At 40.0% G+C, this 56,692-nt stretch overlaps 1 protein-coding gene across 2 annotated transcripts; it reads left to right on the top strand.

Moving 5' to 3' along the window:
- Positions 1-2,175: 2,175 nt before the first annotated feature.
- On the top strand, positions 2,176-31,570 carry HTR7 (5-hydroxytryptamine receptor 7). 2 transcript variants are annotated; one of them, XM_072340204.1, is made up of 3 exons: positions 2,176-2,973; positions 25,606-26,352; positions 31,491-31,570. In XM_072340204.1, the coding sequence occupies exons 1-3, from the start codon at positions 2,447-2,449 to the stop codon at positions 31,525-31,527; spliced, it is 1,311 nt and encodes a 436-aa protein (XP_072196305.1). In that variant the 5' UTR covers positions 2,176-2,446; the 3' UTR covers positions 31,528-31,570. The 2 variants fall into 2 exon arrangements, with proteins under 2 accessions (XP_072196305.1, XP_072196306.1); XM_072340205.1 differs by lacking the exon at positions 31,491-31,570 and having other exon boundaries at positions 25,606-26,801.
- The last annotated feature ends 25,122 nt before the right edge of the window (positions 31,571-56,692 follow it).

The following is a 56,692-nucleotide window of genomic DNA, read 5'->3' as shown; positions in this document are numbered from 1 at the left end:
GGTTTTTCTAAGCCTGTTCCAGTGAAAAGATTTCAAGGAAAAGATTTTAGAGAGGCACCAGCAGCTTCATCTTGCCAGTGTTTTGCCTTTTCTCTGTGATAGTACATAACCTCCCTTTCTGTTGTAGGATATAAATCTCTGACTTCAATTGGCTCATCTCTTCAAATATAAGATTAAGAGAGTAAACACAAAGAATGGTTGCAGGTAACCTTTGAGAAGGAAAGAAATCAAGCAATTAACTTGTAATGAATTGTATGGGAACTTGATACAGAACAAAAGATGAGGCTTCTACCCCGTTTTAGGTTGAGATGGGTACATGTAACACACAAACGGTTGCGCATATATTCCTCCCAGTAGTTCTAGAGTCACGTTCCAGAAACGTATTGAAGGGCTGTCAAAAGAATGAGTAATTTAATGAATTGTGTCAACACATTTGCAGGAAGCCCCAGATTATAATTTGTTCCGCCTAAGTGACATTTTAAGTAACTGAAAAATTGCCTTGCAGCAAGTATTAAACTGCAAAATGTTATCAATTCTTATGATAGGGATCTATTTTAAACAACATTTTCCCAGTTCTGATCTCAGATATTATTTTAGAAAAATGTATTCACACAATGAGGAAATACTCTCCTTTCTCCACATGTTGCCTTAATGTTTTAACTTATTTTGATGTATCCTTGCCATTACTAAAGATTTGTTTTTCTCTTAGTATTTGCTTAGCTGGGGGCGGGTTGGGGACAGAGACGACGGGACACAGGGGCTCTATCACCTGGAAGGTAAGTCATCTGCAGCTCTAGGCTCTGCAGTATGCTCTGGGTGGTTAAACAGGGAAGGATTTTCTTGTGAGTGGACACAGTAAGGCAGCTAGCACTAAGTGCTGGAAAAGTCTGAACAGGAAAACACTTTTAGCTTTGTAATGCTCAAAGAGCTGTCTGGTAAGATCTCATAACTTGAAACTTGCTTATTTTATGATCCTACTCAAATCAAAATGTGGGGGCAGCAGAGAAAGGAAGCACCTGAGCTGACCAGTGCTGCTCACTGCTTGAGGGATGCTCTGACCCTGGGGGTACTGCCTGTTCCCAAACTGTGCCGGGATAGCTTCTCCCCATGGCTGACCCCAGCCCTTGGTCCTGCTCACAGGAGTGGAGCCAACACTCTGAGATGCTGATAGAATGGAAGATTTCATTAAAATTGAGAATGAGATGTGTTGAAGCCTCAGTTGCTGTGGATCTGTGCTAGGAGTGTCAAATGAGTTTTATCAGATAGCTGAATAGTTACCAGCTCTTTCTTCAAAGCAGGATTTTATGGCTGCACGATGTCAGGTCACTCTTATTGCTGGGCCACACACACTGTTCTTCTCTCTCTGTTGTGCATACTAAAAACAGTGTTGCAGTACCTTTACCTCCAAGAACTCCTTGCAGATAACGCTGACATTGGTCAATGGTTATGATCCATATGGAGGCTCCCATTTCCTCTGTCATCTAGCTTGTCTCTCCAGTTAGAAATACATAAGGAGCAAGCGTGTTTCATGCTTTTACTACTTGATGTATGACAGCATACCAACAAGTGTGATTCTCTGTGGGCACCCTTCTGAAAACTGTTAGTCCTTGCTGTGCTTGGAGGTAGGGAAGCGACCTCTAAAATTGAGAAAGCTCTGGGGCCCCAGGAAGGGAATCGTGAGTCCCAGTTCTGGGATCTCTGCAGTACCAGCAGTAGCTCAAATAAATTCCTTTGTTGGTGTTGGCTATTGCTTCGTTATTATTATTATTATTAACTTTACTGAAAGGATTACACGTGGGGTAGTGAACGAGTTGAAAACAATGTAATATCAGTAATAAAAAAGGAAACACAGATACTGGAATTCATATTGATAGAATAATAGGGAAGAAATCTAAATCCTGAAGATCTGTAACCCCGCAGACACGTGTACTTGGAAGAGCACCACGAAGCGCCGGGGTCCCCTCTTCCCGCAGAGGCCGGCGATCCCCTCGCAGCCCGCACCGTCCCGCTGGGCACGGCACTCCCGCGCCCTCCCGGTACTGCACCCGCCGAGCTCCGCACGAGCCGCCCCATCCGGAGCAGCGCTCCCTCGCTCCCATGCCGCTGCACCCCGCGGCCGTCCCGCCGCCCGCGGGAGGTGGGAGCGGGGGCGGAGCGGCGGCCGCCCCGCTCCCGGCTCCCCGCGCCACGCTCCCAGCCGCCGTCGGAGCACGCCGCTGCCGCCGCCGCCGCCGCTCGGGCCGGAGGCGCACAAGGAATGGCGCGGTGCCCGCCCCGCAGCCGCCCGTGGAGCGTCGCGGGCGAGAGCGGCCGCACCGGGGGAACTTGAGGGCCGTTCCGGAGGCTGCGAGGGGGCGGGCGGCGCCGGGCGGCCGAAGAGAAGCAGGAGCATCCCGGGCAGCGCGGAGTGCCGGGCGGCGGGGCTCGATGGGCAGCTCGCGCCGCCATGGTCATCGCCTTCAACGGCAGCCACCTCTACGGTAACCTCCGGCCCTTCGCGCTGGAGGAGCCGCGGGCGCTGGGCGGTGGGAGGATGATCGCCGGCTCGTGGCCCCCGCGCAGCCTGGCCAAGCTCGGTCCGGGCGGCACTCCCCCGCCGCTGCCAGCCGCCAGCCCAGCGCCCGGCAACGACTCGCAATGCGGGGAGCAGATCCTCAGCTACGGCAACGTGGAGAAAGTTGTCATCGGGGCCGTGCTCAGCCTCATCACGCTGCTGACTGTCGCCGGCAACTGCTTGGTGGTCATCTCCGTCTGCTTCGTGAAGAAGCTGCGGCAGCCCTCCAACTATCTTATCGTCTCGCTGGCCCTGGCCGACCTCTCGGTGGCCCTGGCCGTCATGCCCTTCGTCAGCGTGACCGATCTCATCGGTGGCGAGTGGATCTTCGGGCGCCTTTTCTGCAACGTCTTCATCGCCATGGACGTCATGTGCTGCACAGCCTCCATCATGACCCTCTGCGTGATCAGCATCGACAGGTGAGCGACCCCTGCTACAGCCCTGCTGGTAATCCTCTGCCCCCCATTTTTCCTGAGGAAGGAAGGGGCTCTTGAACGGCCTGAAGTGCAGTACAAGCCCTGCAGCTTCTTGTTTGAAGGAGCTGGGTGCCCTGTTAGCCGCGCCGGTCTCCCCACAGAGCCTGGGAGGTCACAGCCTTACAGCTGTGTGCAGTTTCTGTGTCTGCCTACAAATAAAGCAAATGGGCATTTGTCGCTGCTGTAACATGTGCAACGTGTGTCTTCAGCTGCATTAGAGCAAGGCAGGAGCTGAGCTGTTTCTGAGGTTGGTGCTGCTGTGACTCACAGGGGTTTTGTGGAGTTTCACCAGGTCAGAGCTGGGTTAGGAGTTACAGCTCATTAGGTATTTACCGTTATTCTGGTACAACCTGAGAACAGCTGAGTTTCAAGTAGCAGAGATATTTTGGACAAGTAATCTTATGACTGAAGGAAAAATTGCTCTGAAGTATTTGCCTCTCTTTGTATGTATCTTCAGTTCCCCTTAAAACAACAAATGGGATATTCTCATGGACATACAGCTTCTTCCAAAAACTATTCCAGGTGAGCATTGGAGCAATGAGAACATGTAGATAGGGTGCAGGAGGAGCTCGGTGTTCCTGATGTTAAGGCTGTCCCTTAGATCTCACATATGCCCATGTCTAAGCTCTCCTCTGCAGAGAAAGGCTCACATGTTCCTTTAATCCCTTCAGATCAAATCTGAAATCAGATGCAGCCTGTAACTTCCCTTTTGCACAGCCTAAATCCTGTGCTGGGCATTTTAGCATCTACAGGGAGACTGTTTCCCTTACAACTCAGCACAGCTAGAAGAAAGTAAATAACTTCCTAACTATACTGCAGGAGTTTATCAGAGTCCAATATCAAACAATTGCCTTGACTCTTGTCTACTTCAGAAAGTTTTTGGAAAGGACTCTGCACTGAGTTTCTGCAGAGAAAAAGTCCTTCAAAAGAGCCCAACAATAACCAGAGGTTGTTTCATTCATTTCAGGACAGTTTCTACTCATTTCAGGACTTTAATTTCTTGTAAGAATTCTCTGCTCTGATGTTCTCTACTTTGTGAATTCTGCTTGGCTGGCAGTTACGTGAAAGCCGCAAAACATCTTATAGCAATGAAATCTATGGACAGATTTTGACAGCATCAAAGGATTTCATTATTGTTGTTTTTGCTTTGATATTTGCCATCTTTTAACTGAATTCCAGTATTGTAAGAAAATACAAGTACACTTATCTTCCTTCCCAGTGTTATTCTATTTTTCACACCTTGTCATTTTTGAGATAGGTCATTTCATTTTTCCACACTCACAGCATAAAACATTTTCATCCATTGATCATTGTTGATGTTCGTGTCTGAGCTCTCCATCTCTAATATCCTTTTTAAGACAGGTTAACATAATTAATTTCTCTTACCCAGATAAGGATGTGTGGCTGATTCACATAGCAGCAATGGAATAATTCATTTTTCTTCCTTGTCATTGCTTAGCTTAACATTTGAGCTGACTGCTATGTGCTGAGCAAAGGCTTTGGCTGGGCTGATCATGGGGATGAGCAGGTCTCACTTTTTTCTTTCCTTTATATTCCCCCTCTCACATAAAAACTTACAAGAGATAGAGCTGTGCATTTTGAACAGAACATAGCCTGTTATGGATGACTGGTTTTCATTTACTCATTTAAACTAGAATCATTCTCTTGTCTATTCCTACCTAAACTACTGAATGTTTGTTGAAGATGATATCATCGTAATTCATTAAACCCTTACGTACTTCCTACTTGAAATCAAAAATCTATCAATCCATCAGGATGCTCTAACCTCTGTAACTCACATCCATTGAATAGTTAAGTTGGGTGATATTGTGAAGAGAAGGAGACAAGCCAGCAATTCATTAGCAAAATATCTTCACCATTTGGCAATAAAGAATTTTAAAATTCCATGATTTGCAATCCTGTTTAAAAATAAATCATCTTAAACTGTCGTGGAAGTGCTCAGACAGACCAAAACTGAACTCGAGAGGTTTAGTGGTCTTTGAATAGTGAGTATGTGGAAAATATGCAAACCAAGAAGTGCTGATGAAAAATAAATGTGAATGATGAAGTGTCTCCACTGTAAGTTAGTGGTTCTAGCTTACCTGCTGTTGTTCTCACATTTATGTAGTTAGGAAAGTTTTAACAAATCACAGGGAGACATATCTCTGTAAAACAGAGTACCTCTGATAAAGTAGTGGGACAGGAGTTAGCAAACCACAGTGCATGAGAGGCCACTTTCACAGGGCCTTATTTTTTTTTTTCTTCATATTTTCCATGGGTATGATGAAAACACTTGCATGTTTTATGTTACCTGGGAGAAGATGTCTGATGATAGAGTCCTTGTAGTCCCAGTGCAAAGAATACAAATGTGAGATGAACCACGAAATCCAAAAGCGGGGGACAACTGAATGAAATTCACCATGGTTTCAACGTGGCCACTGCCCTGTGTGCTGTTAGATACACTTAAAGCTTGTAGCACAATTTAGTAGTCCTGCTGTCTCCTGCTTAGAGAGAAGGGACAAGATCTGGTGAAAGTGAACTTCTTTTTCCAGATAACTATGAACAGGACTTCCACATGGCTCCTTGGGATAGTTTGAGAAGCCTTTGTCATCTGGTAACATCTCCCCTGAAGGGAAAGATACAGCTGTTTTAGGCAGTGCAGAGATAGCAGAGAAGTTCAATGTTTTCAGGTTTTCATTATTAAACCCCTAGATTACTCCCAAAGCAGATATCACTCAAATGTAAACAGCCGAAAGAATGCTACTATTGAATTAATCTAATACAAAAAGTTGATTACAAACCAATCGGCAAGGTTTTTGTGGAGAGGTAGTACAGTTTGTCGGACAAACAAATGTAGCTGATAAAAAATAAGTATGAAGTCCATCCAAAGAGGATAAAGTGAGTAAATTCCAGAGGCTTTTTGATTTGTTTCACTTGCAGAGATATAAGCTATTGGCTCATGTCACTGAATGCCAGCATTTGGCAGGCCTGCTGCACACACAGAGATTGTGCTGCACAGCCTCGGGGACAGACACATTTTTCACCTGAATTTGCAGGAAAATGGAGCTTAACACGGAGACTACAAGTGGACCAGTTTGATTCTGTTGCACAAAACATTTTTTTCCTGGTCAGACACATCCCACTTGGCCTGCTCCAAAGGAGTGTGCCACGGCCTGGAATAATACAGAAATGGATGCCTTTTACTGTCCTTTCCTTCCCCTCCTGCCTTTATTTATTTATTTTTACGTGTAGCAAAGTGTCAGCAAAATGTATCACTTGTGTTTATAAGCAGCTGGTTGACAGGGGCCTGCAGGACAGCATATGCAAGGCTCAGCTTCTCTTTTACAGCAGCAGCATAGTGCCAGGGCTAGGCACCAAATCAAGTTTTTCACCTTATGTCTAAACACAGGTTCCTGAGTAGGATACGTATTTGATAAGGGTGTTTTTGAGGGCAAGGGTTTGAGATTCAAGCACAACCTACCTTTTGTCTGAATAGAGCTGCTTGTGCTTTTTATTTTTTGGTTGCTTCTGCTCTAAGTTGTATTAATGTTAAGGCTGCAAACATGCTAATACGCAGATCTACGACTTTGTACAGCATGCACAAGGAGAGGCCAGACTGAACAGGTCTTACTGTTATCTACAGAGGACTGAACTGTGGGGTGATCATGAGAAAAAGTCCGTAACAATATCAAGTTATGGACTATTAGGGATTTTTATCTCCATTTTGTTTCACAACACAAAAACCTTCACAGATCATTATTACGGTGACCTGATGTTAATGTATTTTTCAGGAATCTCTGTCTCATTTAAGTCCTCACTTTAGAAAGGAAGCTGTCTGCTTACAGGCAGATGTAAAACCAGATATGACATAGACAAGTGTATTTCCACCTTTCCAGATTTCGTAAGGATTAAACAAGTAAGGTAGCTTGATACCTCCACCACCACTATCACCTTTGTTATACTCCATCCATGATATGAGTGGTAGCTCTGGAGAAAGGAGTTACTGAGACTGCTGAAATATTTGTGCCTCAATAAACCACTTACTTAAGGCATTTCTTAGTTTTGTTTTGTTTTCCTTTTAAAGCTCCACTTTTCTGGCTCTGAATTAAATTATATCACATTTAGATTTCGTTACTTTTAAGAGAGCTTGAACATCAGCAGGGAATCACAAGGGAAAGATGCAAAGCCTGTCTTAGTGGGTGAATGAACATCAAAAAGGAATTAATTGAATTTAATCTGGTGTTGTTTGCCTGCTGATTCATCATGTTATTCTGACCCAAGATAACTACAGAAATCCTGTTTTGGAAAGTATCCACTGAATAATTGCATCAGTAGCAATTTTTAATTCAATTTAAAAATAACTCTTTGCTTTAGAAAGTAATAAAGCAACATAAAACTATAGCTGAAGAATTATAACACTTGCTCCACACCCACATAAGTAATGAAACACTTCTGGGGGAACTTTACCAGTCTGTATCCCAGCCAACAACGTATGAGTATTTCAGACTTCCTTTAAAATGATGAGGATTTTCAGTTCACATGCAAACAGTATAGTACTGTGACTTTTTGTTGTTCCTGAGATTTTTATACGCAAGGAATGCTTCTCTTTACCCTCTCTGTATGATACATTTTACCATGCTCCATGTAAGTATGAATAATTATGCTTTACCTTATGTATGGATGCCCCTAAGTGCTCATACATTTCCTGTTTCCTGGAAGTGTGGCTGGGAACTGAGGAGAGCTCACAGGAAGAATCTGTGCATAACTTGTAGATAAAGTCTTCAGCACTTTAAATAGCATCCAAGTGTCTATACTCTTCCTACAACCAAAACTGATTACCTGACCTGAAAACCCTGACAGCAATATCCTGAGCCTAATGATATCTAGAAGCCCTGTGTGGCTTCTTTTCAGAATAGAACTCTTTTGCCTCTAGGCCATGGGTGAAAATGCTGCAGGCTGTTCTGCTAACCCTGCTTGTTTTCTTCAGCATATATGTGTAGACAGGTATGCACAGCCAGATACCAGAAAGTCCTCCATGTAATTTATTTTGAATCTAGAATAAACGTAGGCACTGGCATGCAATGTCCCCAGCTCCAAGGCATTTTGTTCAGTATACAGAACAAGGTACAGAGCAGAAATTTTTATCACTGCTTTAGGTACTTCTTGTCCTTGCAGTCCTGTGGGTGAGCACCAGCCAGATCTGTGATGCTTGCTAGGGATTTGGCTCAAGTAGGGTCCCCTGTTTTGTGCTCAGTATGGGATGGATACAGGAAATAGAAGTACTGAAACGTAAGAGCTTTCTTCAAAAACAGGCTGTGGGCAGTGAGTCTTCTAACTTTCGCTGCTTTAATTGCAATTTGTGTCTTTGCAAGGTATAGGCTGTCAAATCCTGCAAGGAGTAGAAGTCCCAAAGTCACTGAATTCTTCAGAAAAGTAGAAAACTTTGATTCATCTAAAAATAACTGAATAGAGGAAAAAAGATGGCAGAAGGAATTACAGGAAAAGTATGCGATGGAGTCACTACAATTAAAGTCTATACTGCTGGAAAAAGCTGTCAATATGGCTGTATGTTCCTAAATGACAGAGGCATTCTTTCCATCACTCAACACAACAAACAATGGTGCTTTTTCTGAGTCTGTAAATAACTTATCTAGTTCACAAAAGATACAGGCAATATCAATACACTAAAATGAAAATCAAAAGAAGAAAGCAAAGCAGATGTTTTTTATTCCTTTCCATGTGGATTTTCTAATTTAGTCAACTTGAAGAAGAGTTACTCACACTGTAACCTGTTCTTGGCCATAGGGATTGTTCTATTATATCTTTGCAAAGATAATAGGCTTCATAACTAACTTTGTCAAGCTCAGTAAATAATGGGAGGTAGCAAATAAGCAAGTAAAAGGTATTCTAATGAACAGGCCTTTTACTACCAAAGTGTGTGCAAGTTGTGTCATTCTGGAGTGGGAAGATATGTAAGATCTGAAGTTTGTCAGGAGTCTTGTGACTGCTGAAAAACAATGGAAAGCTGGAATACATTCTTTTGCTGTTATGTACTGTATGCATTTAAGATGGGAACCATTAAGTGTGCAGATGCAGGATAACCTGGAGGTGACAGGAAAAGATAACTGCAATTGATCATGATCCAATATATGTATTAATGGGGAATAACAGTTCAGTAACTAGCAGGAGATTTTCAACTGCACCACATTTACAAGAATGCCTTTTCTCGAAACTGGCTTGTTGCATTTTCCCCCCACAATCCAAACTATCTTCTGTTTGGTCCTACCAAAGCCTAACACTATATGAGCTTTCAGAAGTGATTTTGGGGTCTCTTAATTTTCAGGGCATCATGCAGATATTTAAAAAGAGTCCTATAGCCAGAGGTAGGGTAATGTTAATTCACATTTTTGCCAAACAGGGCATTGTGGAGACATTTGAATAGTGTATTTCTTCATGTCAAGAACACAAAAAGAGCTCCCATAAGTGAGATTGGATTCACTTCAAGATTCATAGGAATAATATGATGCTGGAAACACTTTTCTGTTTTTGAAAGGGGCTTTCAGAAGTAACTTGTAACAAAGATCACAAAAATGCAAATAATATCAGGCTATTAGATGGGTGTGACAGTGTAGTGTAGCCTGATACCAAATTTTATTTGCTCAGAGCGTTTTTTCTTGAACTGAATAAGGAAGTCCTTATGGTTATTATACTGCATTTAAATCAAGACTACTCATACTGCTGGTAACGTGTTATCACAACCTTCTGAAGGAGCAGAAATTAACTTTTCTTGAAAAGAAATCCAATATTATTTTTCATATTGCTCTTAATTTTGAGACACTTTATCAGAAACATTTGTGCCAACTTCTTAAACAGAACATCCCACTTACTCTACAGTTGATAGTGTACATATGTCTCTGTCTTTCTGCTACAAACTCCTCATACAACTAGGACCAAGGAATAGAATTACACAGTCTGACGTCTGAGTCTACAACATATGAGCATCATAAAGCAGTTCTCAGTGCAGTTTTTTCTTTCCAAATGGTCACTACTGTTTGTAAGGAGAGGATAACTTCTTTTGTCTGGAAGGCCAAGGTTTCAGTTTTTCATGTTGAACTGAGGAGCCAATTTATTCAGAAGGACTGTACTAGTTTTGCCAAGCTTGACACACTCAGACTGGCAAGATCTCTCATTCAGGTTTACTCACAGTTACACTGAGATACTTGATTCCTAGTAGTATCATTACAGAATTTCATGAGGAGGTTGCTGCTGGTAATGCAGCAGGCACATTTAAATCTAAATGGTATGTCGAGGAAGACAGGTGGAGAGAGTGCAGAGAAAGAAGGAGGAGTGAGCTACCTGCCTTTAAATGGAGATCTGAGCATCAAGTCGGCCAGTAGAAATGCTGATAACACACTTTGGTCCTGCCAGCTTAATTTGAAGCTTGAATTCAAATTGGTGTTAGGTCACAAACTTGAGGCAGTATTTGCTCCCATAATAAATATCACATTATGGCTCTTTGAAGAATAAGAGAACTAGACCACTTTATCATCTAAAAAAACAGACAGAAGTGGAAGGATCTCCCTTTCAACCTTGTGATTATAAAGACTCTTGTGTGTATTGGTTTTTAATGTACAGATGGTAACAAATGTACAGAAGATATAAGTGAATAAGTAAAGGAAAAACTCACCAATGGTGGTGCCTTGGCTGAAGAAGCTGGGGCAGTCCTCCCTGGTGAGTGATCTCCAAGAGATACTGCTTCAGTGGGAGTCAGCCCTTAAATGAGGTCTCAGAGGGGATGGAGTCGAGCTCCACCCCTCCCGGGAGCACAGCTACATCACTCTCACCTGTGCTCCCACAGCTGACCCCATACTTGCCTCAGCTGATTAATCAGAGGTTCAGGCTGTGATTACCAATCTCCCATACACTTGTGAAAAGAGTCTAGGGATGTTAATGCAGAAATATCGTTCCTAAAATTCAGAAGTTGCCTTGGTCATAGGTAACAACATATGATGAAAATGATGCAACAGTTTGAAATCATTTGTGAAGAGTGTGAATGCACAGAACTGAACCTTTTGCAAAGATAAAGGTAAAAATCTTCAGTTACAAAGTTAAAGGCACAATGACTTTTAAAGCTCTTTGCCACTAGTCCCATGCTCTTCTCTTTTGTTCACTTCGCTACAAGATTTGTATGCATCTGAGTAAAACTTGGTTTTATTCTGTTTGAAGTACTACAACAAAATTAACGAATGAATACAGCAGCTTTGATTTTCCTCTTCTACCTTGCTGTTCCATCAGGAGGATTTATATAGAACATCTTGATTATCTGATACATACGGGTGGTTCCATAAATATTAGCTCATATGTAAATGAGGTAGTGATTCACATCTAGCAGCAAACAAGTTTTCTGGGCAATGTGCAAGGAGGAATGAAAATTCTAACAGTGCCAGCTGTTCTAATAGCATGCAGACCTGAGATAGGCAGGGAAGTCAATTCAGTACTGAATATGTTCTTTCTGTCCTTATGGCCTCTGCTATCAAACTGTGAGCTACCACAAGAGATCACCAAGGGGGTTAATACTGCCTTGTATTACTTGTACAGTAATTTGCTGTATATAGAGAAAAATGACCACGATTTGTGTAAAAGACAAAAGCAAGGAGGGACATTACAAAAATAACTTTTTTTAAAGTAATGAGAAACCAGGGTGAAGTCTATTCTTAGAGGTACATTGTGTCTTAATGAAAAATCTGGCAACAGTTTTTTCCTGATATATATCAAGGAAATGGGTGGTTTTGGGTACTGTCAATAACTTGAAATCAAGTTTTTTAGCTTGTAGAAGTATAACTTAAAAATATAACCACAAGGAAAGTTACTTGTCCACTTTTGCTCACAAATTTTTATGTTCCTTTAAGGGATCACAGGGAAGTGAAATTGGAGCCATGTGGAAGGATAACACTTTTTCTTAGACAGAATCACAACATCATTAAGGTTGGAAAAGACCTCTAAGGTCATCTAGTCCAACCACCAACCAGTCCCCACGATGCTCACTAACCATGTCCCACATCTGCTCTCTTCTTGAACGTCTCCAGGAACTATGACTCCACCACAGACCTAGGCAGCCTGTTCTAGTACCTGACCATTCATTCTATCAGAGAAGTTTTCCCTGATAGCCAATCTGAAAGACTGGGGAGCTGTTGGTCCTGCAGGATGTGTCAGGTTGGGGAGCCTGAATAAAGGAACAGGCAGCAGTTAGCTTTGTCTTCAGGGTGATGGAAAACTTCTCAGGGACCAAAGGAAAGATTTGTTGGATCTCAGACATTCACTGAGTTAGGTAAAAGCAGAACTGGAATCAAAGGCTTGACTGCAAGGAGACAGTTCTTGTGGGATAGCTGCATACAAACCTTACTTGTAACTCACCATGTGATGAGTTTTCTGTAACACATAAATGTACTAACTTTCATTTAAATAACTTTTGACTTTTCTAAGTTGGAAGTTCTCCAGTCTTTTGGGCTGACCTTGTTTTTGTAGAAGATGTAGCCCATCATGAGATCTCTACCCTTGTATTCAGTTCTGCTGCCCTTACTCCCACTAAAGAACATTGAACAGTATCCTTGTTGGCACTGGAATCATCATTTCTCATCAGCTGAGTTTTAAGTACCTTCATTCATATGGCCTGTTACCATTGCAAGAGAAATGGAACCCTAGGGTCAGAACTAACTTTAAGCACATTATTTATAATTTGACTCCTTTTCATTAGAGATGCATTAGAAAGTGGAATCACTGGATTTCAACATATCGTTTGCACATCTCTGGAGGCTGATGCAAAATGTAACTGCAAAAAAAAAGAAGTCTCTCTGTAGTGGGCTTACTAGGTATAGGATTAGGAAATTTGAGGATTTGTGAATCAAACCAAAGAATACTAACAGATTTACTCCAGTATCCATTATTTAGAAAATGGCAATAGGCATAAAAATTAGAGGGAAGGAGTGGAAGTAATGAGCACACATAACAGAAGTATATGCTATTATCCAAACATAATATAATTTGCAACATAACTGTCATCGTGAATACAAACCATGAAAATATGTTGTTGTTGCCATGAAATAGTTCAGATACACAGACCATTTACCAGAATGATTTTCTATAAACAGTTCTTCATGTGGGCTGCTAAATTTTGTTTATTTGCTGTAGAAGTAGACATTTAACAAATATTTGAAATTCGAAATCCCCGAACAAAGTCAGCATGTGTTGTCTGGCCACAAATTACTTGGAAACATTTCTATGCATGGCCCAAAGCAGCTGCTGACAAAATGCAAAGCTTTTATTTAATAGCCTAATAAGATGTTTTGATCTAAAAATAATACAGCTCCGTCTCTAAAGACTTTATTTTTGCACTGCTGTGTACTTGTACTTCAGTTTCCCTTTTACCTGAAGAGTATGCATTTGGAAACCCACTTTGCAGCACAAGCAGTTTTATCAACAATGCTAATTGTAGTCTCTCAAGAGTCTATTGTCCTATATTAAAAAGCTATTTTTGGTAAATGAGTCTGATCATTAGCAGAACACAAACTTGTCTTTTTTTCCAAAAATAATCCAAATTAAAATGGCATGGTGTGCTGTTTGCCTGTAAATTAAACAATATAAAAGGAGGCTTAACGTTTCTGAAGCCTGGTACTTGACATTAAGCCTCTGCACTGCTGCCTAGGTGGTGAAATGAAGGCAGCACATTATCAGATAACCCAGAATCCTCCAGATCTTGGTGAGCTCCCTGAGATCTTTATAGGCTGAGCTGTGGTGATTCGTCCCACAGTGACAACAGAGTTCTGCTCCTAAGTTCAAGTACCTGTTTGAAGACATTAGCCTGGCAAATGAGAGCTAAGGTTCCTGGAAATTGTAGGTGCAGTAATAAACCATGGGTATTTTGATCTTTATCCACACACAGTTTATGCCACTGTTTTCAAAAGAGCCTTGGAGTTGCCAGCCTACTACTGATAAAAGTAATGGGAAGATGTACTCACCAAGAGGTGGGAAGAAGGGCTTCATTCTGCTGATCCCATTATTTCACTGCTTCCACATGTTTTGTAGCATCTGTAAAATAAGGAGAGAGGAGAGGGTCCTTGATAATCTGAAAATTCTGCTATTATTAAAGACTGGAAGAGGAGATGGTCTATCATGAGCTGTACCTATTTGTACTTTAGCACAAAGTTATAGATCTAAATTCTGGAATGTAAAAGGGCATTTTAAAAGAACTGTAATCATGAAGTACAGTACAACTCTTATTTTTTACACAGCACCGCTAGATACCTGTCAGGATATGGCATCAGGCAGAGACTGCTTATTCTTCCAACGTTTTGACCTGGGATGGCTGAGTTGCTTATAATCTGGAAATTTATCACAAATTCCTTATCTCATATTTGTGGTGTTGTTTGTTCTGTTTGTTTGTTTGTTTGAATTGTCTCAGCCTTGCAAGCAAGTTTTGCTTGCAAGTAGAGCTTCACTGATGTCAGTCAGACAGAATGTGTTTATTCTGGAGGAGATACAGTGTCTTTTTAATCTCAGATGTTTTTATGAAACTGAGTTACTTCGATACTTCAGCTGTTTCAGTACCTCCACCGCAGTCCCAAAGCTGCCATTTCCCTCTTTGATTCTGTTTGTGGGTTTCCATCTTGCTTTCAGACCTATGTACGTTGAAAGTTGCTTTGTAAGAGGGTGACATCAGCAAAGTTTATTTTACACTGAAAGATAATGACAGTATTTAAAAAGTACTTTTCAAGAAGTGACTATAATTAAAACCCACGGTGCTCTCTTTCTAGGAACAGGAGGTAAATGTGGCTAACATTTCCATAGCGGATACTATAGAGAAACCCAGACAATATACAGACACTGCAAAAGATGCTTTGTTCTTTAGACTTAGATTTTCCTGAATATGCCAACAGTATCTACTCATATACTGTGCTTTTCTTTCCTTCTGAGCTTTGGCAAAAATTTACATTTCAGGTAAACATTTGTAATTTTTATGCACCTGACTCAAATAAATGTAGCAAAATCTTCCTGGGAGTTTTTACAAATTCAGATCTGTCTTCAGGCAACTACTGCTATGGCCAAAGCAAAAAAATGTCCAAGTAAATCAGTTCTAGATTGAGATTCACCCATACTGGGGTTCAGTAGGGCACTTGAAAAATCACTGTCAGAAGAAGCAAAGAAGATGATTTGGATCATATCCTTCCAACATTTTTCCTGTCTCTAGAGAGACAGGAATTTGTCTCTATAGAGACAGGAAGAGAAAGAAAGAGGAGGAGGAGTGAAGAAGTGTGCTAGAAGGGGTTGTTCCTTAAGTGCTTTGTCTGGGAAATTGTTTAAATTGTTTGTATTCAAGGAAGGAAAAGAGGGGACATAAATATCAGCACATTTAAATAAAGCTATTCCCTGAAGATACTTTGTTTTCATACAGTGGTATTATCAGTTCAGTGGACTGTGATTTTTCATTTCATTCATCACTTACTTATACTATGGAAGTTTCTGAAATGCTTCATTTAATTGTACTGAAGAGATCAGTCATGATTTTCTAGTTGGAGTTGTAGGAGGCTTTCATTTTGAAACACCATTATAACTTTCAAAATAATTCCTTTTAAGCTGATGTTTAGTGTCAACCCAAGTGTGACTCATGCAGTGAAGCTGAAGAAAATCACCTTAGCCATTTTTACATTATTAGTGTCTAACAAGGATTTTCTTTTTAAAAAAGACATCTTTCATAGCTCTGAAACCAAGACCCCACACATTTTCGCTGAAGATACCTGCTAGCTTACCTCAGGCAAAACAAAGAAACCCTTGTTCCTGAGAATGATTTAATGGCCTGGCGTCCCATCTACACCAATAATCCTGAGGAACTCTTCAGGCTGCATCAGCTGCATCCCACATAGGCACAATGCCATGTGCTGACCACAAGCTCTTCACTACCTTCTCTGGAGGCCTTCCTACACCTTGCCAGGCTTTTCACATTTCTGTAGCATGTACATCTTGGGACCCACCTAGCTACCATACACAAAGGAATTGTCTGGTATGTGTGTTTGTGTACACATGTTCCTGTGTATCCATGGGAGAAGATGTAAAGTAACACATTGGCCAAATTTGTCACAGACGCTTTGGGCATCAGCATGTTTCATTGCTCACAGAAGGTGTGCTTGCGTTGGTCTTTGTGTGTTAAGAGTGTAGGACTGAGATCAAAAACACTCACATTTTCATTACAGCCTATGTGAATGCTTGCACAGAGCAGGAGAGCCCCAGGCCTGAGGCATGTCTGGTGGTTGTCTCCTGGCACATCTCCTGTATCCTGCAGCCAGCAGGTTGGCCAGGAGCCATAAGCACTCATCTTTGCCATGGGACAATGCCAGACAGGATATAAGAGGGAAAGAAATGTGTGTTCCTTTAATATGTTGTGAGTTTGAGAAATAAAACTTTTTTCTCAAGGCAGTAAAGAAGGGGGAAGTAATGGTTGATGTAGAATAAACTCTGGCAAGAACCTGAAATCTTCATTGGCTTTGATGATGGCCTTGGGCATGAGGGTTAGGAGGAACCAAATGATAATAACTTTAAAGAGGAAAATATGAATTTGGTACCTTTTTCAGTTCCTAATCTGCAAAACTTATTCTTTCAATTCCTCTTTGTTCTTTTGCTCAGGAACTGCCTCTGTATAACTAAGTAGGCATTGCATCTCATTTGATGCTTCAAGTTACTCTCCCTCTCTCTTTGCAAGGGCAAAGCAGCAAATAAAACTTTTCCTATCAGCAACTACTCCTAATCTCTACTGTACTGTTTCTGCCTGTCAACTGGACAACTTCTGTTAGCATGCTGACATCCAACTCATGTTTTTCAATGCTTCAGGAGCTTGAACCTTACATTCAGTCATATAAGTGGCTAAGACCAATGAGTAAATAGACCATCTAAAGCTTTAGATCCTCTAATTGTGTAGCCATTAAGTAAAAGATAGTTGTTAATGCCCATCTTCTGACAGACTATGTAATCGCAAGAACAGTGAAGCTTATTGTGCGGGAGATAGAAATGCTTGGTAATAAGGATCAGAATGTGAGATTAACTCCTGAGAAGCTAAGAGCCATCGTAAGGATGACTTTCAGTGCTAATGCATTCCTGCCTAATTTCTTTATTACAGCAAAGAAAGAATGGAGCCACATCCTTTCTCTGCCAGTCTCTTACCTACTTCCAGTGGTCCAGTCCTTCATTCCATCCTTCCACTTGCTACTTCTGGATCTCTAGTCTGGAAAGAGAAGAACAAACATAAGTAAAGCCCAGCACTTTCCTACCTTTTCTGCCACTTGAGTTCCATGTACCCATGTAGTGACACTTCATGTCAAGCCTTGTCCCTCCTCAGTGTCTTTTGAATCACATACATCCATGTTCAATGTCTTTGCTCTGATCCTCAAACTCACTGCCAGAGCTGCTACCTACAGTCATGGCAGTTACAAATCAGAATTGAGTGTGTTTTCCTTTGAATTCATTTCCAGACAAAATTTTCCCTTCTTCTGGTCTCCTCAGGTTGTATCTGAGGGCTAAAATATATTATTTATCCTTGCAAAAAGGATCCAAGCATCATGTGATAACTGCTGAGATACCTAATCATGGACATGAGGAAGAACAAATAGTCACATAGACCCAGAGGTCTATGTATGATTAGATACATAGGCATAACAGTTGGCAATGGCAAGTTGCGCTGCATTTATTTCCAGTCTTCTAAAATACTTCTGAGCAATAACTACATTTATGGTAAACAGAAATATGAATTTTAAACAAAATAGCATCTTCTGAAACAAATTGAACACAGTAGAAAACAGCCATTTTGTATTCTTTTTTTGTTTGTTTGTTTTCTCCTTGAGTGAGGAATGACTTATCAAACAGCATAAATCATACTGTATATCTGTATATACACGTGTAAAGCTGTAAGAGCATAACCAGGGCCTGGCTGTCTGGGCCCATAAAGCACTTTGCACGTAAACTGCAATGAAGCACATGAGGAGTTTCAGTGAAACAAGGCATTGCTTAAAAAACCTGAGAAACATTTCTGTGAGGAATATTCCTAAATATCTGCAGTGTATGTTGTAATTTGTACTTAATCGTGTATTCTGATTATACACTTTTTCAATTTTGGAAGGGAAGAACAATTTAAGAAAAGCCCTTTATCGCTTTTCCCACTTCTACTATTGCTTGCTTGTTCTCACTGGAGAAAAGCTGAGAACTATGTTACGAAAAGGGAACTTGCAGATCTCTGAGGGGTTGAAAGGTCAGAATTGTACAGAGTGCTCTATGACAGCTTTATGAAGTTTCTTTTAGGTTGGTGTGAAATTATTATTTTTTCTCCACTCAACCTTGAAAGTGCTGAAACAGTATAAAGAAAAATGGTATTTTGCCATGTGTGGTTTGCCCAGTTTTAGAGGTTCTGAAGGGCTAGAGGTTATTTATCAAGTAGTGGGGTGCGAAGCATCTTTGAGCTCTCAATATAATTAATCCTATTACAGTCAATAAGCAAATCACACATGTATGCAGGAGACCAGAGATGAAGAAACCCAGAAAGAGAGGTGAGGTCCTATGAGAACAATTACGAAAGAGAAGTCTTCCATTACAGTGTAGTACTTCATTATATAATTCTTTGCCAGTACTCTTCAGTTCTCAAATGAATTTATATTCTAGGAGGCTGGGGCAGGATGCAGTGAACTGAAATCCATTTCCCTTCTTATCTCCTATATTTACATCACAGATGAAGGTGCAAGAAATGAAAGTACACACATACTATGTTAAACAAGAATATTTGCTGAAAACATTTTATCCCTTAAGAGTATTTATAAATGTATTTACTCCATAAAGTAATTATTTGGGTAATTACATAATATTGGTCAGAAGGTATGTGTTTATACGTTGTCTAACAACGTATTGAAATATAAACATCATGTTTGGATCTTTTTTTCCATCCAGCATATGATTAGCAGGGGAAAACCAAAGGTGGCTATGGGGTTTGTCAGGTAGCTAAGAATAGGCAGTGACTGGTGACAAATACTGTGATGACCATGCAGAGGGAAATGAAAATCAAAGGGTATGGTCAGCTGTAAGAAATTTGCTGAGGCCTAAGAGAAAAGAGGAATATTGTTTTAGAAATTGTGACTAAGATAAGAAACAAAAAGACACTGCAGATCTCTTTCTGGAAATACAGCTGTTACACATTTGTTAGAATGAAGGCAGACACATCCCCCAATCTGTGGAACAGAAGTCCTAGATGAGTAGGGAAAAAATAAGGAAATATACAGGGCTAAGAGAGAAATGAAAATAAGGCAGAGAAAGAAAGAGAAATAAAAATAGAATGAGGGGGATAAAAGAATGAAGATGAACTAAAGTAAATAAAAAAGAAAGTCTATGAAAATACAGGAAAACTGGAAAAATATGAGAGGAGAATGTAATCTACTATGCAAACTATATCCCTTTAGAATGAACAGATGTTTAGTTTTGATTGACTTAATCTTCCCCCACTACCAGGAAAGCATACATTTCTTGAGTTCCATCAAAAATAAGCAATTATTTCTGAGAATAAGAAAAATCACATCAGAACATGTACTGTGCACAACAGCAGTACAGTGCCACATTTAGTATGTGCCCACTCCAACAGTGGGAATGAATGTCTTTCTTCAATAAAGAGGGTTTATTTATAGGAAATGTATTTAATTGAGAACAAGAGATGGAATAATGCAAAATGGGGTTTTTGCTCAAAGCATATTAAGTATTTCATTCTCATTCTTCCAAGCACCAAAATGTAAATATCACTATTTTAATAATAACACTGGAATAAGTAACTGTCTAACATTACAGACACAAAAACATACATCTAATATCTTTTTTAAGATCATATTATAGCATTCAACACTGACTAAGAAGGAGAAATCAGCCTTATCCATTTCTAGCAAATGCAATTAGGAAGCAGATTGTGGTGATTGTGCTGAGACATTCTATAGCTATGTACTAATTCCCTACATGGAAAAGATACAGTGTCCAACTAGATGGATCACAGTAATTAAACATCATCTTTTTCTTTTTTTTTTTTTCCCCCTCAATAAGGGCTTGGTGGTTTTTTTTTAGTTGTTGTGTCACTCTGAAATTGCACAAGACATGTTTAGGTTTTAAATACCTACTCTGTAAGCTGTCATGTTTTTGTGTGTTTGCCCCTTTGCTTCCATCTCAGTTACTTAAATATGCAATGAAAATAATATTTTCCTTATCAGTTTCTATAACTTATTTAAATGCAGTTCTCTGGGACAAAGCTTGTCATATTTAGAGTGTACACAATAAAAGGACAGCTCTTGTTGTGGAATATGATGGAACTGTAACAGAAATAATAAATTGTATTATTGTTTCAGCATCTTATAATTAAGTTGCCATCTAATATATCAAAATATAAGCAAAAATAATAATTCCAGATAGATCAGTATTTTGGACTTGTTTCTGAATGCTAGATAGCTTTCAGGGATGACATTGTGCTTCTAATCTTGCTATCTCTTAACAATGCATTGAATCAAAGGGAAGAATTATGGAAGATCATGAAAGAATCACAAACACTACAGAAAAAGCAGTAGGTTTGGATCATTCTTCAGAATAAGTTATTATTGCAGGTGAATCATTAGGACTGCATAGCTGTGGGTTGGCAAAGAAGCAAATACAAGGAGCTATGGATTGAAGCTGGATAGCTGCTGGACTGGAAAAAAAGTACAAAAACAAGCAAGCATTTTTGTGCCTTTAAAACATAACAGAAGAGTTTTATGACTCTTAAAAAAATATGAAGAACAGAGAGAACTTTGCATTAAGCTCAACTCTAATTCCAATAGTAAGTGATAATGGAACAGTATATGGAGATTCTCAATAGTAACAGCTGTAATATACAACTATATCATTTCCACTACAGCTTTTCCAGTTGTATACCATAGTAATCCAATCTGCTTCATTAAAGCAAGGTCAGACAGGGACAGGTGTTAAGCTGATTCTGAAGCAGTCTGATAGATTGGGTCAGTGACAGTGACTAACCCAGCCAGATAAATTCTTTGTAACAATTGTGCGCTAATTGAAATGGAATTCCATCTCCCTGTAAAGCATATAGACACTAGAGACAAAGGAATTACATGTGTGTGCTTCAGAAAAAGCTCAAGTGATCTCCTTGTTGTGATCCATTCAATCTTTTATTGTGTTTCACTGGAGGCTTTAAGACAGTTTTAATGCTCTCAGCTGTTAGATTTTCTGCTACTCTTTCACTGTCCTCTCACAGCCAAACAGAGTTAAGCTGAACCCTCGTATTTCTATTTTCTTTCTCTTGTTGATATTGATATAGTTATTAAGACACAGTTTGCCTTCTAAGCATTTCAGAAGGTTGGGAGAATAGACCAATTTCAAAATTTCCCTGTAGTTACAAATAGCTCACCATTCTAGAGCCTAAATATAACAGATGTATTTAGAATTCTCAGATGGGAACAAAGGAAAGGAAATGGATTTTCTATTGCTGAAAAAAAGAAACCGAAACACCAGGTTGAAGCCACAAGAAGTTAATGTTATGCTTGGTTAACCTGTAATGCTAGCATGCCTGGCACTGCTCTCTGTTCTTTGAGAAAGATTTAGTATCTTCTATGTCTGTATAATTGCTAATCACTTCAGTCACAAATGGAGACTAATTCACATGCAGATTTTAAAAAAGATCTCTCTGAAAAGTTTTTCTTGTAATGAGAAGATGCTTATACAAACTCACTTCAAAGTAGTGCAGGTAAAGCAAACTTCTTTTCACCGTTTCCTAAGTTAGAGAATTATGTATATGTATTTAAAAGAAAATAAATTGCATCAAACATTCCATCTATTTTTATAATACAGCAATATTAAATGGCATGCAGTGGCCATTCACTTTTTGGTCTGATAATCTTTGTGCCAGCAGCAACATAAGTCAGCCATCACAGCAAGCAAATAGCTCTGAAGAGAATGAATGGGAAGAAGGAATACAAAGATAAAACGATGTGCCAGAAAAGGAAACCAGGATCTGTGGTTCTCTGTTCCTCCTGTGATACGCTCTCTGCTCTCTGTTTATGTTACAGCCTAACACTTGCTGTAGCATTTGGGATATTGAGCACACTAATAAGAAACAGCTGTGTGATCTGCAGCTCAAATGACAACAGAGTCTGCGTAAGCCCTGTGGGATGAAAACTGTTGTAATGCATTGTTGTAATGCATTGACACTAAAAAAGTCAGAAAGAAAAAGCAACAATAACAACAACAAAAATCCCAAAACCCCCACAAACTGAGTGCTCTCAGGAAGAAACGGACTTACTCATTTACCATTTCCACTGTTGGTAGTCAGCAGAAAAATTGTGGTTGTTTACAACAGCTGATGACAGCTCTCCAAGGAGGAGAGAGCTCTGCATCTACACTTAAGCTGAACCACAAAGAGGGGATGGCAAGTGATGGTCATTCCCTGGGCTGGGCACTCACACCACAGGAGGGAGTTTCTGATCCTCCTACAGGAAAGAGGAGAGATTGAAGAAATCAAAAGAAATTAGTCCAGAACTGGGGATGTGTTCATTCATTTAAAAAGAAATTTACTTTGCCCCTCCCTATTCCCCTTCATTGGATCTCTGTGGTCTACTCTTTAAGCTATTTGAGCATGGGACTGTCTTCCAGATGTCAGTGATATAGTACAAGAAAAGTTCCCATAGCCTTTCTGTCACTATATCCACTAGACACTAGCAAAAGGTAGTCCAAGACACTTCTTTCTTGTGTGGAAGGCTGAGATATATGAAGTGGGCTTCTTAGGGAACTTGACTTTATTCTTTCCCAGCAGTAATGCCCCAAGGTGTTGGATATTTATGGAATGATTCTGTAAGTTCAGCTGATTTGCCTGTAGTGATCTTTGGAAGGTAGTAATTAAAGATTAAGCATAAAATGTGTATTTTTGCAATGCATTAGACAATACTTTTGAAGCTCAGGAATGTGTTAAGTCTTGGGCACCCTCTTGTGTATTAGATAGCAGAAGTGATTTACGTTATTTTGGAGTTGCAAGTAAGTTTTCAAGGGTAATGGATTTCATATAGAGATGAAAAACTAAAGTTCTTTCACTTATGCCTGCTGAAGTTTTTTTTTTTTTCCTATCATACTACATTTAGCAAAATGGATAAGATAGAAAGGATGCTGGTATTTTTATGTTAATTAATGTATTTTAAATTCAAATAGCATTTTTGAAGCTCACATCACCTCAAAAAAATAAATAAAGAAAGAAAGAAAGAAAAAAAGAAAAATGGTGCCAGGGCAAAACTAATGCATTTTAATTCTTTTCAGCATACTTCTGCTTTCATGAATTCTTTTTGTTATATTCTGATGCATCAGAAGGCATCAGTAGGCATTTAGTGTGCGCAGCCTACCAATCTGATTTTTACAGAAATCTACTTTAACTATTATGGATACATAATAAAATTCAACTCGTAATCATGTTATTTTTAATGGCCAATCATGTATTAGCTAGAAAAATAGATACCTCAGGAAGGCGGGTCAACTGTTAAAGATTTTTTTTTATCACTGCACTGTAAGTGACACATAAGCTTTCTGCTCAAAGGGTGCAGTTAACTCTTGTGTATCTCATACATGGCATGCTCAGACAAATGTGAAGGGTGTATCAGTGCTGTCCCAGAAGAGCTCCTGAAGGTGCTGCAGTAACATTACTTATTAGGGTCTAGCCCTTAGATAGGTGAACTCCAGAACTTCACCCAATTAACTCTGTTCTCCATTTTGGACTACCTAAGACAAGTCTCCTTCCTTAGCAGTGCAAGTTTTGGCAATGATTGGAAAAAGTAGAACTCTCCATGGCACCTACCGCACATCCAAGACCACTGGCACTGGGGTGATGGCTGTGTTCTAATGCTGATGGAGACATGAACAAGAAACAGTCTTTTTTAACACCACGATCAATGTTCATAAAGCCTACTGCTTTATTTCCAGCCGTTTTTAATACTCCTATCTCACAGCACCACTGGGCGCAGCTTCACTGGCACAGTACTGGGCTGCTGGAATTTGCTTGTGCATGCTGTCAAGAATAGGACACAATAAGTTAGCTCTCTGCTTTGTATAAAACTTGCCATGTCAGTAACAAAGAACAGTGACGTCAAGAGTGAATGTTATTACTCATCAAAACAGATCATGAAATTATGCATCCTTTTGCTTCTTAAACTGTAACATACTTGGGACCCTCTATAAAGCAGCAGCACTGGCCATAATTTACTGCATTGCAGTAAAATCAACAATGCAGCATTCTGCAGATCTATGGACATACTCATATTTTGATTTGCTAGGTGAGTAGAGAGAAAAAAGTGCTCTGAAAAACGTCTGTACTCTCATTGTTACGTTTCTTGTTTGTACCCTTCCAAAAGAAAAGTGAATTTCATAGATTTTCTTCAATTTTTTTGTTTCCTTTTTCAATGGGGGAAGAGGAAAAAGAACAATGAGAGAAGTCTATGGGAATTCATTGGTAAGTTCCAGCAGAGCAGAAAACAAATTTCAAAGTATAAATGTTAGGGGGGGGGAAGGAGGAAAGGAAAAAAAAAAAAAAAATCAAGCATCCAATTCCACATAAGAGAAAGATTCCATCATTAGAAAGAACGTAAATATATCTTCTGTAGTTGAGAGTAAATAGGCTTAGGATACTGCTGTCCAGCTACAGAAGGCAGTAATAAGAGATGTTTTACTAGAAAAAAATATGTGGCTTAAGCTCTCATGGCCTAGGAAATGTAGTTGTCAGCAGACTTCACATTTTTCTATGGAAACTTGACACACTGTAAACATGTTTCTTATCTGTTTGCAATTATTTACCATTCTAAACCCAGCTTCTAGTAAAATGATGTTTTTTTCCACAGGTCTTCCTGAATCAGCACTGTGGCAGATTGTTATTCTGTTCAGTAGAAGGTAGAATGATAAATAAACAGCATTTCTAATTAAATGACGATAAAAAGAATTATTGTAGTATTGAAATTATCTGTTCTTGGCATAAGTTTACAGTTTGTAATTCTTGTCTGAAACATGAAGGTAAGATCAGTTTAGAGGTAGAGATCTTCATAACTTACCAACACAAAGGTGAATGAAGGTTAAGACGAAAACACGGTTCTTTTAACTTAAGTATTCACTTAAAAAAAATATTCTTTGTGTACTGAGCAGTATCCTGTACATAATTTATTTCATAAATTAGCCAAATAAACTTGGGTTTCAGAATTTCCTTAATAACAACAACAAAAGGATTATCTATGTGAAGACTTTACAGACGCATTAAAATCCCAGTCCCTTATGGCTAGAGATTTCCCTTTACAAAAGAAGAGCTTTTATGCAGAGCACCAGCACTATAAATCTTACAGTGAAAGACACATATGAACTCACAAATCTGAAATATATGCATTGAAAAAAGTAAAATAAAAACCTTAGCAAAAGGTGTTTAATTTAATGGCAGACTATGTGAAATAACTTTTAGCACTTAATCACTGCACTGCATAATAACTCTGTGTGTTGTCATTTTAGGTACCTGGGAATAACAAGACCACTCACATATCCTGTGAGGCAGAATGGGAAGTGTATGGCCAAAATGATCCTGTGCGTGTGGCTCTTATCTGCCTCTATCACCATACCCCCACTCTTTGGTTGGGCACAAAATGTGAATGATGAAAAGGTCTGTTTGATCAGCCAAGACTTCGGGTACACGATTTACTCCACAGCAGTCGCATTTTATATCCCAATGTCAGTGATGCTTTTCATGTACTATCAGATTTACAAGGCTGCCAAGAGGAGCGCTGCTAAACACAAGTTCGCTGGTTTTCCCCGTCCAGAAGAAATGGAAGGGATTTCTATGAATGGAGTGGTAAAACTGCACAAGGAATCTGAAGAATGTACTAATTTTTCACGACTCCTGAAGAATGACAAGAAAAACATTTCAATTTTTAAGAGAGAGCAGAAAGCTGCCACTACTCTTGGGATTATTGTTGGGGCTTTCACTGTGTGCTGGCTGCCGTTTTTCCTCCTCTCAACTGCCAGGCCCTTCATCTGTGGTACAGCATGCAGCTGTATCCCACTGTGGGTTGAGAGAACATTTCTATGGTTGGGTTATGCAAACTCCCTCATTAACCCTTTTATATATGCCTTCTTCAATCGGGACCTGAGGACAACTTACCGCAACCTCCTGCAATGCAGATATAGGAATATCAATCGGAAACTATCGGCTGCAGGGATGCATGAGGCTCTGAAGCTTGCAGAAAAGCCAGAATTTGTTCTGTAAGGTCACTTGTCTTTTGCTATGATCATTTATTGTTTTATCACATTAGCTTTTCCCCTCAGATTTGAAAGAAGAGCAATGGGAAGAAGCAGGCTTCTTGAGCTCTGTGATTCCAGTCACCAAGAAACTGGAGGGTGACATGGCTCTTTCCTGCACAGTCCACCAATCCTAGTGAACCTGGAGTAATGAGACAGTGGCATAAAGAATTTGGGTGCAGGGGAAAAGAGCTGAAGTGCTCGATAGCAGAAAAGGGAGGATAAATGTTAGGGCAAGTTTTTTGGGCTGCTAGTAAGGAAAGAGCAAATTTGCTCAAACCAACCCTTTCCTTTGGTTCTTGGCCTTGAAGTTTTTGCTGTAATAAAGACCACGGTGAAAAGTTCCGTATAATTAATTGCTTTCCACTTTGTTAATATTAAAATAAAACATTTAAGATGAAGCTGAATCAGAGAAGTTGTATTGCTGAGAAATACCGTTTATTTAATATATATATATATCTCCTCTAAGCTTTAATCTACTGGATTGCCTGGGAATAAAGTCCTTTTGCTAGTCCTTGTTCCAGTACAATAGTTAATTTACTGTCTGAGAACACTTTTTCTTGTGATTACTTTTCTTCCTGTTGTCATCATGACATCAGGACCTCTAGATTTTACTTTTACAAACTGTTTTACGCCATCACTTCTGCTTGAAGTGGTTTAAAACCTTGCGTTAGAACCAAGAACATTTACATTTGAATTCTCACGTTGTTCTAGCACTGCAGCCCATCCAAGTATGTGATTCTACATTCTACTTGTCCTGAAATTGGTAGCAAAACCCTTCCCATGGTGGAACAGGATCAGCCACAGTCCTCAACTCAGCCTGAAATCTCCAATTACTGCCAGAAGTATCTAGATGTCAGCACAGGGGGTTGCCAGCCAGATCTACTTTGCTTGATATGCCTCCTGTGTACAGCATTACGGTGGTATGAAAAGATCCTCTAGAGCATCCACCGAGTGATCCAGTTCCCTAAAAGGAGTTTTAGGCACACCTGTGCCAGAGGTCCATCCTGAGCTTAGCTCTCAGTACTGCAGACACATTTTACTGAACATAAACATGTTAGCATGAAAACAGTCAGCTATGGCCCAACCCAACCCCCACAGAAAAACAACCAAACAAAAAGCCAAAACATAGCAAAGGAGGATAAAAATATAACCATTACACAGCTCACGGTGTTAGCAATACCATGTCTAGAGTTCCTTGCATCCTCCTAGTTCCATCCTGCTTAGATGCACTATGTCATTCTTTCCTCAAAAATCTGCAAAATACCAGCTTCAGTAATGGCTTTGGATGAGTAGACTTGAACTGAAAAGTTCTCCTGCAATGCCCCTTTCACAAAATTGGAGAGAACAATTTTGTGGAGAGTTTGGCTGGTGTTTCCAGCCATCCCTGACCACCTACATTGCTGTTTCTTTCTACTGAGTAAATTAGCCAGTGTGAAATCAGTAACTGTTACTCAGAGGTCCTTAAATATAACTGTATTTCTCAATGGCTATTCCTCCCAACTTATGGCTAACATGCTGCAAAGCACTTGCCAGTTTTGAAGCACTGTAATCTGCAGGAGATCTACACAATATCAATGCATTATAGCACTCTCTGTAGTATTTTTCCTCCCCTTTCATATGCAACTCAAGGTTTTGTTGCAGTGTCTGTATGTCATGAAACCTGCACTCCCTTTGGTCACTTGGGCCTGCTTTTTTGAGGGAAACCTGTATAGAAGACTTATCCTAACATTTCTTCCCATCTCCCAGAATGTTCTTGCATGTAGGTTTAAAGTTGTAGCGTAGTAATGACATTAATCAGGTAACTCCACTGGTTAGCCAGTCTTACTGTGTAAATATAAAAACTGTAGAGTAGTAAAAATTTACAGTATCTCTTTATGCCCTTCAGTTTCATGAGAAGTCAAACATCGTTTTGAGCTCTCTGTTCAGACATTTTACTAGCTAGCACCACCTGCAGAAAGATATGTCAAATGGTGAAATAAATCTACAGTGAGACACAGAGAAGATAAACTGTTATCAGATTGTTCATGCAAATACTGCTGACAGAGCCCATTCACTCCCTGCCCCCCCTTTATGGTAGGACCATGGGTTTCCTGGCAGCCCCTGCACCAAACACTGGGGTCAGTGCAGCATCTCTGGGAGAACATCATTGAGGTAAGTTTTGGGATTACTGAGATGCTGTAGGTATGTAACTGGGGAGTGTTTTGAATCAGTGCCATATGGTTTCCTCTAGCTACCAACTTAGACATCCACATTATTTCTTGCATCCTTCAGGAGAAAATGCTCCAAGTAAAGCATTCTCAGAATATATGCAAAACCACTGTGTCATCAAATCCTTTTCACAGTTTGCTAAAGAACCAGTTCTTGTCTTTTAAAATCATGTTGCTCAGGGAGAGAGAAGGGAGAAAAACAAATACACTGGGAGCAGTCCTGTGCAAAATCATTTGTGTCCTGGAATATAGGACACTCAGTCCTTACTTCAAAAATTAAGGCAGTAGGAAGGGAGAGGGCTGTTTTTTCTTAAAAACTGAGGAAGACTCAAGCAAATTAAAAAATAGAAATAGCATAAGAAACACTGCAATAAAGGAGCAATCTTTGCATTTCACAAAAAATACATATTTATATCCATCTCCACTGATTTTAGCCCCTTAAGTAGTTATTGCCACTAAAGTGTGGGTTTGGCATGACTTTAAAGCAAGTCAATAGCATTCCCACACATGCTTTCTAATCATTCTGCCAAACAAGCCTCTCATTCCCCACTCTCACTCTTTGGCAACCCTTTTGGCTGCCTTGGCAGACCCTTTTTCATGCCACAGTATTTCTAATGGGGTAGAACAGCTTTTACTTAATGAAATGTGTTTATGATTCCAAGGTTAATTTTTCTGTTAATATCACTGGTGAAGATCATTGTTTGTTTTTGGAAGTGAGAGATAGATGCACTTTCATAAACTGACATACTGGACTGAATAAATATTTGGCTTTTAGATTTGTATCCACTCAATCAAAAACAACAATATTCCATTAGTTCAACAGTTTTGTGGTCTTGCTAATTCCAGAAAATTATGTTCAATGTATTCTTATTTTTACTTTCTGCAAGGAAAGAGAAGGCCACTGTATTATCCTCATTCTGCTCTTCTAGAGGATCTATTATTTAAAGCACTGAAAAAAATATAACAGAACTCAACTGGATACCTTCACCCAGATTTCAGAGAACTTTGCACCTTTGGCTGATCTAACCAGGGTTTCTGCAGGTCTCTAATAGAATGGCAGAGATTCACTCAGTGAATCTGGTATTCCACAGATGACTGTAAGGAAAAGACAAACTCAGGCTAATTAAGAGAACATCTACTTCACAATGACTGCTATAAAAACAAAACAGCTTCATCCAGTAAGTACAAACAACACTGATATTTTGGTAATCCTACCACTTAAACAGCACAATGACAAAACACTTCAACTGCTTTACAGAAACACTTAATGATATGTGTTTCCAAAATAAGTAAGAGCCACTAACCTAAAATTTTAAAGATTTTTTTTTAAAATTTTATTTATTTATTTATTTATTTTTGGTATATTTAATTATTGAGGATTGTCATTAGGGAATGTTGGTGCAGCTTCCTGTGTTTTTGTGATCTATTAAAATAATGTTACATGGTTTTGCTGTAAGGACTACCCTTATATGTAGAAGGTGTACATTCAGTCCAGGAATATGATACAAATTACCCAAATTTTTTATCCAAATAGGGAATGAGCAAAGGAAAAAAAAAAAAAAAAAAAAAAAAACAAAAACAAAAACAAAAACAAAAAACAAAAAACAAACCAAAAAAAAAGGAAATATGGGAACTAAACAAATATAGCGAACTTGAAATCTTGGATATTTTGTTAGCAACATGCAGGGAGCCCGGATACTCCAGTCCACAAACAGTGACTGTAATTGACACCAAAATGGTTTGAAATTACAAAGCCTCAGTTTAGCTCCTATAAGGAAATAATTGTTTTTTATCCCTCTATTTTCTTAAAATATATTCATCTGATGAATGCAATATAGAAAAGAGAAAGCTAATATAATTCAGCTTAAGAAATATCATTGAGTATACAATTTGATTTTACATCTTAAAAAACACCTCTAATTAGCTCAATATAACATTTAAAATTTTCTTGCTTTCCTACACATTTAGCACTGAGATTAGAAATAATTACTCTGTTAGTCCTCAGAAGTTCCTTCCTCCCTATAGTTTGGATCCTTTGCTATGGCGTGCTTTCATGTAATAAGATACTTGCAATGAAAGGAAACACAGGTTTGTCTGTAAAAATGCCTGCCCCCAGTGCTTTTTCTGGTGTAAATAGAACAATTAAAATAGGTAGGTTACAACATGACAAAAAAAGTATAGTGCTGTACACTTTAGCCAGGCAGAACTGTGTTAAGATGCTGTGAAAATTTTGTATTCTCACAGATAGTTCTGTTAGACAGTTTCAGCCTTGTTACTGTAGAGCGATTGGCTCTTCCCCTTACAAAACATGAGAAAAGAGGCAGAAACTGGCCCTAACTGTGAGCAATAGCAACGTTATAGTGAGGGCAAGACACAAAGACATTGCAGATGAGATGAATATTCTGTGCAAATTTTTGCAGTAACAATTTGTCTGTAGAAGATTTGATGAAGGTGGGGATTCATTGCTCTGGCTCCTTTCTCTCTTGCAGCAAGGTCTCCGTGAACACGGACACTCAATGGGCTTGTGTTGCAACCAAGGGTTGGAAGCCTGGGCCAGGTGAAAAATGCTGAATTTTCTATCATTGCATCAGCCACTGAAACCAAATTAAGTAGAAAGGACTGGGAACTTACTCAGATCTCACACCAACCCAAAAAAGACACGAAGACATGAGTACAAAGGATTGGAAATCCACCAAAATCCTCTGCCTTTTCCTAGATTCCTCCTTTATGCCAGACCTCTGACAATTATCTCATTAGACATCTAATCTAATTGCCTCTTAAGAACTGTTTCCATTTATTTCTGTAACATCTGGATTTTTGGTAGCATCAGGACATTTCCCATCTAATTTGTTCACTTTTTTTTTTTTTTTTTTTTTTTTTTCCTTTTAACAGGAGAAGTTCTGATTTCTCCAGGGAAAAGGAATCCTGACTCATGATATGCATCAAAGCAGCCAAAAAAAAAAAAAACAAAACAAACCAGGCCAGAACTGGAAGAAGAAAAATGAAAAGTTGGCTTCTGAAGAAATAGATAGGTTTGCAAAATGTACTTCATCTTCTTTTGATGGGAATGTACTAAAAATACTCAATGAGCTCAACACATTACACTAAATACATTTCTACCCAAATTAGTCATGTCTTGTTTGTTATGGAGAAAAGTGCTGCTATGTACAAATCAGAATCGTTTTCTGCCTGAGAAAGCCAAATTATTTCAGCAATACGGGTTTGACACAGGGGGTAGGAAAGAAAAGCAACTGAAATTCGAAGATAAAGTGCTGTGCAGATTTCCACTGCTTTCAACAATGTAGAAGACAATAATTTATGTTTATCATGCTTGTTGATCCCAACACTGGTATTAATATACAGGAATCATCAGTGATATGGAATGTATTCTGTTGTAAATGCAAAAAGATGTTTTCAAGTACATTGTAGCTCTGTGGATGCTTTCAAGGCCTGTGATATTTTATGTACCTGGAATAGGTTCCAGAAAGGCAACAATAAAAGACCGATTTTTGTAAAAGTGATCCACTGTATGACATGAATGCCTGTTTGTGAGCATAGCTTGTTAGCCCAGTTCCCAGCCTGCTAAGGAGAAGAGCTGTCTTCAGGTATGCTATCACAAAAGTTATGGGTCAAAAACAGAACACACACATATCACACCATGGTTAGCTTATAAATGAGATTGCTTTGCTTTAACGTAACTTGTGTGATCTGCCAAATTATAAAAAAATATCATTCTCTTCTTCTAACAGAAATGAGAAAGTCTTGAGAAATTCCATAGTGCTTCACTTGCTGTCTTACTGACCAGCTAGATGAGGCTGAGAATTACAAAATCTGTTACTTTAAACCCTCCCCCCCAAAAAAGTATCTTTTGAAATATTCATTCTGGAATCCCTACAGAATCCCAGATACTCAACATAAGTTACCTTTTCTCCTACAAAAAACACTCAAAGCATCTGCTTCTCTCCAAGTGCAGAGAATGGAGCAGCAGAACAAATGTGGCTTACAACTCCTCTTGTATGTTTATTTTACAGTTAAAATAAATCTCTTTGCCTTGAAAAAAACGAAATAGGCAATTGTCAACAAAATATTTTTTAGGAGAGGGGAAGAGGAGAAATTTTTTTTTAACTTGTTTTCATTTCCATTTAGAGTTTCAAAACTACACAGGGTTATATATATGTGTGTGTGTATATATACAGTGGGGTATATCCTTCCTAAACTCTCTTCTTTACAGTTACAAGTGTATAAGCACCTAGCATACTTCCATTACTGAATGATTTCTGGTACCATTCTACTTCAGTTTAAACAATAACTCATGCCATATGTCATCCACTGACTCTGCATTTCTTTACAGCATTAATTTCCTTTAAGTTCATACACCAGTTCACAGTGTTTACCTAGATAAGAATAAGCTGTGCTTAACAGCATGGGTCAAATTCATTACTTATCAATGAGAGATAAATATGGGAGACAAATCCATGCTTAGCCTATGTAAAATCTAGGACAGAGGACTCACTATGCTGATACCCAAAGCCAGCTCCAGTAGTCACCCCAGAGCAGCATAGTTTCAGTGTACTAGATCTGTAAGACTCTTTTTATTACTTCTCTGATAAAACTAATCACTGTGAGCTCTGCATTTGGAAAGTCTTTTATAATGTATTTCCCAAAGGGAATAGAAAGAGCAATGTTTTTATACTTGGTTAACCTGAAGTATTCAAATGAAATGGGATTTCTTCTGTCAGTGATCAATAGTCTGGTTCTGATTGGTTATATACTGAGAATACATTCCAAAGAGATAAACTGGAAAATAATATTAATTAGACTTAATGAGATAGGGATGAGACAGGTCTATAGGTAGAACTATTTTTTTAAAAATCTGTAGATATATACATACAAATAACACCTACCTACTCCTTGTATTTTAAAATCATACTGCCTCATGAAAAGAAGGAAGTAGACATATTATCATCCAATAAGCACTTGTTATTTTTTTAATATCTACTAAATTCCCAGAACCATTTTAAGATTATAAGAACATCTTAAAATAAGTGGTGGTATCATGTATCCATAAAGTGACAAAATGTTTTTCTCCATGAAGGTTTTCATCCAAGAGCTTTCATACACAGCCACAAGAAACACAGGGAAAAAAGTACTGATAGCTCATTTTCTTCTTACTGCAGCTGTCAGTTCTCAAACCAATGCACAAACCCACACAGTAGGTAACTACTCCTAGTCACTCAAGGCTGAAAAAGAATTCAAGACTAGCAAGTTGTGTAACATTTTAGAGCAGTCAAAAAGTGGGGTTGATCAGAGGAAGTTATGAGATTAGATGGCCTACGGGGATAACAAGTTTAGCTTTCAACAGTTTCTATAGCTGGTAGTACAAAAGCGGTACAGTGATCTGATCTGCCTTCCACTGAGATAATCCAAGTCCCCAGACTGTAGCTGTGCCTGTCACACTGAACAGACAGGAGATGCTTTTCTAACTGTCACCAAGCTTGTCCTGGAATGCGATGGTCACATGGCTGCCTTTCGATAGTTATCACAGCATGTGTCAATTTTAACAAATAACATATGAGCTGGGATTCATCTCAGCTTTCCAAGTGGTGAAGTAACTGCTGCAGTGATTAACAAAAATTACACCCTTGAAGCTTTAGGATTAATTAGACAAATGAGAGTTTACAAAGGGGAGAATGGGAACCACAACAATTTTACCTCTTTTTCTGTATTAAAACTGTATTATCTAACTTCAATTCTAGATAGCTTTCAGATTGATCTCAGAGATTTCCATAGTACTTCATCACAAAGTGGAAGGATCAGATGATGGCAACTTAGAGTTCCTTTCCTTTCTTTCAAGAAGCAACTGCCCTCACAACGAGAGATAAGTACACACCCAACTATATGCATTTCACTTATTCTCAAGGAGCACTTTAACAAAATTGCTTCCTATCAGGCCAGGAAAATTACATCATTAATGTGTACAGGAGAAATGGACAGATGAGGAAAAGCACAGACTAATTAGTTTTAAGGAGTATAGGAGCACTGACTGTTGTAATCTAAACCCAGAGTCTTTTAAGCTTCATTACTGTTTTACATTCCCTTACCCCTCAGTCAGGTGTAGTCTCCTGTGTTGTGAGTCTGCAGCATTCATTTCTGATTCACCTATGTTTTCCCTTCCTATAACATTGCATTTCTCCTCCTCTTCTCTGAATTAACTATCAATGCTGTTACCTTATTGGAATGTTTTCAGAGATTATCCCAGAATCAGAGAAGCACAAAGTTGGAAAGGACCTACAGGATCATCCAGTCCAATCGTCCTCCCATTACCATTGCTACCACAAGTCACTAAACCATATCTCATGGCTTCTCATCTAAACACCTCTTGAACAATGCCAGGGACAGTGACTCCACCACCTCCCTGGGCAGACATTCCGGTGCCTGACCACTCTCTGAGAAAAGAAGTTTTTCCTTATGTCTAATCTAAACCTCCTCTGGTACAACCTGCAGCCATTTCAGATTAAGTCAGGACTTGGTTTAATGAAAGGCAGATGTTTTGGTTTCTCATCACTTCATCACAAAGACCTACAGCATCCTGAATGCACCAACCATAATTATCATGAGTACCAAAAACCAAAAAAACACCCAAAAACCAAACAACAACAACAACAACAACAAAACAGTTATCATGGCCTACAAATGCCAAAGGTTGCTCTTCAAAATTCTGAACAAAAAGATCATGAAAATATATTAGGTGAGGGAACTAAGTAGCTAAGGTCTTCTAACTAGCAGTTAAATTGCCTTAAAATCCTCAGAGATTTGTACTTATTTATTTACCATAAGTTATCACAACATTTGAAGGCATCTACAGTTAACATCATGTCCATCTCTTATAAAAATTAAGGGCTTTGGTTTGGTTTATTGGTTTGGATTTTTCTTTCTCTTCTAACTAAAAACAATTATATTTGTAGGGCTGTATCTGCCTGCACTGACAAGTGATAGAAATAAGATTCTTATAAACCTCCTCAGTATGCAACTTGTGACTTTGAAATCAACACAGCTTTTCTGTAGTAGTTTTACTTTACTAAGTAGATGATGTCCACTTTGGAGCCAAGAATTTTGAAGCTTGATACTTTACCATTACCAGTAACCAGTAAGTTGTTTTGCATCTCAGAAGGGTCTGACCACATAATGTATGGCAATGCCCCTGTTTGTTTGACTATCCTTTCTGAGTACCTCTATATTCTTCCCAATTACCATTCCAGTTGTTTGCTTCACTGAGAGCCCCAGCACGCCTTGTTCTCCAGATGTATTCTGTCAGTCAACAGGCAGCTGAGACAGCTGGCTTATGAGCTTACAGTACATGTATGATATCTCTCCTTTACTTCTTTCACTGTTTTGTGTCCTGCTTGATGTGTAATTTACAAACACAATTTTTTTTTTCCCATTTGCCATCTTGATTCTAGTTTAAAGTTCTTGCTAAATTAGCTGGTTTTATTAGTATGGCAGGGTGATAAATTTGCTTCTGGCCTGAGTGTGAGAAAAACACAAAAGAGGAAATCTTTTCTTACTACCAGAAGATGCATTGTTGAAAAAGTCATGTGAAAGTATTAAAAAAACCCCAAACATATCCATGATTAATATAATAAGTCAGATATTAAAAATTTAACAGATAAAAATGAATTTTATATATAATTTTTGTTATCCATGGCTTTTAATATGCAAAAGTCATGAAACATAAGAGACTATTTTCCAGAAATACCTTACCAAGAAATACAAAGAAATTAAGCTTTTCAACTTGTAAATGGCCTCTGATGAATATGTTCAGTTTTTGCTTCTAGTGTCTTACTTGGAAAAGAAGAATTACTGCTGCTTGTACTGAAAATGATTTAAATTTATACAGGAGACTAATCTAGTAGAAATGGAAATAGGGTTCTTCCGTATTAAGTACTGAGTTATATTATGCTTCTAAAATGTGTAAGCCCAGAGGGATATTAAAATGTTAATTTGGATACTATTTAAAAGGTAATTATTTTATATAATAAAATGTCTGCTGAATACTTATCTCTGTGTTGTGATTTCTTTGAATTAATGCTACAGAAATTAGAGAATTCATTTGCTTAAGTGCTTTTAATTTAGATTCATGGAAGACATTCTAGTCTACAAAAAACGTTGGGGTCTTTTTTCAGCTTCCATTTGAAATTATTGCAATACCAAAATTAATGTTAAAGAGAGAGACCTAAACTTGTTGGATAGCACTGAACTGAAAGAATGAGAGCACAGAAATTTGAATGAATCTCCTGAAGAACAGGTTGTTCTGTACAAGCACTGCTATGAACAGCACCAGCTCAGGCTCAACTGAGCAGGTCAGGATTTATCACTCCTAAGCAAGAGCTGGCTTCACCTATTCAAACCTTGTAAGAAAAGGGTAGGAAAGTCAGCTGATGCCTCTTTCCACCCTCTCTTCAGTTCCCTCATTGTTCTCCCTGGTACATTGCTGTTACTTTCCACTTCCACTCTTTGTGCAAATGCCTACGAATATTTGTTGCATTCCAGTCCAGAGAAGATTATTTAGACCACAAAGGATATTTTGCCGACTTCTTGAACAGTATAATACAAATATGAATACAGATTTGGATTTTCTTCTGGTTCAATTTAAAGAAGTCACAGAGCATATCAGCTAGGAAATCCTCTAATGTTAATCTTGTTAATTGCAGATAGACGACCAAATATTTATTCTAAAAAAATCCAAGGACTATGGCTAGTGCAGTCAAAATAATTTTTATCTACATGTTTTTAAATGTTTGTATCTTACTTTCATTCACACACATTTTATTTATTTCCTTACAGAGATGCATATCTGAATATTATATTGTTGCGCTATTTTCCTTCAAACATTTTTTTTCCATAATTCACAGTTTCAGAGTTTCTACCCACACTGATAGTTCAAAGACCCCAAGGCTGGGAAATACTGCTATACAAAGTATACAATTTCTCAACCCGAACATGCTTTAGATAAACTAGGCCTTCCCAGTACACACTTGACATCTGTTTTATGCCTCTGGTGAGGTATTCATTTCATAATGGGTATTGTTCATCCTGTCTTTTGACATCCACCAGAAAACAGTATTCTGACCTTTAGTAACATATTTTTTGCTTATTCAAGTGTTTTCATCCTTTTCCCTCTGGTGTACCGATGCTTATTTCTACAATGTCATCTCCTGTTGCTGACTACCTATCTGAATTCTTAAGAATTGCACACATCTAAGTTGGGTTTTCACTCAGATAAGCAGAGATGGTTTCCTGTGGAATCAAACCAGTAACTGACACAGCCCATAGGATTACTTTTTACAGCACATCAAGTGCAGATTTTTAGAAAACAGGATATTTTGAATCTGCTCTCAAAATATCATTCTTAGATGTTATCATTTGAATTGTTCTGAGCAAAACGCATCCCTTACAGAGGACCAGCTTCAAAAAAGATGAGGCATAAATACAACAAAGCCCATTCCAGAAAACAGAATCAGAGAAAAGTCGGTGAAGGATGTATTTGAAAAGGCAATGTATATTTTCAATACTCCAGAACAAAACAAAACAAAATGCCAAGTCATCCAGATTATACCTATATTTGGCCAAGGGATACTGTAAGGACCTCAGTCCAGGTTTACACACCTGTGTGTTCAACCTTGTGCAGTAGAAGACTTGAGCACGTTTCCCCCAACACTCTCTGTTCCTCCATCACTACAACACATCTTTGGCTCCAGGCAGCAGGAGACAGCCATGGCACAAGGGCATGTGTGCTCCCGGAAATACAGATTATCAGAGAGTAGCACATCAGTAAGACCTACAGACTCACCATCAAGTTCAGGTCACCAGATATTTTTCTAGGGAATACCAAGTCATCATACACCCACTCTTCTGGGAGAAATGCCCCATTAAAGGTCTGAACCAGCACACTCTGAGCAGGCAACTGCAAGGAACAGAGTAGTATAAAAAAGCTTCATCTTCCCTGTTTCCTTATTTGTGAGTCTAGTCATCACATCACCTAATAGAAAGGAATCTTTCTGCCATCACAGTCCTTTATTTATTCTTGCCAGGCTAGACATCTATTAATCATTACCTATTTTTTAGCAAGAATATGAAATGCTTCTTAAATCATTCCTTGTGAAGATACAGCCAGGGCAGATGAACCACATAAGCTTCTTTCACATGATGAAATTTAGCTTGATCTATGCTCAAAATGAGAAATGCCAAGAATTTCTTTGCTCTCCTAGGCCATTTGCATATATGCCCACTCTATATTCATTACTTTGACATCTACTGCTCTTTTTTCTGACAGCAGAATGTTGATTTGATTTTCAGTCTTGCCATTACAATGTCACAGGTATAACAGCACTATGAATGACACGGTAGATTTACAGACTGAATAAAACATGAGTTCTGAGGAGTAATTGCTGGTAGGAAACTAAATTTTAATTATGACTTTCCACAGGATAACAATTAGCTAATTAAAATTATTTTATTCATTATCACAATGATCAATCCTTGGAGGAGTATGTCCAACCATAAGCTTAGTTCTCATTTAAAATATTATCAAGATTAATATACAGAAATCTACAACTGGAAAAGCACATTTTGGAATCACAGTGACATCAAAGTGAAAATAAGCTCTGTTTTTTTGCCACACACATCACAAACAGTATTTATTTTTTTTTTTTAAGGAGAATGAGGTATCTCCAGTAAAAACCTAAAAGAAAATTTCTGTGGGATTGAGAAAAATAGTTCTAAAAACAAACACCTCACTGCCAGCACAGCATCACAGCATGGATGTCTCTGAACAAACACTTTCCTGATATCTGTAAGCTCCTGCAAGGCACAGAGTCTCCTCCTGACCCAAAGGGCTGCAGGGGTAGAGCAAACAAACTACTCAGGTTACCAAGCCAATGAGAATGGACTGAGAGGGCTGACAGCACTGTCAGGACCAGAGCATGACTTGCTGAAGTTACAGTCACTGTCTTTCAGAGATGGTTGTGACAATGATGATATCTATGTTTCATGTAATACTATCAAAGTACATATTCAGCACAGGAAAATCTGGCATCAAAGCTCACACCGTACCCACAGCTCCTTACTCTCTGAGCTTTCCATCCACCAGTCTACCCAGGGAGACAGAAGCATTGTCTGTCTCATATCTGACAAAACTCAGGGAGCAGAAGCCAGGCCCTAGTATTTGTCAATTCAGAGATGAGCTCCATCATTCCAACCTGCAGAATCAAACCTCTAGAGATTGTTTGGTTCACAGATCTCAAGAATTTTCCCTGTTAAAGAGCATTGCTTCAAGAGCAGCAGGGGAAACCATTCTACCCCCAAGCTGGAAAACACTGGTAATTAGGTGCTTTATTGAGAAACAGCTAATGATTAGCTCTCTTAGGGTGCCTTGTCAGTGTCATGAACAAAAAAGTTTTTCCACAACATTCTCACAATACAATTGCCCTTTTCAAGAAAATAAAGGGCCCCAGTGAGATCTTTGATAGAAAAGAGCATAGATATCCACCTCTACAAATGAAATAATAATAATAATAATAATAATAATAACCAAAGGGTAGGCACATCCCAGTTCTGGAAAGCAGTCAACAAAGAATGTTCAGCAGGCTAACTGAAGGATTTACTTCCCTCAGGCCATATCCTGGGGCTCCGAGCAAGTCCTCAAGAATCTCAGAAGGCATTCTATTTCATTTTGGGCGTCAGGCACTCAAACAGTTAAGCCCAACATTGGATTTGATACAATTACTTTTATAGTGTACTGGCACAAACATGTAGATGAAGTCATGGATATTATATTGCTATATTGCTAACTTTAATTAACAGTCCTCTTTGAGGACTGACGAAGATGTAGCAAAAATTATTAACTATGTAGAGACATTGTGCAACTAGCACAGACATAGGAATGCTATTTTAAAGTGAATGATTGTATTCATTATTATAATTTTCCAGAGAACAGCTTAAACCTTCTTTTGCAACTTATCATTTTTGTGCATTTGAAAACATGTTATTAAAAACAGCAGTAACTCCTTGCTTACTATGCATTTTGGAGTCATGCTAAAGAAGAAAAATCCCTGCTGTTACTAATAATTTGCATATGGATAGTAAACTTCTGTAACATGAAAACCAGAATCCTTTGTTTTGTATTTTTAGGTAATTTGGCTAAATCTTTGATCTGGTGTTCACTTTACTGCTTGCATTACTGCTTCATATTTACTATTCAAGACCTAAATGCAGTACGTCCACTAGCTCTTCACATCAAGTACAGACTGGTTACAGAAGCCTCAAGCCATTCTAGTTATTTTGATTCATTATGTGTTACTCAATAATAAAGAAAATTAATTGATGCAAAACCAGGCTTAGATAATCAGCAGCTATTTGTTACCAAACGCTTCACTCCATCTCTCAGTGCCCGCCAACAGATGACAATAAATATCTTTCCCCATATAATTTCATTTTACATAAGCACATATCTTCCAGACAGAATTCTGACTTTATCATTCCTTTGCAATATTTCGCAGTGTGCCCTTGCAGGGTCTTTTTTCTAACCATTTACAATATTAATGTTCTTTTATTAAAATTTCCCCATATACTGTAGGACTTTCCTGGCAGTCCTGTATCTGAATATATTTCTATGCCTTACTTCTAAGATTTTGTTACTCTCGAGGCCCTTGTTTGTAGATCAGCCCAAACACCCAGTCCAACCACATCACTACAAACCCCAAACCTAAAGCTGGGACATCCTCCCTTACACTGCAGTTCAATCACAATCAATTTTACCTTGAGCAGAAGTTGAAGTTTACTATGTAAAGGAAGCCACTTGTTTCTTTTAGAGATCACCTGAAGATTATTTATTAATTCATTTTCACCTCTACAAGGGCCCCTTCATGCAATACATGGGACAATGAATTTCCTACTTAAAAAAAGACAGATAGGAGTAGGAAGCAAATGTGCTCTAAAGACATGACAAAAAGGAGGAAAGCCAGATAAACCTGGAGAGGCAGTGCAGAGAAAAAGCCCAACTTAGAGAGGGCTGAAATGTTACAACCATGATCTGATTTTTGGCACAGTATGTGAGTCTGTCCTCCAATGAACAAATACACTCTCAAAACACAAAAGTAAAGTTCTCTGACATTTAAGTGATGGCTTTCAAATAAGAAAGAACTGATATTTTGTCCATGAAAATCTGAGCAGGTGCAATGAATATGCATTAAGAACATCCTGAAAAATATCACTACAAGGCAGAGCTCTAGACTAGAGACATTTATTCAGCTGTTGCATGAATACTAATGTGATATTAATGGCTTCAGTGAAGACTCATGAAGAATGTTCTGCAAGCCAGCACTCAGCAGCTGGAGCTCACACTAAGAATTAAGTTCCAGTATCTGGATTTGCCTTACTGAATACTCCCTAGCTCCTAACTATTCACACAAGTTTAGCTGGTAATGATTACTTTCACAATGCATAACTGAAGCTAGCAAAATACTTGCTGTGTATCATATATTAATGCTTCACATTGTATAAGCTTGAATTTGGTAAGCCCGGGTAACACCTCCAAGAACATCAAAATACAGAAAACTTAGGATTTGTCAGCAACTTTTCCTATGTGCAGTCACTTATTTTTCTGCTCTAGTGTTACTTTTCTGGTTGAAAAATCTTCAGACTGCTAAACATAGAAGTCTTCATATCAAAGCATGTTTGAAAATTTTATTCAAAATTATTCTGTTGCCACAACAGAATGCTCTGCCCTTTAAAAGGCTCCCTTCGGAACTGTCCCAGATAATAGACAGGATGAAACTACATTGTTTGGTTTCTTAAATTAATGCATAGAAGTGGCTGTAGAAGGAGAAAATTTTGTTCATTTCTTAAGCAGACCTACCTAAACTGCAGGTTAAACACTGCAGCAGGATTGTAAAATGCATACCTAAAAGGAAAATAATCTGAAAGAGCTCCAAAAATCTATTTGTCCTTATCTGCTATAGTTTCATAAACCACAACTCACACAGATATACCTTTTTCCATTTATGCTTCAAACCCTTATCTGTAAGTTGCAGTCTGTAACTACAGTTTATTGAACAAAGTGGTAGAAAAGACTGACTAGTTCTGATAAAACAGAAAAAGATTGAGCATTTATTCGAGAAAATGGCCCTGGGATTCCTTATGAAACAAACTCATATGGGTATCTCTGTCCTCCAATCGACATTTGATAAGTATCTGATCTTATTTTGTAGTACAGAATATTGTTTTTTAGTTAGCAAAATCTCTGAAAGAAACCGAAGCACACCAACCCTCTGTGGATGACAGCAGGAGCAAACAGCTGTAACTGTCACTGGTTCCATACAAATGCATCTGCCAGCTGGCCAGCTTGAATCCAAGCAGACCCGTAAAGCAATCTTGCCCATGCCATTGTTTACAGAAGTTGTAAAATTCATTCCCTCCCTCTTACAGGAAGAGATAACCAGAGCACACAGTCTTTTCATTGGGATTATTTTTTGCACATGAATTGTTCATGAAGACGAGCCTGCAGCTGATAAAATACACCGTGGGCTGCATACTTGACTCTGGGGGTAAACTGCATCCCTTTATCTTGGTAACCATATTAGCAGCCCTTGGGAAGTTGTAGATTAAGCTGGCTATGAAAGGTCACAAAGAACCAAATATCAAAAAGGGTTCTTCTACATGTCCTTTTGTTGGCCATGCTGATGACCCAGCACAAAAAAAGTACTTACAAAAGTTCACTTTCACTTTAGATTCTAAACACTAGCCCTCAAACCAGTCTTCACTGTTTGTGCAATGGTATTAAAATGTACTTTAGATTTAAACTAGCAAGCAAAATCCATGGTTTGAAACAACAACTTTTGTCTTTGTGCTTTTTCTCAATTTTCTGAAGGAATAATTAAGTCTCCAAAGTCATAAATTATTGGTGTGTATTGATTTGCAGATAAACACTGCATTTATTTTAAACTTGGTGCTTGTCTCTGCTGACTAGAAGGATACAATATAGATATTCAAGAAGTTACAGACTTAAATGAGCATGTCTCAAAATGTAAGTTTGGAATGGGGAAACAAAAGTCTTACTTGTAGATTTATGAGACAGAAGCTAAAGTTGTTTAAACAGGTTATGTGTCAAACTGCTTTAGGATGGAAGCTGAATATTCCCAAATTTGAAGGCAACCACAGTTTTATAATTAATTTGCTATGTTACTAAAGAGAGAAAGGATTACAAGTGTTTTGCACTTCAAAAACTTACTGATATATCAACTTACAGTAATGGAATCTGTAATCAGTGGGCTGAAGGAATAGTTCCCTGGTCCTTCAAGTGCATCAGAATTCACAGGTAAAAACTTTATGTCTGGATTTAAAGGGGAAACTTTCCCATTTTTAGTGTGAATTAAACTGAGGAATCTCAAAATTGGGATTTTTGTCTGTGTTTGCTGGTGGGATCACTAGAAGCTGCCCTTGCAGTCAAAAGAAAAATACAGGTTTTTGCCATACAGCTATCATGTAAAAAAAACAAACAAACAACAAACAACCCATATGAGTCATACATCCGACTATAATTCGTATCTATGGAGCTAAGTTTTCTATAGCAAAGGAAGCAGCTGTCTGTGAATGAGGATAAGACTAAATCCAAACTCAGCTGTCTGCCTGAAACATCCCCTGTGTGGCAGGTAGCTAGAGCTTTCCATTTAAAAGAGCAGGAAAAATATGGAATTTGTAGATAATTCAGCAGAACTCAGAGAATTCAGAGATAAATCAAAATCTGCCTCACTACCCTGCACTGTTACTAAAATACAGTCATACAAACTGATAATACTCTGCTCCAAAGACTTCTGCTTGACTGGAACAAAATGAAGTTTCTGTTCCCATTTGCTTAGGCTTTCTAACTTCTGTCAGTACAAAGCAGTGTCTGAAATACAGGTGTGTGACAGGAACAGAAGCTGCTGTCTATAAGTAACGTAATTATTTCCTGTGGGAATCAACAGCATTCTGGAAAAAACAACTTCAGAAATGATTAGTTTGTTCACACATCCTTTTGTTGTTTTCCTAACTCCACCGTGATTAATAACATGCTTGGGAACTATTTTCCAATCAAGGGTAATTATTTGTGATTTGTTATTGGAGGTACAGAAGTAATATCGATAAAAGGTACTTAAATTCTCTGTCAGTGTAAATAATTTGACATCTGCAGGTAAATTATGAACCCCTTGAGACTTCATAAATAATTAGTACTTCTTTTTTTTAACCATAAAGAGCTCTCTTGCATCAAAACTGTAACTACATCAAATGCTTTTCTAGCATGCTATCACTGAGAAGATACTCATTCATCTTCTCTTGTTTTGAACTAGATGAATCTTTGGTTCTCAATACTTCACAGTAGCATATATTTTTAGACTCTTTATGTTGATCCCACAATCAAACTGCATAATCAGACCAAGAGCAATGCATCCTGACTGGCTGGATGCACAGAAGTTACAGAGCAGGTGAAGGTAGAGGTTGCAGACAATAAATACACCTTCAGGTAACAAAAAATAACATTTTGGGTGGAGAGTCTAGGTAAAATAAAATGCGTTTGTTATAAAGATGCTCATGGTGGCTGTATGGGTGCTATAGTTTGTACCTGAAGTACAACATGGCTGATCAACAGGTAAAGCAAATGGGGCTTGAAATTAAAGTGTGCGTACAGAAGAGTATGACATGATGGAAGCAAAGAAACAAATGCAAACTGAAAAGTGACCAGGCACTAAAAGAAGAACATTGCAGATAAACTGGATCATGTAGTGGAACCAGGATAGCAAAATTAATGATGTAGAAGGTGTAAAGATTGACACAGAGTGTCAGGAACCTGGAGATTTAGAGATCAGACAAGAGCTAAAATAAAATGTCAGCCTTTCCCAAAGTGAAGACAGCAGACTTGCCATGTGAGTCTCCTATGTTTATTCAGGATTACTGAACATTTTTGGGTTTTGGGCCTCAGATAAACCTACCTGAATATGACCTTATTTACCATATCAAACATGGTGAAGTTTGACGTTATAATACCACCTGCCAGAAAATCTAGAGAACAACAGGACTCACTGTATTTTTAAAAATGGTTTTGTTAGGCTTGACCAAGAGAATCACTCTGATGAGATCCTACTCTCTAAAGGATCAGGCAACCAGCACTTTGAAAATGCACAGAACTCCATGCTTGAAACAACTTAGTTCTGGGAACTTTCTCTGTGCGCTTATAGTTCTATTGCTAATCACCTGAGGAATATATACATATGTATGTGAGTGTGTCTGTGTGTGTATCATATACAAAAATGATTTATGTCATACATTCACAATCATACTTAAGAGGGAGACTAAGAATATAGTAATGCTTCAGTAAACTATTATTACTACTGTAATGTATGTTTAAATTCCCTTATTAGAGAACAAAGCTTATAGGCATGCATTTAATCACGTGTCATTTGTACTGCAATCAGTAGTATAAGCAGAGCTCATGTGGTTTGATGTAACAAAACCCCATTAGATAGAATAGAAAAAAGAGGGGAAAATTCATATGGTTAAGACAACTTCTGTTTGTGTACCATTTTTTTCAAGCATCTTATTTCAAAAGTGCAAAAAACATGCAGCTGATAACAACTAGGAAGCTATTTCTGGTTCAAGAAGAACTCCTTGTATTTAGAATATCTGGAATAGAGCTATAGATGGGAGAGATAACTATCAATCTCAAGCTTTGACCCTAGGCTCATGGATTTTTAGGAAGCAACTTTAAAAAAGGATTCTCATATGTTTCTGTAAGTTGTTTTTTTGATGGTTTGTTTAGGTTTGGTTTTTTTTGGTAGAGTATATTTCTACAATGATTTTCTGCATACTTTAACCACCATCTGTATGCAAAACCAAACCAAACCAAAACAAAAACAGTATAAAGAAAGAAAAAGTGAACTTTGTCACATAGCTGAGTTCTAAATCAATACATATCCATGGAGTGACTGGGGGTTCCCAAGAATTGACTCTATTGGAGGCCGAAATAAGCCTCACTGGTAAAGACTGGCAAAAACACCCTATAGTGACTGGTCCAGAGGCTCCATGTATATTGGGTATCGATTACCTCAGGATGGGATATTTTAAGGATCCCAAGGGGTATCGATGGGCCTTTGGGATAGCTGCTGTTAACACAAACGGTGTTAAGCAGCTGTCAGTTTTACCTGATCTGTCAGATGATCCTTCTGCTGTGGGGTTGCTCCAGGTAAAAGACCAAGAGGTACCAATTGCCACCAAAGTGGTGCACAGACGGCAGTACCGCACCAATAGGGACTCATTACTTCCCATTCAGAAGTTAATTCGTCAATTAGAAAAACAGGGAGTGATTAGCAAAACTCACTCGCCTTTTAACAGTCCCATATGGCCAGTGCGTAAAGCCAGTGGAGAATGGAGGCTGACGGTGGATTACCGCGGTCTGAATGAAGTCACACCACCATTGAGTGCTGCTGTACCAGACATGCTAGAACTCCAGTATGAACTGGAGTCAAAAGAAGCCAAGTGGTATGCCACCATTGACATTGCTAATGCCTTCTTTTCCATCCCATTGGCTGCTGAATGTAGGCCACAGTTTGCTTTTACCTGGAGAGGTGTTCAGTACACCTGGAACCGTCTACCCCAGGGGTGGAAACACAGCCCAACCATTTGCCATGGTTTGATCCAAGCTGTTTTGGAGCAGGGTAATGCTCCCGAGCACTTGCAGTATATTGATGATATTGTCGTGTGGGGTGATACAGCAGCAGAAGTTTTCAAGAAAGGAAAACAAATAATCCAAATTCTTTTGCAAGCTGGTTTTGCTATTAAGCGCAGCAAAGTGAAGGGGCCTGCCCAAGAAATTCAATTCTTAGGTATAAAATGGCAAGATGGGCGTCGTCACATCCCGGCAGATGTGATTGACAAAATCATTGCTATGTCTCCGCCCACCAACAAGACAGAGACCCAATCTTTCTTGGGAGTAGTGGGTTTTTGGAGAATGCATGTCCCAAACTACAGCCATATTGTGAGCCCCCTCTATCAGGTGACACGGAAGAAGAATAATTTCTCATGGGGTCCTGAACAGCAGCAAGCTTTCGAGCAGATAAAGCAAGAGATAGCCCGTGCCGTGGCCTTGGGGCCAGTACGGACGGGACAGGATGTAAAGAACATCCTCTACACTGCTGCTGGAGAAAAAGGTCCCACTTGGAGTTTGTGGCAGAGAGCCTCAGGAGAGACCCGAGGTCGACCCCTAGGATTTTGGAGTCGAGCCTATAAGGGATCTGAAGAGCGCTACACTCCAACTGAGAAGGAGATCTTAGCCGTGTATGAGGGGGTTCGGGCTGCTTCTGAAGTAGTTGGTACCGAAGTACAGCTCCTTCTAGCACCTCGCTTGCCAGTAATAAATTGGATGTTTAAAGGACAGGTTCCCTCCACCCATCATGCTACTGATGCCACTTGGAGTAAGTGGATTTCATTAATCACACAACGAGCTCGGATGGGGAAACTCAGCCGTCCTGGAATCCTAGAGGTGATCATGGACTGGCCTGAGGGTAAAAAGTTTGCGACATCGCCCGCAGAGGAGGTGTCACGTGCTAAAGAGGCCCCACCATACAACGAGCTACCAGAAAATGAAAAGAAATTTGCCCTATTCACAGACGGATCATGTCGTATTGTAGGGAAACATCGCAGATGGAAAGCTGCTGTATGGAGTCCCACACGACAAGTTGCAGAGGCCACTGAAGGTAAAGGAGAGTCAAGCCAATTTGCAGAGGTAAAGGCTGTTCAGCTAGCCTTAGAAGTGGCTGAACGAGAGAGGTGGCCGATGCTTCATCTTTATACTGACTCATGGATGGTGGCAAATGCCTTATGGGGGTGGTTGCAGCAGTGGGAACAAGACAACTGGCAACGAAAGGGTAAACCTGTTTGGGCTGCTGAACTGTGGAAAGATATTGCTGCCCGAATAAGGAATATTGTTGTAAAAGTGCGCCATGTAGATGCGCATGTGCCTAAAAGTAAGGCCACTGAAGAACATCAAAACAACCATCAGGTTGATCGAGCTGCCAAGATTGAGGTGGCTCAGATAGACTTGGACTGGCAGAACAAAGGTGAATTATTCCTAGCTCGGTGGGCCCATGAGACGTCGGGTCATCAAGGAAGAGATGCAACATATAAGTGGGCCAGAGACCGAGGGGTGGACTTAACTATGGATGCTATTGCTCAAGTCATTCATGACTGTGAAACATGCGCTATAATTAAACAAGCCAAAAGGATGAAACCTTTATGGGGGGAAGGGCGATGGCAAAAGTATAAATATGGGGAGGCATGGCAGGTTGATTATATCACCTTGCCACGATCCCGAAATGGTAAACGGTATGTACTCACCATGGTCGAGGCGACCACTGGGTGGCTTGAAACATACGCAGTACCCCATGCTACCGCCCGAAGCACCATATTAGGATTGGAAAAGCAAGTCCTGTGGCGGCATGGCACTCCAGAAAGAATTGAATCAGATAATGGAACTCATTTCAAAAATTCCCTTGTAAATACTTGGGCCAAAAATCATGGCATCGAGTGGATTTACCATATTCCCTATCATGCACCGGCGTCTGGTAAAATTGAACGATTCAATGGATTGTTAAAAACTATGTTGAAAGCAATGGGCGGCGGAACATACAAAAATTGGGAAAACCATTTAGCAGAAGCCACCTGGTTGGTCAACACTCGAGGATCTGGTAATCGTGGTGGTCCCAACCAATCCAGCTCCATACGTACCGTAGAAGGAGATAAGGTTCCTGTAGTACACGTAAAGAGCGTGTTAGGAAAAGCAGTTTGGGTCCTTCCAGCATCTGGAAAGGGAAAACCTCTCCGAGGTACTGTTTTTGCCCAGGGACCTGGATGTACTTGGTGGGTGATGCACAAAAATGGGGATGTTCAATGTGTTCCACAAGGGAATTTGATGCTGGGGGAGTGCAGCCAATAATTTCTTGTATATATAAGTAGAGCCTTAAAGATATATGACGAATGTCCAATTATGGTGCAGGACTTAAGATAGATGGATTAATGTTAAGAAAACATTTTCCGTATACGTAAGCTAGGCATCCTATAAGTAAGTTTTTCCATCTGGGCTCTATATCATGTACTGGCCATGCATGTGTAGAGCACACGTGGAAAGAAGTTTAATTCAAAGGGAATTTGTGGTGGTTGGGAAAGGATGGGTGCACCTTGATGTGGGGGACGCCCCACTAGCGCTGCCTTTCCCTTTCACCGCTGTCATATTCCTTTTCCGGCAGTTTTGCCATTTTCCTCAACTTAGTAAATAATAGGGTGTTAAGTTATAAAGTTTTATTTTCAGCCTAAGGATTTGCATGAAAATAGATATAAATTGTTAAGAACATAAGGTTGCTGATTGCTCACAACTATATATGTGTGTGTGTGTGTGTAATAAGCATAATGTAATGATGTAGAATAAGGGGTGGAATGTCATGGTTTTGCAATTTTTGTAATTTTGCTATCAGTATTCCACATCATAACATCATGTTAAGCATAGATAATTTTGACGAATCTGCTGCTCACAGCAAGAAGACTACATGTCCCAGGGAGCACCACGGTCAGTCATATGACCAGGACTATTTAATCTCACTTCAGTGCTGGACTCGCTCTCTCGGATCCTGCCAGCCATGGGGGAGTGTGTGGAAGCGTTCCAGCCGTTTCGCCTAGAGTTACAGTAGGCCTCTCGGTTTCGGGACTCACTCTCTCTTATTTTACTTGATTTGTTAGCCTTAATTCCAATTATATTGCATTATATTGTGTTATTCTGTATTCTGATATAGTATTTAGTAAAATAGTGTGCCTCCTTAGATCGCTGCCGCTGTATTTATTTTCTCTTTCCCTGTTTTCTTTTCCTTTTGGGATAGCGGCCCTGCAGGCCGTCTATACCCCTGTCATGGGTGCCGGTAGATTTTAGGGTAACCTTTGACATAATTGGTGGAGAATGCGGGCAAGTTGCCGTTTGTTTTTCTGCTGTGGCAAGTTGCCGTTTTTTTTTCTGCTGTTCTTTTAGCTTCTTACAGAGCTGCAGAGTTTTTACAGTTTTTTTCTCGTTAAGGAGTTATCTAAGTTTACGTTTCTGCACCTGGGAGCTTGACCTTGAAAGTCCGGGCGGACCGCCAATACCCCGGAATAGTTTACATACTTTGAGGTCTTGAAATCCAGGCAGACTGCCAACAGCCCGGTATATTTTGTAAACCTTAAGCTCTATTTTGTAAACTTGAGCTCTACTTTTTTTCCCCACTCTTGAAGAAAATAAATAAATAAATAAATAAAAATGTGGCCTCTAATTAAATTATTTTACAAAGGATTGCATGCTATTGGTTCTTCCTTTGTAATGATCCAAACCTATTGGGCCATAATTAAGCTCGCCACTTTTATCTATGGGGCTATAGGCATATACAATCGATTGAAAACATTTTTAGAAATGCTTACTTGGTACCTGCATACAGCTCCAGAAGCTCCAGAAGGAGCAACTAATATTACAGAAATTGTGGTTTTCGAGCATGCACCTCGTTCCTTTTTTGAATCTTTTATGCAGTTTTTGAAAGCCCAGTTGACCACATTGTCAATTGAGTTTCTCGTGTCAATCTCCCTGAACCTGCTGTTGATTCTTTTACTTATCAGTATCTGGATTTATTACATTCTGAGGAAATCTTCCCCAAAACCAGAGAATACTGAATGGCAGGGAGTGTGGAGAGGTTTTGGAGAGATTTTTAAGGGAAAGACATCTTCAGTGTCATGGAGCTTTACTCCTGAACACTTGAAGAATCCCGAAAGTTTGATTGCATATTTGAGACAGGAATGTTGTGGCTCAGGCAGATCTCAGGAGGCACAAATGATTTTTGGCCTGGCTAATGCTTATCGGGCCTTATTCAATACCATTCCAGAGAGGGAAGAAGTTTTGGAAACTGAGAGAGAGAGTCTCAGAGCTGAAAAGGCAGAGAGGGAAAAAGTTTGGGAAGCTGAGAAAGAGAGTCTAAGGGCTGAGAGAAGGAGTCTCAGGGAGACAGTACGAAAGGAGCGAGAGAGTTTCCAGGCCAAGCAGAAGAGCCTCTGGACTGAGAAGGAGAGTCTCCTAGCTGAGAGAAATAACCTCCTACGACAACGAGAGGCACTCTGGTGTGAGAATGAGAGTCTCAGAGTCAAGGGAAGAAATCTCTTACATCAAAGAGACACATATTGGTATGAGGGAGAGGCTCTCCGAAATGAGAAAGGCTCCCTGCAATCCAAACTCAATACTCTCCAGTCCGAACGTGACGCCCTCCGGTCCGAGCGTGACACCCTCCAGTCCGAGCGTGACACTCTCCAGTCTGAGCGTGACGCCCTCCAGTCCGAGCGTGACACTCTCCAGTCTGAGCGTGACGCCCTCCAGTCCGAACGTGACGCCCTCCGGTCTGAGCGAGACACCCTCCAGTCCGAGCGTAACACTCCCCAGTCCAAACTCGACACTCTCCAGTTCGAGCGTGACACTCTCCAGTCCAAACTCAACATTCTCCAGTCTGAGCGTGACGCCCTCCAGTCCGAATGTGACACTTTCCGGTCCGAGCACAATGCCCTCCGGTTCGAGCACAATGCCCTCCATTTCGAGCACAACGCCCTCCAGTCCGAGCGTAATACTCTCCGATCCGAGCGAGACGCCCTCCGGTCCGAGTATGACGCCCTCCAGTCTGAGCACAACGCCCTCTTTTCAAAGTATAACGCTCTTCAATCCGAGCGAGATGCCCTCCAGTCTGAGCACATCACCCTCCGGTTCGAGCGCGACAACCTCCGGACTGAGTACGGTACCATCCTGTTCGATCGTAACTCCCTCCGGAAGGACATAAGTGCCCTCCAGTCCATGTATGATACCCTCCAGTCCGAGAGGGACATCCTCGAATCTGAACTGAACGCCCTCAGAGATGGACTCCAAGTTAAATTGGAGGGCATTAAAATCAGCCAACCTGATCAACCACAGGGGGCACCAGATACAATGTTGGTTGCCCCTGTAAGAGGACGAAAAACGAAACGAGTTTCAACTCAGTTAGAACAACCAGAGGAGGTAGAAGAGCAGAGGGTGATAGAAGAGCAGGAGGAGGCAGAAGAAAAGAGAAAAGAAAGGGAGGGTGAACTGGAGGAAATAGAGGAAATAGGAGAGGAGGAGCCAAGAATTAGATTTTCTATGCAAGAATTTCTTGCCCCCAGAACTTCAAATGGGGGGTCCTCATCAATGCAGTTGCCGCCATCAACACCAAGGACTCCTGGAAGAGCAAAAGGTGAGGAAAAAATCACAACTCTTACTGATCGATCTTTAAAACTGAGTGAAATTCGGGATCTAAGAAAGGACTATGCACGCCAGCCAAAAGAATCTATAGCTGCTTGGTTACTTCGATGTTGGGACAATGGGGCCAACAGTGTGTGGCTCGATGGCAATGAAGCTCGCCAACTGGGTAGCGTTTCCAGGGACTCACGTGTGGATAGAGGTATTGGCACATGCCAAGATGAGTCCTACACCCTCTGGACGAGGATGCTGTTAGCAGTAAAAGAAAGATTTCCCCTTAAACAGGATCTGACACCTGAGGAAAAGAAATGGACTGATATAGAGACAGGTATTCGACATTTGAGAGAACGTGCTGTGGTGGAAATGCTATACAGCCCTAACTTCAGACATGATGATCCCAACCAATTACATGATCCTGAGACAGTCCGTGTTTCACGCCTTATGTGGCGTGCATTTACAAGGACTGCACCAAGAGAGCATGCTAGTGCACTAGCAATAATATATGGCACAGGGGCAAGGGAACCCCTTGTGAGTGAACTGATTGATAAAATTCATGGAATTGAGTTATTTATAAATACTATAGGAGTTTGCATCTCAACCGTAATTAAAAGGTTAGATAAAATGGAAGACACACAGAATGATATTATAGATATATTGACTACCGTGCCCGATGTTGATGGATCCATGGTGGTACCAGATGATGGGGACCAGGATTCCCACGATGGCCTATCGGGAAAACTAAACAAAGCAAGATCCTCCCATCCTGTACCATTGAAGATCTCAACCATAAAAAAGAGACGTCTTCATGTTGGAGCAAATGACAACAGTAAGGTCATACGTTTTGCCTTGTTGTTTTTCTTGCGTAGTCAAGGGGAGGATATAAAGAAGTGGAGTAATTCATCCACTTCTGCACTCCAGGCACGAGTGAAAGAATTACAACGCAAGTCAGTCATCAAGGCGGACCCTTCCAGAAGGGGGAAGGCTCCAGTTGCCGCAAGCCGCCGAGGTAACCAATAGAGGGGCCCTGCCCCCAGCCAGGGGGGGGAAAGGGATAATAGAGTATACTGGACTGTGTGGATTAGGTGGCCTGGCACATCTCAACCACAGAAATATAAGGCCCTGGTGGACACTGGTGCACAGTGCACCCTAATGCCCTCCAGTCACCAAGGGACACAATCAATACATATCCATGGAGTGACTGGGGGTTCCCAAGAATTGACTCTATTGGAGGCCGAAATAAGCCTCACTGGTAAAGACTGGCAAAAACACCCTATAGTGACTGGTCCAGAGGCTCCATGTATATTGGGTATCGATTACCTCAGGATGGGATATTTTAAGGATCCCAAGGGGTATCGATGGGCCTTTGGGATAGCTGCTGTTAACACAAACGGTGTTAAGCAGCTGTCAGTTTTACCTGATCTGTCAGATGATCCTTCTGCTGTGGGGTTGCTCCAGGTAAAAGACCAAGAGGTACCAATTGCCACCAAAGTGGTGCACAGACGGCAGTACCGCACCAATAGGGACTCATTACTTCCCATTCAGAAGTTAATTCGTCAATTAGAAAAACAGGGAGTGATTAGCAAAACTCACTCGCCTTTTAACAGTCCCATATGGCCAGTGCGTAAAGCCAGTGGAGAATGGAGGCTGACGGTGGATTACCGCGGTCTGAATGAAGTCACACCACCATTGAGTGCTGCTGTACCAGACATGCTAGAACTCCAGTATGAACTGGAGTCAAAAGAAGCCAAGTGGTATGCCACCATTGACATTGCTAATGCCTTCTTTTCCATCCCATTGGCTGCTGAATGTAGGCCACAGTTTGCTTTTACCTGGAGAGGTGTTCAGTACACCTGGAACCGTCTACCCCAGGGGTGGAAACACAGCCCAACCATTTGCCATGGTTTGATCCAAGCTGTTTTGGAGCAGGGTAATGCTCCCGAGCACTTGCAGTATATTGATGATATTGTCGTGTGGGGTGATACAGCAGCAGAAGTTTTCAAGAAAGGAAAACAAATAATCCAAATTCTTTTGCAAGCTGGTTTTGCTATTAAGCGCAGCAAAGTGAAGGGGCCTGCCCAAGAAATTCAATTCTTAGGTATAAAATGGCAAGATGGGCGTCGTCACATCCCGGCAGATGTGATTGACAAAATCATTGCTATGTCTCCGCCCACCAACAAGACAGAGACCCAATCTTTCTTGGGAGTAGTGGGTTTTTGGAGAATGCATGTCCCAAACTACAGCCATATTGTGAGCCCCCTCTATCAGGTGACACGGAAGAAGAATAATTTCTCATGGGGTCCTGAACAGCAGCAAGCTTTCGAGCAGATAAAGCAAGAGATAGCCCGTGCCGTGGCCTTGGGGCCAGTACGGACGGGACAGGATGTAAAGAACATCCTCTACACTGCTGCTGGAGAAAAAGGTCCCACTTGGAGTTTGTGGCAGAGAGCCTCAGGAGAGACCCGAGGTCGACCCCTAGGATTTTGGAGTCGAGCCTATAAGGGATCTGAAGAGCGCTACACTCCAACTGAGAAGGAGATCTTAGCCGTGTATGAGGGGGTTCGGGCTGCTTCTGAAGTAGTTGGTACCGAAGTACAGCTCCTTCTAGCACCTCGCTTGCCAGTAATAAATTGGATGTTTAAAGGACAGGTTCCCTCCACCCATCATGCTACTGATGCCACTTGGAGTAAGTGGATTTCATTAATCACACAACGAGCTCGGATGGGGAAACTCAGCCGTCCTGGAATCCTAGAGGTGATCATGGACTGGCCTGAGGGTAAAAAGTTTGCGACATCGCCCGCAGAGGAGGTGTCACGTGCTAAAGAGGCCCCACCATACAACGAGCTACCAGAAAATGAAAAGAAATTTGCCCTATTCACAGACGGATCATGTCGTATTGTAGGGAAACATCGCAGATGGAAAGCTGCTGTATGGAGTCCCACACGACAAGTTGCAGAGGCCACTGAAGGTAAAGGAGAGTCAAGCCAATTTGCAGAGGTAAAGGCTGTTCAGCTAGCCTTAGAAGTGGCTGAACGAGAGAGGTGGCCGATGCTTCATCTTTATACTGACTCATGGATGGTGGCAAATGCCTTATGGGGGTGGTTGCAGCAGTGGGAACAAGACAACTGGCAACGAAAGGGTAAACCTGTTTGGGCTGCTGAACTGTGGAAAGATATTGCTGCCCGAATAAGGAATATTGTTGTAAAAGTGCGCCATGTAGATGCGCATGTGCCTAAAAGTAAGGCCACTGAAGAACATCAAAACAACCATCAGGTTGATCGAGCTGCCAAGATTGAGGTGGCTCAGATAGACTTGGACTGGCAGAACAAAGGTGAATTATTCCTAGCTCGGTGGGCCCATGAGACGTCGGGTCATCAAGGAAGAGATGCAACATATAAGTGGGCCAGAGACCGAGGGGTGGACTTAACTATGGATGCTATTGCTCAAGTCATTCATGACTGTGAAACATGCGCTATAATTAAACAAGCCAAAAGGATGAAACCTTTATGGGGGGAAGGGCGATGGCAAAAGTATAAATATGGGGAGGCATGGCAGGTTGATTATATCACCTTGCCACGATCCCGAAATGGTAAACGGTATGTACTCACCATGGTCGAGGCGACCACTGGGTGGCTTGAAACATACGCAGTACCCCATGCTACCGCCCGAAGCACCATATTAGGATTGGAAAAGCAAGTCCTGTGGCGGCATGGCACTCCAGAAAGAATTGAATCAGATAATGGAACTC

Source organism: Excalfactoria chinensis, chromosome 6 (assembly GCF_039878825.1).
Source record: "Excalfactoria chinensis isolate bCotChi1 chromosome 6, bCotChi1.hap2, whole genome shotgun sequence".
In the NCBI taxonomy this organism is placed as follows: Eukaryota; Metazoa; Chordata; class Aves; order Galliformes; family Phasianidae; genus Excalfactoria; species Excalfactoria chinensis.
Note: the sequence above shows the minus strand (reverse complement) of the source record. Positions and strands in the feature narration are given on the sequence as shown.

What these genes read in the sequence shown, in the direction of transcription:
- HTR7 (XM_072340204.1), top strand. Translation starts at nt 2,447, where the DNA reads ATGGTCATCGCCTTCAACGGCAGCCACCTCTACGGTAACCTCCGGCCC. An exon ending in TGCGTGATCAGCATCGACAG is followed by an intron (nt 2,974 to 25,605) that starts GTGAGCGACCCC and finishes TTGTCATTTTAG; the next exon opens with GTACCTGGGAATAACAAGAC. An exon ending in GAAAAGCCAGAATTTGTTCT is followed by an intron (nt 26,353 to 31,490) that starts GTAAGGTCACTT and finishes TCCTTTTAACAG; the next exon opens with GAGAAGTTCTGATTTCTCCA.